The 72,089-nt window shown below is 35.3% G+C and overlaps 3 protein-coding genes and 2 long non-coding RNA genes across 9 annotated transcripts; all 5 read right to left on the bottom strand.

The window, feature by feature from the left end:
- Positions 1-5,204: 5,204 nt before the first annotated feature.
- Positions 5,205-6,503, bottom strand: LOC139848450 (protein ALP1-like). The gene has a single exon (XM_071838183.1). It carries the CDS (start codon positions 6,501-6,503, stop codon positions 5,205-5,207), a length of 1,299 nt encoding a protein of 432 aa, XP_071694284.1.
- An 8,237-nt stretch (positions 6,504-14,740) lies between these two features.
- LOC139847813 (uncharacterized) lies at positions 14,741-17,008 on the bottom strand. The gene is made up of 3 exons (XR_011759696.1): positions 16,377-17,008; positions 15,830-15,885; positions 14,741-14,962 (listed from the first exon to the last, which is right to left on the bottom strand). It is a non-coding gene; the product is annotated as an uncharacterized lncRNA (long non-coding RNA).
- A 261-nt stretch (positions 17,009-17,269) lies between these two features.
- On the bottom strand, positions 17,270-21,615 carry LOC139847812 (uncharacterized). 5 transcript variants are annotated; one of them, XR_011759694.1, is made up of 5 exons: positions 21,568-21,615; positions 21,421-21,479; positions 19,758-20,640; positions 18,818-18,858; positions 17,270-17,690 (listed from the first exon to the last, which is right to left on the bottom strand). It is a non-coding gene; the product is annotated as an uncharacterized lncRNA (long non-coding RNA). The 5 variants fall into 5 exon arrangements; XR_011759695.1 differs by lacking the exon at positions 21,568-21,615 and having other exon boundaries at positions 19,758-19,834; positions 19,921-20,640; positions 21,421-21,551; XR_011759693.1 differs by lacking the exon at positions 21,568-21,615 and adding an exon at positions 20,742-20,831 and having other exon boundaries at positions 21,421-21,543.
- A 12,850-nt stretch (positions 21,616-34,465) lies between these two features.
- LOC139848449 (transcription factor TGA7-like) lies at positions 34,466-53,387 on the bottom strand. The gene is made up of 9 exons (XM_071838182.1): positions 53,262-53,387; positions 35,988-36,083; positions 35,823-35,876; positions 35,649-35,726; positions 35,475-35,502; positions 35,267-35,379; positions 34,912-34,948; positions 34,703-34,809; positions 34,466-34,612 (listed from the first exon to the last, which is right to left on the bottom strand). The coding sequence occupies exons 1-9, from the start codon at positions 53,385-53,387 to the stop codon at positions 34,466-34,468; spliced, it is 786 nt and encodes a 261-aa protein (XP_071694283.1).
- Positions 53,388-53,417: 30 nt separating this feature from the next.
- LOC139848448 (uncharacterized) lies at positions 53,418-54,061 on the bottom strand. The gene is made up of 2 exons (XM_071838181.1): positions 53,925-54,061; positions 53,418-53,832 (listed from the first exon to the last, which is right to left on the bottom strand). The coding sequence occupies exons 1-2, from the start codon at positions 54,059-54,061 to the stop codon at positions 53,418-53,420; spliced, it is 552 nt and encodes a 183-aa protein (XP_071694282.1).
- Between the last annotated feature and the right edge of the window lie 18,028 nt (positions 54,062-72,089).

The raw sequence follows: 72,089 nt of genomic DNA, 5'->3' as shown, positions 1-72,089 counted from the left end.
TGTTGTTGTTGGTGGTGGTAATGATACTGTTGGTGTTGATGATGGTGGTACTGTTGATGCCGGTGATGCTGCTGGTGCTTGTAATCTTTGCACCTTATTCTCCAAAGCCACTACCCGAGCGCGAAGCTCGTTGACTTATTCTACTACACCGGGATGATTGGCGGTTCGGACGAGTGGATGAATAAGATCCAGAATTTGAGATAGTATATAATCATGACGAGATACTCTGGAGATGAGAGAGAAAATGGTATTACGAACAGGTTCGCCGGTAAGTGCTTCAGGTTCTTCGCCAAGAGGGGAATGTGGTGGATGGAAGGGATCACCTTCTTCTTGTCTCCAATGACTAAGTAGGCTACAAACTCATCCCCAATTCATCCAGAATAGGTGATGGCTGATTGGTTGATCCATTCCGGTTACACTGTCTTCGGAGTTCAGGTGAATATCCATATCGGAATAGCTGTCGGAGTTTAAGGAATTTGAACTAGATACGGGATCCATCTTGTATAATTAGGGAGATGATTTTTGATATGAAATAGATTATAGAATTTAGATTGGTACTCTTCAATACATAATTTACATATATATATATATATATATATATATATATATATATATATATATATATATATATATATATATATATATATATATATATATAACACCAAAATTTCATAAATCACGGAGGAATTTTCGGAAGATGTCAAGTAAAGTTTACAGTAACAGCTACGCTAAGATATGAATTTTGTCGATACACTATCAATGCAGTAAATGCAATAAGATATGTCTAGACTTAGGAATGATAAGCAAGAAATTTTCGACAATAAATGGTAAGCAAAACTTGGTAAAAACAGATACGGTCATAGTCCAGACTCACTAATGCACCCTAACAATTACCAGTTAAACACACTAATGCAAATTCTGGATCCCTATGACCTCAAGCTCTGATACCAACTGTGATGACCCATCCAAATCCCTTTGAACGAATACATCATTCATCGATTTCATAGTGAGGTTTTGACCTCTATATGATACGTTTTGTTAACATTGCATTCTTTTGAAAAGGCACACCATAAATGAATATATAAATCCAAGGTTTTCGACGTCTGATGATTTCTACGTATAGACAATCACCGTACATAATAGTTTACAATACTACGTCCGTTGATAATGCAGTCAAAATAAGATACATGGTGATGATTTTGTGAATGCAAAGTTTTCTTGAATAAAGCATGTAGGACTCCATGCACATAGCTTGTATAACGTATAAGCAAACAGCGGAAGACTTCTAGAAACCTGAGAATAAACATGCTTAAAAGTGTCAATACAAAGGTTGGTGAGTTCATAGTTTTAATGTTGCGCATAATCTGTATATAAAGGTGGATCACAAGATTTCAGTTGTTTCATCCAGAAACGTTTATCAAATTATTCTACAAGATTGAGCACCCTAGTAACTAAACTTTAACATTATAATAAGTACCCCTGTTTTAACATACATGCAACCAACATGTACAATACACGCAAACCAACGTGTACTAACCTCAAATAGCATACGTTCGTTTTATAGTTCAGGCTAGGGTTTCTATACCTGGAACAGACGGGGATGTCAAGCCCTATGGATCCATATATAACTACTCGCGCCCATCAGTTCTTATAACCGGCAGTTACTAGTTACCAAAGCTAAGGGATTTTCGGTTCAAACTCGGTGTAGAATTTAGTATGTACTCGTATCCATTGCGTTTGAAATAAAATGTATGTATTCTCAGCCCAAAAATATAGATTGCAAAAGCAATTAAAAAGGGAGCAAATGAAACTCACCTTAACAGCACATAAGGTCATTCACCGAAATGTGACCGAAACTCGGAATGCAAAATAATCGTAGATCTCAACCTAGAGAACATATGTTGGTCAATACATGTCTAACAAGCTAGGTCGGGTCATAGTGTATCACAATCCTAATGCTCGAGACCGACATGCAAAAGTTAACAAAAGTCATCTCAAAAGTCAACCTGACCCAATATGATCTTTAAATCTATACATGTTTATTAACATAATATAAGTCTTGATAATTGAACGAATTTATAGTTTATCAAACTCAAAATATTATTTATTTCAAGAGCTATATTATATTTGAATTATCATGACAATCGAACATATTTTATTATTTCACATAGTTTTTCCAATACTTGTAAAATTAGATTATAGTGTGTATAAAACTTTTAAAACATGATAATATAGTCAACTTTGATAATTGATCAACAAAACAAAACGTGCCTTATATAGAAATTCTTTTACTCGAGTAGTAATATCTAAAAATCCAATTTATCAATCTCATAGAAAAGTTGTTTAAATATTAATTTACAGTTTCAAACACAATTTCAATTAACGTTAACCATATTTCAGTTGACCATATCTTTTAATCCGTTCATCGAAATCACGCGATTTCTAAATGAAAAGTTAATAATTTTTCGCCAGCTTTCCAAAAACATGCATATCATATACTTTATATCAGTAGCATATGTATCAAATTCGTGATTCATCATAAATTATCTAACGACAAAATTAAAGCATACAAGCATGCATAAACATATATACTCGAGCACTAGACATGGATACACTATTAATATATAAAAGATAAGATATGAATGCTCACATATCAATATTGTGATTCAATATTGTAGGAAAGTACGTAGACGCAACGGTGATGATAAACGCTAGGTTGACCTTTGACTCATGATCATAACCCCCAAGTAATACCCATAACCTTCATAGCTATAACCCATAATTTTCTTAGTTTAAAACGGTTTGAAAACCCGTTTTGAAAAATAAAAATAAATTGATGTGGAGTATAGATATGGAGTAATATAAAATTTATGTTGCGGAGTATGTTGTTCGACGATATGCGCGCACACACACACACACACACACACACACACACACACACACACATATATATATATATATATATATATATATATATATATATATATATATATATATATATATATATATAATATAAATATAATAATATAATAATAATAAACATGTTAAACAGTGAAGCCGCCACAAAATATGTCGACGACATTACCCGTTTCGCGTAAAGATTACATCTTCCGTGTAATCTTTTAAAACATTACGCGTTTCGCGTAGATAGGTAAGCGATCCGCGTATGGTGTCTTCAAGAAAGTTGTAAATTTTTGAGTTACGCACGTCTGGACACCGGAATCACCCTTTTTCGAGTCAGTATGATTTAGCTATGATTTTTCTCGTGCAAGTGCGCAGGTTTAGTGATTTCCATCATTTTAACTTGCAATCTTGAGATGAAATGTTGTAGTCTTTTGGTGCTCATTAGAAATCTTTATTTTATCTTTATTTTTATTTTCATATCATTGAAAATCCATAAAAACATTTTATAATCAAATTCTATTATATCGAAAAAAGTGTTCGTACTAAATCGAATAAATATAATTTAGTTTTCCAGAATTAGTTATATTCAAAATCATTCTTTAAAAGGTTTCATCTATATCGTAAAACGTTTTCAATATTAAGAAAACTAAATAATTAACTTATCAAGAGACACGAGACAATTATTGTAAAGCATGCATTGAAAATTAAGCAGAAATCTATACTAACTTTTGTCCAGTTACCGTTAATTGAGACTTTTGTTCTTACTTGTAAATCACTTTACCATTTATTCCGAATGCTGTTAACAAGGAAAAATTTCTCAAATCAACGTGGACCTCACAACAGAGACTTATAATAATATCACAATACTTATGGAATTGATAAATGCTAATAAAATATCCGTTAATTAATTCATTTGATATTATCTTTTAGTTCCGTCGATAGATATATTAAATATATATCGAAACAAATACGTTTAATGTAAAGTATTATATATTTAATACTTTGTTAACGTTTTCAATTAATGTAACCATATATTATATATACATATCTACATACACATAAATGTTCGTGAATCGTCGAGCACAGTAAAAAGGGTAATTGGTTACATGAATATAGTTCCAAAGTTTTTGACACTCAATATTACAGACTTTGCTTATCATGTCGAAATCATACAAAGATTAAGTTTAAATTTGATCGAAAATTTCCGGGTCGTCACAATATTCTCCTTAGTTTGCCCTATGTGTAATTAATAGTTATAGGCTTATGTCCATAATTAGCTATCGGGTTTTGTATCGTGTGTAGGCTCGTGTTTCATTAGGAGCTCCTTGTAGCTTCCGCTTTGTAATTGTTATATTTTTTCTTAATAAAAGTTGATCTTTCAAAAAAAAAAAAAAAAAGAGCTGAATTTTATTGTTGTTGGATGATTAGATAAGAATTTTTTGAAAGAGTTAGAAGTTTATTAAAGCTTCAAAAAATTCTCTACCAAACATACTTCAAAATAGTTGACGAATTAAATATTGCAAAAGACTTCTTAGTGAAGTTGGTCTGAAATTCTATTCAGCCCTCAGCGGGTGGAAGTGGTATGGTATTTCCATTGCATTCAATTCATCGTCATATCATGAGGGAACGACTCGAAACTCTAGACAAGCTCAATGGGAGAGGAATTTGATTTCTGATTGAAGTTTGATGTTCGCATTTTGTAAGGCTTGAGAAGATTCTCATAATCACTTATTTTTTATGTGTCCATTATCGATGTTGGTATGTGCTAAAGTGAGTTCTCTGGTTCATTTGTCGATTTGGGATAAAAGGTGGTAGCGTATTCTTGACAAGAGGGGAAGATTGTTTACCTCGGACGGTTGATCAAGTTTATCAAGTGATATTCTCTACTCTTAGGGTGAAACTTTTATCGTTAAAGTTTAGAGACTCGTCATATTCGGGTCATATGAAGGACACGTGGTAAGTGTCTTAAGGTGTTCTTTTGATTTTTTGTAGGCTGTCTGTAATCTTGTGCCACCTTTCTAGTTAGACTATATATAACCCTGACTGTGACGTCACATGCAGATTGTCCACTTTTTGGCCAAAAAGTGCAATCTGCCTCTGACGTGGCAGTGTCACCCTCTGACACCAAAATAACCCTGACGTCCCTCCAGTGTCAAATAGATCCCACCAGTTTTATTTTTTCTTTTTCTTTTTTATTTTATTATGCATACAAATTATATTACATATAATTAAAAAACATATAAAAATTAACCATTACATAAAAAATTAACCATTACATAAAATTTAACCATTACATAAATTTAACCATTCATGGTGCGGAATGCGGACGGAAGGTTCCAAATATGCTCAACTAGATCATCGGTTAGTTGGTCGTGCACCGTCCTATCTCTTATTTCTCGGATGATAACGTCTTGATCCCGTCCTCTATTCGGTATCCGTTCCGGACGATTCTCCATATCTTCGGTAATGAACTCTTCCTCCCAATCACTTAACACAAATCCTTGATCCTCCAAAATCATATTATGTAATATGATACAACAGTCCATAACTCTCCGCATCTTGTTTACCGATATAGTGCGTGCTGCTAACCTTAAAATATGAAATCGACCTTGAAGAACCCCAAATGCCCTCTCTACATCCTTTCGGGCACTAGCTTGAAACCTAGTAAACTTAATCCTTGGATCATCTGTCGGAAACGCAAAACCTTTGACTAGAGTAGCCCAATCAGGATATATACCGTCAGCTAAGTAATAGCCTTTTGTGTACTGATTACCGTTTACCTCAAATGGTGCTAGTGGAGATGTTCCCTTTTTAAGTTTATCAAAAACATAGGATTGATTCAAAACATTTATATCATTGTTGGAACCCGTCATTCCAAAAAATGCATGCCAAATCCACAAGTCATACGAAGCAACTGCTTCAAGCATAATGGTAGGTTTCTTGTGGTCCCCCCTAGTGTATTGTCCCTTCAAAGCAACGGGACAATTCTTCCACTCCCAATGCATACAATCAATACTCCCGAGCATACCCTTAAAACCATGTTTCTCTTCATGCTTACTATATAAACGTTGAACATCGTATGCATTGGGAGATCTCATGTAACGTTCTTTGTATAATGTAATAATACATTTATAAAAGTTATCTAAACAAAGTATTGAGGTTTGCTCACTCATTTTTAAATATTCATCAAACATATCGGTGGCAGTTCCATACGCCAATTGGCGTAGAGCCGAAGTCATTTTTTGCAATATTGTAAAAGTCGGCCGACCGATAGCATCAAAACGTTCCCTAAAAAATCTAAAATGCTCGGGAGTATCATGAGAATCGAAATTAGAAATACCTTGCGATATTCGAAGAAATAGTTCAATCCGCATACGAAAACGCCTTTTAAATTTATATGGCGGAAACACGGGTGTGTCACTAAAATAATCCTTCCATAAGTTTTCTCCAGCTTCTTCACGATTTCTTGGAATATAAATTCGTGATCTTGGAACACGGTCGGATTCGACTTCGTCATCATCATCTTCTAAATGTTGAATTAGTGCAATAATAAGCTCGTCTTCCGAATCGGAATCGTAACTAAGTAAATACGATGCCATGAAAAAAAAATAATTGATGATGAGAGAAAATTGTATGATTTAATTGATAGAATTGAAAGAAAAATAAAGAGAAATGGTGTGTTAAAAGTGTAGAATGGATGGGTTTATATAGATAAAAATATATAGAATTTAAAAAAAAAATGAAAAAAACTCAAATATAGCCGTTAGCCAACGGCTTAAATTTTCAACCAATCAGAAGCCGCCACGTACTCCTGAAGCTGCCTCACCCACCCGTGAAAAAGCTGACTTACGCCCCTCTCGCGTCAGCCGTAACGCCCCACTAGGGGCGTCAGGGGGCGTCACCCACTGCCAGCGCGTCTGACGGGACCCCTCTGACGCCGCGTTAAAAATGGTCTTAGGTCGTTGTTGGGTTTTCAAGAAGTCACTTACTCGATTGAACTTCATTGTACTCATTATACTATTATTTTTAATATTAGTTATCAGGTTAATCTTTTACCAAAAAGAATTTACTAATGATTCTAAATTCATTATACCATCATTTTAGTTACCCTATAAAACCAATAAGACAAAAATCCCTAATAACATATTAATGGTGGATTTATTTAAATTTAAATTTTAAATTAACAAATAATTAACCGTGTGAAATAAATAATATGTCTTTGACTATAACGTGAAAAGTGGTGCGATATTCTAGATCTCCTGGAGGTAAAGATCATTGGAGGTGGTCGACCGGATTACACTGGATGGGTGCACGTGGTAGACAGTCACGTGTAAAAATCCTACATCATACAAAATATTACTCCGTATAATTAGTTTATATTATTGTGTGCTAATAATCATTGACACCTAACCATTGTACAAGTAATTTCCATTAACCTTTCCAAAAAGGTTATCATCGATATACTCAGTCAAAGTCACCATTTCTATATAACGTATATTAATTTTTATTTCTTTATTTCCTTGTAATATAAATACGAACTAGTTAAAGACCCCTCGATTTTGCGGGGTTTTTGAAGGGTGAATCATTTATTAATACCATATTATATTGTATTTGTTATTTTGCTTTATATTTAGTTATCCAAACAATCTAATAATAGAAGATCATCAATATGAAGTTGATGTTTCCATAAGAAAACTATTTGTAATATATTTATTTTAGCAATTTTTTTTAATATATATAAGAATAAGAATAAGATTATACAAACATAAGATCATACATTTTAGCTGTTTAGTTGCAATTTATTTTTAATGATAAGGTCTGTAACATATAAAACTTACCATCATTCATCGATTGACATATCATAAAGTTCAATTACTTTCCAAACTATTCAATGGTTACTAAGCTACCAAAAATTATATCTTAAAGTGTTTAATACTCCCTGCATCCTATAATAAGTGTCTTGTTTGACTTTTCAAGGTCTTACTTTCAAAACTTTGACTTTAAATATTTTTATTTGTGTTATTTAGTATTTGATAAAACTTATATTAATGGATTCGATTTTAAATGTGTTTTCATTAATATAAATTTCATCAAACACTATATTAAACAAACAAAAATATTGGAAGTCAAAATTGTGAAAGTAAGACCTTAAAAAGTCAAACATGACAATTATTATGGGAGGGATGGAGTAATTACTACATGCCTAAGCATCAAAATAGAAAGAAACTAAATTCATATTCAATAACACTTCTGCACAAACTAATGGAAAACCTGTAGAATCAAAAGACTTTGATACCGAAACAAACTGTTACACCGAGTGAGTTCCATCTTTGACCATGATGAACCTGCGTTCGTCACGCAGGAACGCAATCAAACACTTGTCGTCCGGAACATACCCATTTACAGTTAAGAACTTTAGCCACCCTTTAGAAACATAGATTTTTCTTTGATCTTTTTTCTTGCTTCAAACCTCATATATGAGTTTTGTTGTTCAAATCGAGACACTCATAGTCACAATTACATTGTAGTTCAGGTAGTTTTTGAAGCTCTTCCGGCAGCCGCTAAATCACATACATATTTAAATCGTTAAACAGTCCATAAACATTTGTCAATAACATGTTCAAAGAAAAAGAAGATCCTCAAATGTACTTATGAATGTGACCTATTAATGGTTATATCATATTTGGTAAAGTATATTCTGTATGAAAATAAAATTAACTCACCCAAAGATTTGCTTTTCGGATCTTGAAGAAAAACGTACGTAGTTTGACCGCTGGTCCAAGAGTTACACACGCAAGACAAGGTGTCATGTCTCACACTTCTTCTGATCTGTCTTCCAAATCTTCGTAATGAACTCGATCATAAAACGTCTTTTTTAGTATGAAACAACCCAACCCGTATTTAAACCGGCCCATAATTTTTTTTCCTTATAATACATTAATATCATTAACATTTAGGTCCCAATTATGTTTCCAAAAACATCTTTAATACAATAGTAAGTTTAATAAACTTTAAAACGTTTAATACATGAGTTAAATAACCAACAAAACTGAGCATGGTGATTGGGGATACGCTACCCAATCCTAATAACTTCAAAAGCACATCATCTAAAGCACCTTACGCGAGTCCACTAGTCCCCATGCTTACCCAAGCCCCTCCCTCCATGTAAATCTATAAAAATGTAAACAACGAGAAGGTAAGCTAACGCTTAGTGAGTGAGAATATACTACATACATATATATGCATAAAATGGACACGCCACACGAATAGTCAATTAAAACATACCGGAGCATCCAAGCATAAAGACAAGCTAAATCTAAGCATACCGTACGATCACTAAGCAACAAGCTAACAACATCAACAAATAAAGTAAGTTCACCAACGACGATGTGAACAACGCCATCAAGCTACACCCGGAGGGTTAGCTACATCACAACGATACATTAATATACATATCAAAGCGTAAACCGCCCAAGGTTAACCAATCGTACAAAGGAATGGTACTCGAATTTCCCATCGGTGTTCGTAACAACCGTTAGTGTACAACAACATATATCACTAACCCTTTGGCGGAACGACAACACATATCCGTTCACAAACCGTTAGTGTACAACGAAACATATCACTAACTTGGACAACACATATCCGTTCATAAATCCGTTAGTGTACAACGACATATATCACTAACTCGGACAACACATATCCGTTCATAAATCCGTTAGTGTACAACGACATATATCACTAACTCGGACAACACATATCCGTTCATACAAATAAATACGTTACTCAACCGCATCTCAAATACCAAATCCCACACCATCGGGATTATCTACATCACAAGACCATGTGATATCGTACACATAAAGTGTGCAACTCGCCAAAGCGGTCAACCAAAACGCACAACCGTGCCAATTGGACCTATACACAAGTTCATCAAATCCACCTATATGTGAAGTGAGCTCTATAGCCGAGAATCACTTCACCCGACCCGCACCTATCCTACACATACATATGCACATAGGATATTAACACTCACCTTGAAATCTTGATGGATGCAACCGAACAAATCTGCAACACGTCAATGGAACGTACCTATTCCATTAACACAATACAAACCACAATTAGGGTGGACTTTCAAACCAACCCAACTAACACTTAGTGCAATTTCGACCCAAATGCACTCCCAAGCACAAACCGCGCCCAAACTAATCAATAATCACTAACACAAGTGATTATGGTCCTAATACACCGATTAAACCCGAATCATAGGTGTTAAACACCGATCTTGCCTAAAATGACACTTAAACCCTAATTTTGACCCATTTCAAAATTAGTCAACCAAATACACCCAAAAAGGTTCCAACACTTCCCTAATCACCAAACCTAGTGATTAAACCCAATTTCAAGTCCTAAATCATGGCCAAATCGATTTCCAACCCAAAACTCGCCTTCATCACTTATAAACTCAAACTCTAGTTATTATCTTCCATTAACAACTAGTGGGGTTCCATTTATGAACATACAATCAAAAGCCCCAAATTTAGATGATGAACACAAAAACGAAATTCAGAGTTAGAACTTACCGCTAGTATCACCTTGTAGCTAAGAACGAGGAGGAAAAACTTGTCTCTTACGCTTTCGATCAAAACCCGCTTCTTCCTTTCCAAAAACCCCTTTGAATGATTTGAAGTATTTATGTTTTGAGAGAAATGGTGGAATAAAAATGGAAAAGAAAATGGAATAAATGAGTGAGTGGACCAGAATTGGGGCTTAAATCTGCCCCATACGTGAAATGACCAAAACGCCCTCGAAAAACCCTTTATTTTATAAAATCCGGAATCAGAATGCCAGAGGTGCCGCGCCGCGGCCCTCCACCTCCGCGCCGCGATAATATGCTTGGTCTGGGATCATTTTTACTCTCCAACTGATTCTGATCTGCTTGAAATGCCGCGCCGCGGCTCCCCAGGTCGCGCCACGACCTAATACGGTTTCTGTCCATTTTCTCGCGTACATGAACTTAACACACGAATACGCCTCGAATCCTTCATACACTAGTCGTACATACACGATACACCTATATATCATATACGGGAAAAAAACGGGGTGTTACAACGCTCCCCCACTTATTTCGATCACGTCCTCGTGATCCTAATCACTTAATCAATCCGAACCTACACGCTATGGTTCTCGAACAATCGTTCCAATCCGACTTCCAACACATTTCTCATTGATCCGAAGATTAATCCATACTAAATACGCACTTGCACGCATTTCGAGACGTACAACACTCACAACATCCGCAATCTATAATGCTCACTTAGAATACGCGAGATCGCCACGTATTCCTCCAACTCCTCTAGGCAATTTTCTCAAAGAGTCACCCTTAACAACTAAATCGTCATCCGTGTTTTATTAAGATCCACAAATCCGAGCACAAGAACTTGCTCAATCCCTCACGTCGGAAAACTCAACCAATCTCGTACCGACATATCAACTCCTTAGCGTACCATTACCAAGTAAAAATGCTAAAAGCAACCGAGTCTCAACCTAAGGTCAACAACCAAACGATGAAGACCAAACAAAACGAATCCTTACGGATAACACTTACCACTTACAACCCTTGTAGTGCGCAATACGACCAATACGCAACTATCGTAACATCATAAGAAAATGGTTAAAACCGATAACGCCCAAACGACTATGGTAACGCTAATCCCAAGGTGTACAAAATCGACTATTGTCACACACGTAACAACATGTGAGCGAAACACGGCTATCGCATCACTAATCACACAACATGGTCCTCACGACCCCACCATTGGTGTATAAAACAACCAATAGTTCTCAACACAAACCACATGAAGGCTGGCCGAAACTACACGCGCCTTAGTGAATCCGCACCACACGCGACTCACTACCTCCACCGCATCAACAATCGGGATTGGCCGAACTACACGCGCCTTAGTGAATCCGAACTACACGAGAGTCACTATCCCAATAGAATGACCGCATCCACACGTGTCATTGTGAATCCAAACTACACGAGACTCACTTCCTCAATATAATGACCGCATCCACACGTGTCATTGTGAATCTGAACTACACGCGACTCACTTCCACAATAAGATGACCGAACTACACGCGTCATCGTGAATCTGCATCCACACGTGATCCACCTCCCAAATCTCAACACAGGAATGGTACTCCCATTCCCCATCGGTACTCGAATTTTCCGATAACGTTATACCATACCGATATAACACTACACCAATGATGAAGTTAGCGGACAGAATCAACGGCCATAACCCACCAATCACATACGCTCTTTTGGCCTCAAACAACGAGTAGTGCAACATCGCGCACTGCTACACTATAGTGAATCCTAACGAATTACACTAACCATTCACCACAAACGAAGTATATACGCATACTTAAAATCATTCCACACCGCCTGGAATTTCCGCACACGAATCATACGCACACGCGAACATCGCTATCACAATCGAGCAAGAACTACCTATATCGCACATAGGCACAAAACAATAATTCTCTAGAAGAGAATCCGACACACACATCCCTTAACCGAGGGATTTCACCTTGCTCGTCAAATACGCCTATTATCTCTCAACGAGATTCACCGCATTACCACCTCGGTGATAATTCAAATCCAACCATAAGTACAATTTATTCCAAATCGTACTTTTACCACAGTCGACCAACGTAGGTCTCAATAGTAGCTCCGAATCCATACGAGCATCGTCCAATATCAATACGCTAGAGCATCTTCGTGCGAGAGTTTAAACTCCCCCACTTAGAACTCCGTTCCATAACCACATCACGATACCTTGCTCCAACCTTGAGCACACGAGGGATTTAAACCTATCCTTAAACACTTCGAACGAAGAGTTCACCACAAATTACACAAACTTTATTATTGCAATCCTCCGATTGCCATAGCTTGTCACATTTCCACCTAGTCACTCATGTACCTAAGGGTTTCTCTCCGGTACCCTAAGTACAATGTAACCGCAACACCATCGGATTCGAATACCACGCTAGTAGGTATGAAAGAGGCACCTAACATCGTGTCATGTAGACTCCATTACCAACATACATCGAGATTCAAAACACTCGACCTCAAGGGTTTCACCCACCCGATGAACCTCATGGTTCATCAAATTCAACACGGAAGCAACCACGCGCTTAGCGACCGAACACCAAAGCCCATACTCATGGATTGGTAGAAACATTTCCCAACACTAAGGAATGCTTGGTTGCACCAAGTCTTACGCCCTTCATCCGTCAATCAAAACGTCACCGTAGGGTAATTTCATTAGGAACGTCACTCATAACAATACTATGCAAAACACAAGGCATTTAACAAACCCGAACTCAATCGGCACATAATAAATAATCAAATGACATATTTATTAAAATGAAAAGTACCTTAACGTCTTCTCGTCACATCCGTCCCTGCTAACTCGGGACACTCCGACCTACGATGTCCTTCCTCTTGGCAATTGAAGCACACCGTGCCATCACCCTTTGGCACCGAACATTCCCAAGACTTGTGACCCCTCACGCCACAATTGTAACATCTAGACGCACTAGAATCCGATATACTCGCCCGTGTACCACCCGTGCTCACACTTGCACCCTTACTTAGAGCACCATACGAAACAACCCTTCTCTTACTTGAAGGTTCACCCATCTTTGATCGCGAATGCGACTCGAAACCCGTAGCCACCGCAAATAACTCCGCAAACGACTTCGCGTAACCCCGGCTAATTTTATTCTTCAAGTCATCATTCAAAGTTCGATAGAAATCCTCTATCAACAAACGATCATTCACCAAATACTCCGGGCAAAAACGAGCCTTCGCCATAAAGGTCGTCTTGAGAGTAGTCAAATCCATAGAACCATGTTGCAAATTTTGTAACTCATTACGCAATTCTGACAAGTCAGTTGATGTACGGAACTCCTCAAAGAATTCCTCCTTAAACTCGTCCCACGATAACGCCATAAACGGCTCACCACCGATAAGATCAATCTTACCATCCAACCAATCCTTCGCCCTACCCCGCAACAAGCTAGTAGCGAGTCTTGTCCTCTTCTCGGGAGGGCATTCAATAGTGCAAAAATACCCTTCGACATCCGAGATCCATGTTGTGCTTACCAAAGGATCCGGTTTCTCGTCATACATCGGGGGTTTAGTCCTCATGAAGCTCTTAAGACAACGCTCCATTTCACTACTACTTCGAAATTCAGAATACTTCCTATCCATTTCTTCTTGAAACGCACCCATTTGCTCCGCAACGGCGGCCACAACTCTAGCGATAAACTCATCGTCATTCATCTCGTTCTCGTTTCGCGTCGTCATTCTAAAGAATTCAAAATGATTAGTCCACGAACGTATAGAACCACACGCACAACACCATCCCATCTTGCTAAACACTCGTCGTACATCACTTGTTAGACACGATTTGCACCCGTAATAAGGTTTGCAAGTCCTTATTACGCACACACGCCGTATCAACTTGTTAGTACAACGACTATCTTGCTCGATGATATTCGCAACGCAACATAAATACAAACATAACGTAATCGTATATTAATAATATCCGCATATTAATATAAACGTTAGTCCACCTACCAATTAAGGCACTAACCAAATTCCCATTCCGCAACAAATAAGCACACACAAAAGTCTAAGTATAGGCACCTATCTCAAGTCACCTAAATCCCTTAGACCATGCTCTGATACCACTTGAAACAACCTAACCCGTATTTAAACCGACCCATAATTTTTTTTTCTTATAATACATTAATATCATTAACATTTAGGTCCCAATTATGTTTCCAAAAATATCTTTAATACAATAGTAAGTTTAATAAACTTTAAAACGTTTAATACATGAGTTAAATAACCAACAAAACCGATCATGGTGATTGGGGATACGCTACTCAATCCTAATAACTCCAAAAGCACATCATCTAAAGCACCCTACGCGAGTCCACTAGTCCCCATGCTTACCCAAGCCACCGCCTCCATGTAAATCTATAAAAATGTAAACAACGAGAGGGTAAGCTAACGTTTAGTGAGTGAGAATATACTACATACATATATATGCATAAAATGGACACGCCACACGAATAGTCAATTAAAACATACCGGAGCATCCAAGCATAAAGACAAACTAAATCTAAGCATACCGTACGATCACTAAGCAACAAGCTAACAACATCAACAAATAAAGTAAGTTCACCAACGACTATGTGAACAACGCCATCAAGCTACACCAGGAGGGTTAGCTACATCACAACGATAAATTAATATATATATATCAAAGCGTAAACCGCTCAAGGTTAACCAATCGTACAAAGGAATGGTACTCGAATTTCCCATCGGTGTTCGTAACAACCGTTGGTGTACAACAACATATATCACTAACCCTTTGGCGGAACGACAACACATATCCGTTCACAAACCGTTAGTGTACAACGACACATATCACTAACTTGGACAACACATATCCGTACATAAATCCATTAGTGTACAATGACATATATCACTAACTCGGACAACACATATCCGTTCATAAATCCGTTAGTGTACAACGACATATATCACTAACTCGGACAACACATATCCGTTCATACAAATAAATACGTTACTCAACCGCATCTCAAATACCAAATCCCACGCCATCGGGATTATCCACATCACAAGACCATGTGATATCGTACACACAAAGTGTGCACCTCGCCAAAACGGTCAACCAAAACGCACAACCGTGCCAATTGGACCTATACACAAGTCCATCAAATCCACCTATATGTGAAGTGAGCTCTATAGCCGAGAATCACTTCACCCGACCCGCACCCATCCTACACATACATATGCACATAGGATATTAACACTCACCTTGAAATCTTGATGGATGCAACCGAACAAATCCGCAACACGTTAATGGAACGTACCTATTCCATTAACACAATACAAACCACAATTAGGGTGGACTTTCAAACAAACCCAACTAACACTTAGTGCAATTTCGACCCAAATGCACTCCCAAGCACAAACCGCGCCCAAACTAACCAATAATCACTAACACAAGTGATTATGGTCCTAATACACCGATTAAACCCGAATCATAGGTGTTAAACACCGATCTTGCCCAAAATGACACTTAAACCCTAATTTTGACCCATTTCAAAATTAGTCAACCAAATACACCCAAAAAGGTTCCAACACTTCCATAATCACCAAACCTAGTGATTAAACCCAATTCCAAGTCCTAAATCATGGCCAAATCGAATTCCAACCCAAAACCCGCCTTAATCACTTATAAACTCAAACTCTAGTTATTATCTTCCATTAAGAACTAGTGAGGTTCCACTTATGAACATACAATCAAAAGCCCCAAATTTAGATGATGAACACAAAAACGAAATTCGGAGTTAGAACTTACCGCTAGTATCACCTTGTAGCTAAGAACGAGGAGGACAAACTTGTCTCTTACGCTTTCGATCAAAACCCGCTTCTTCCTTTCCAAAAACCCCTTTGAATGATTTGAAGTATTTATGTTTTGAGAGAAATGGTGGAATAAAAATGAAAAAGAAAATGGAATAAATGAGTGAGTGGACCAGAATTGAGGCTTAAATCTGCCCCATACGTGAAATGACCAAAACACCCTCGAAAAACCCTTTATTTTACAAAATCCGGAATCAGAATGCCAGAGGTGCCGCGCCGCGGCCCTCCACCTCCGCGCCGCGATAATATGCTTGGTCTGGGATCATTTTTACACTCCAACTGATTCTGATTCGCTTGAAACGCCGCGCCGCGGCTCCCCAGGTCGCGCCGCGACCTAATACGGTTTATGTCCATTTTCTCGCGTACATGAACTTAACACACGAATACGCCTCGAATCCTTCATACACTAGTCGTACATACACGATACACCTATATATCATATATGGGAAAAAACGGGGTGTTACATAGTAGCTCTTCTGATAGGAACAGTCCCTTCCAGACAGCATCCGAATTTTGCCCAAAGTTAAATCGTCACTTGAGTTATGCCCCTTTGGCCTTTTAGATAGTTCACCCGTTAGTATAATAATGTTACTTAAATCCATTAGATTCTTAAATCTCAAACTTTTCAATGGATTACCATTGAATCTCAACATTTATTATATATATACATACATATATTTTAATCTCTACATATAAGCTCTTTACATGACTGTAACTGTAATATTATATGTATTTAGTTATTAGTAGTAAAATACAATTGTTTTTTCCTATAAGTTTAGGATGATCAAATACTGGTCGAAGATGAGAAACAACACAAACTATTAAATCACCATAAGGAATCTGTTACCACATTCAACGAAAAACAAATCCATATCGTCAAACCTCATAAATAAACAGATGAAGATTCAAAATAAGTCAAGATAGCAAAAGTCAACATGTATGGTCTTGAGTTCAGGTTTATTGACTAAAAACTGAAATCAAAGCTTTAATGTTTTCTTTGGAGAGAAATCATTCTTGAACTTCCTTGAAAGTAACGAAGTTGTAGATATCTTTGAGAATAGTAAACTCGTGACACTTTTTGACTGTAGTTTTTTTTCAACAGACTGATTTTAAATTCGTGGTCCACAAGTTTGAATTCATCTGTGTCCGGTATCACATCAAAGTTGGTAATTTCAACAAAACTACATTTTTTAAAGGTATGAGTAAAAAAACCCTTTACATTTTTGTACACTGGAGCCCTTATTTTATTTCCCTGTAAGACCAAAAGTAAAAATACATTAGGAGATTTATATGTAAACTTAAATACAATTTGTTTAAATACACAGATTTAAAAGAACACCATAAATAAATAGTAAAATACATCATAATATACTGATTACAGATTTACTTAGTAAAATTAATGTACAGATTACATATCACATATGATAATATTAGGTAACCCTAACCTAAGCCTTAAACAATACAATCTAAATCATAAAATCTGAACCTTACACCCTAAAATCTAAACCCTACACCTTAAACCATTAACTTTTCTAAATCCTCCGATTTGCAAATCAAATCTAAACCCTAACCCTAAAATCTAAACCCGAAACCCTAACCTTAACGCTAAACCCAAAACCTAACATTTAAACCCTAAATCTAAACCCAAAACCTAATATATAAACCCTGAAATCTAAAATCAAAACCCTAAATCTAAACCCTAACCTAAAACTAAAACCCTTAATCTAAACCCCAAACCTTAACCTAAACCCTAAATCTAAACCCAAAGCCCTAAACTCTAAATCGAAACCATAAACCTTAAACCCTATGCCCTAAACACTAAACCCTAGAATCTAAACACTAAACCCTAACCTAAATCCTAAACCCAAAACCTAGCATCTAAACCCTAAAATCTAAAACCCAAAACCCTAAATCTAAACCCTAAACCTTAAGCCCTAGAATGTAAACCCTAAACTCTAACCTAAACCCTAAATCTAAACCCAAATCCCTAAAATCTAAACACTAAAATCTAAACCACTAACACTAAATCTAAACCCTAAACCTAAACTCTAAACTCTAAACCCTAAACTATAAATCTAAACACTAACCCTTAATAAAACCATAATCAATTATATCATAAATAAATATATAAATAAATAAATATATCATAATGTCCTAAACAATCCACATAAGCAATAATATCGTAATTACATAATACATCATAATATACATATTACATATTTGATTAGTAACATAAATAAATCATAGCAAATGTAAGAAGATTTATATGTTAATTTAAGTGTGTATTATAATCAATATAGTGTACAATGCAAATATGAATGGATTTTGATAAACACATAATTAGCTTAGTAAGGTCAAAATGAGCACATGAAAATTTACCTCAAAGTTTCCTCGAATAATTACTTGATCAAAGGCTCTGCCTACAAATCAAACGAACAAATGTGAAATGAAATGATAATACGTTTCATATTTTTGACTACTATTTTAGGTTCTGGATTCAAGAGAATCAATTTGTTTTGCCTTTAAAACTTATGATGCGTTTATTTGCCTCTTAATTAAATGTTTCAACTCTTAATGTTAGACTATTCTAGTATTCAATGCGTTTGTTTGTGATTTTTTTTTTTTTTGGCAAAAAACTAAAAACTTATATAGAACTTAAAACTTTCACCAGAGGTGAAAGAGTCTTGAATACAATACATGAAAGAAATCAGCCCAAGAACACTTCTAAGAACAAACTATCTAACAACAAAAACAAGCAACTAAGCTAGACAAGGAAAAAACGATACCCAGATAAACCGAACCAAGACAAGAAGAAACTCCTAAATAACGATGTTGATCATTTAGATTCGTGTACTCTTTGTAAACAACTATATTATTTTATTCATTCATTTTCATAGTGACTTGACTAACTCTTAGAGGCTAAATTAAATTTCAATCAGGATTTAATAATCATGGAAATTTGATTTTACAGTACCATTTTCATGGTGTCTCAATAATTTTTTAATTTATTTTCCTACTTATTGGCCGGAGGTCCACTCGAAAGCAATCTCTCTATCCGTCGAATAGAGAGAGGGATGACTTTCTCTACTTTTGAGAGTGTTTTTCACTCTGGGTGGAGAAATGACTTGTCTTTATTCTCAATATTTAGAATGTTGTATGCATTTAAAAGAGTTCGACTGACATGCATCCCATTTGACCTGTTTACCAAAATAATTTGATTTGGCAACAAGCCTTTCATACGTAAATGGGTCGAAATTGTTATCTCGTACACTAGATCAACGGATATTGATGGTTTAAGATTTAGTCATTCAGTAATTACCTAATGATTGTGGCAAAGGTAAATCACTAGCAGCTGTAACTTCATTCTTTTCTTCGTATTTCCGTATCGTGTAACACCTGTGAATAAGACAAATAAAAGCAATTTAATCACATGTCATTAAATAATGTGTGTGATGTCATCAAAGTTCACTTGATGTGCTAACTTTATTGTTGAAACTGATAGTATCCATTCGTCTTTGTTTCCTTAAGGATTGTGATTTCGGAACAGCAAAACAGTTACAACATTCTATTTCTACAAAAGCTGCGTCTTCATACGACAATACTCCACGACCCCATCTAAAATTTACATACTTTCGTAGCTAATTGAAATAATAAAACAGATCATTAAAAATCGGAGCATACTTGTAATAAGATCGTTTAAACAAACAAGTTGCGGGGTGTTTGGATTACAATAGATTCATAATCTAACAATTAGCTCTAACAAAAGTGATGTGAAGTTGTAATAATTAGCTTAATCACATGTTTGAGTGTTAGGAAAATATCGACGATTTCTAATATTTCTCATTACACTATCTTCATGACGAAACCTCTTGAATCTATATTCAAACTACAATGATAAAACAAATTCTAACTTAAGCAAACAAATGTCGGGATCTTATATCTAAACCGGTTTAACTTTATATTACAGTATGAAGTTACAAAAAGTTATTAAGCTCCTTTCTTTATTAAACAATACACAATTATGTGTTTGGTCACTGTCTAATTTGGGCCAAACCAAAACCAAACTGGTACCAAATGGGTTTAGATCCATTTCATATTCGGTTAATAACAAAAAAGGGAATAAGAAGCATACTTGCACCAAACGTAGAAAAATATGCCAATACTAATGCAATACAAGCCACCCAAATCGGCAAGAAAGCCCACTGCATTGTTCGAAAAGTAAGATTTGTTAGATCATTAAGATAGATGAACTTAATATATCTCTATAAATGTGTTTGACTATTTAGTGAAATGTTGTAAATACCCTTCATGATCTTGTCAACCAAAATTTCATCCAATTCAAATTGGCAGGTATGATAAACGGGAAGTACATATATATCAGCAAAAACTACCTCTGTAACATATTTGCAAAATTCACTACATCTAATTAAAAAAGCCAATAAAAAACCTTACTTCACTAATAATACGCAGCGACGGAGGATTTAAAAGGCAGGAGGGTGCCACGGTCCCCCCAACAAGTTTTGTTCTTACTAGCATTTTTTATGGTTTTAGAGACTAAATATGTTAAAATTCAAATCTTGGCCCTACCAAATTAAAATTTGAACTTCTAGCATACATTTTATCACTCTTTGGTTATTAAATTGTAAAACTAAATAGGTTATTAGATTACAAACCGTATAACAGTTTCGAGATTTCTGCTCCTTGTATTATTGTTATCCTCGTAAGTTTCATCTTGCCGCATCAATGACACGTATTCTATTCATTTTCTATTTTGTTGTTACTACATTTTATATTTTCTTAACTACTACATTATAATGTACGGAGTATAATTCTTTTTAATAAAGGTTGTGTTTCCCCTTCAATTGTACGTATTATTCATGAAATTTATGAATTTTATTTATATATATAAGACTACATGTTTTGGTTGAGTTTTTTGGCCCCCTCATTGTCAGCTTTCAGGCTCCGTCACTGATAATACGTACCTTAATTTACTGAATTCGAGATCGTGTTGTATGTCGATACAATCTTCACTGAAAACCATCTTCACCAACAACAACAAAACAAACTCAATAAAAGCATAAATCAATTGAATATTAGTTGAGCAACAGAATGAGATAACGATTGTTAACCTAGATTTAATACTGAAATAGGTTTATTTGGATCTGCAGATATCAAACTTGATTAAGATAACAAACCAATTAATTTAAGCATCAATTCGATAAACATGAAAATCAAAAACCTAAAAAAATAATGAGATGAGGATTAAATACAAACCGAGTTGTATGATCGATTTATTTGTAACGTAATAATCTCGCATTAGTTCTTGATTGACGCTTGAATTTTGCTTCGACAATATTTATGAGCGATGATTAAGAGAGTAAAATTAGGCCTCCTATAGTAACAAAACTATTCATCCTCTTAATCTTCCACATCAGCGCCACATCAACACCAATATCCTATAACTAACTCATAATTAAACACTTCCTATAATGGCTAAAACAATACTCCTCTTAATATACAACGTACAAGCAATAAAGCATCAAGTCCAACAATAAAAAGCCACTGGACTCACAATTCCCATAACTAAACTTATAACTTCCGTTAAATTGATGGTGGATGCGGGTAACTAAAGCGGGTAATGAGCCCGTGCCTATGGTTAGTTACGGGTAATGACGTGTAATGAACGGGTAATGAACCATAGGGGGTGGTCTTCGAAGACTGATATCTGATTAAAATTGATTTATTTGTAACATAATAATCTCGCATCACATCATGTTTTTTTTAATTATTAGAAAAGGGTATTATAGGGATGGAGTGTATGTGAAATTGATTTATTAGCTAATATCTTTAGTGGATGATTAAGGATCGTTGGATCAAGGGGTATTGTAATGTAATTTTCTAATCTAACGGTAATTAAGGGGATTAAAAACATTTATTAGCTAATCGAGACTCTCTTTTAATGTATATAGTGATATGAATTAAAATACAAAGTTAATATAGTGATATGAATTAAAATACAAAGTTAATGGGTTTCAAATTTAAGAAAGTTTAGCATCTTTCATGACTGCGATACCTATGAATCACATATTGCCATTTATAGAGTTTATTTTGAAAGGTTAAAACATGTGCGTCTAGCGCTACGCATCACGTATTATGTCGGACGTATGACTTACAGTTCACAATTTTAATCACGTGTGCTACACTTTATTTACATGGACTTCCATTCAGCATAAAAATCCCGACAAGTAATTTTGGTATGTTACGCCATGGCGTAGCGTATCACTAAACTGCGTAGCTACATAATGACTATGTCTTAATCCACGTCAGCAAACGTGGATTGGATCGTGGGGTCCAACTGTCAAGTCGTAACCGCCAAATTCTGGAAGGTTCACTTAGTGGCCAGTTATCTATTCTATGGGTTGTTACTCTATAACCGTCAATCGAGTAGCTATAAATACAAGGCTTAATGCTCATTTCACAACACTTTTGGAACCGTCAAAATTCACTGTGGTTCTCACCCGTGGAGGTTCAGCAAATGACAAACAACAATACCCCCTTCACCCCTCAACTATATACCCCCCCTTCACCCCTCAACTCTAACCGAGGTCCGTAGATCAAAGGTTAGAGCTATATACCTTTGCATTTAGGTCATCTTTAGCCTAATCAATATGATTAATATTATTGTTAGCTATAGACTCATGCTCCTTATTGAAATGACATTTGGGTGGGGGTCTCAAAATTGAAAGACCAATTCCCGGCTCTTTAGCGTTTATCTTCAACAGGAATGGGCGGTTTGCGGATATGGGGCTCATTAACGAAAGTGGGATGTTAGTATGGGACTTTGGGTTTTCGCATACTGTGACGATCGCTCCAAATTCATATGGACGAACACGTCATTCATTGATTTCATTGCGAGGTATTTGACCTCTATATGATACATTTTGTAAACATTGCATTCTTTTGAAAAGGCACACCATAAATGAATATTTAAATCAAAGGTTTTCGACATCTGATGATTTCTACATATAGACAATCACCATAAATAATAGTTTACAACAGTAATTTCGTTGACAATGCAGTCAAAATAAGATACATGGTGATGATTTGGTGAATGCAACGTCTCCTTGAAAAATATGTCATGTAAGACTCCATGCACATAGCTTGTTTAACATCTAAGCAAACAGCGGAAGACTCCTAGGAAACCTGAGAATAAACATACTAACAAGTGTCAACACAAAGGTTGGTGAGTTCATAGTTTTAATGTTGCGCATAATCTGTATATAAATGTGGATCACAAGATTTCAGTTGTTTCATCCAGAAACGTTTATCAAAATATTCTACGAAATTGAGCACCCTGGTAACTAAACTTAACGTATATATAATTTGTACCATTTGTATAATCATCTTAATAATACACGCAAACCAACGTGTACGCTTCTCAAATAGCATACGTCCGTTAAAAGGCTAGTGCTCTAGCTCGGACGGGGATATCAAACCCTATGGATCCATATACTACTACTCGCGCCCACCAGTTCTTATAACTGGCAGTTACTAGTTACCAAAGCTAAGGGATTTTCGGTTCAAACTCAGTGTAGAATTTAGTATGTACTTGTATCCATTGCGTTTAAAATAAAGTGCATGTATTCTCAGCCCAAAAATATATTGCAAAAGCAATTAAAAAGGGATCAATGAAACTCACCTTGGCAGCATATAAAGTCGTTCACCAAAATGTGATCGAAACATGGATTACCTAATAACCGTAGATCTCAACATATCAATATTGAGATTCAATATTGTAGAAAAGTACGTAGACGTAACAGAGATGATAACACTAGGTTTGACTTGCAAATAATACCCATGAATATTACCCATAACCTCCTTGGCAATAACCCATAATTTCTTTAGCTTTATCCCGCTCATAAAACTATTTTGAAAGTGACACGCTCATTACCTCGTCGTAGTATTTTATGTATAATACTAATAATAATACAAATACTACTAATAATAATCAGATTAATAATAATATTAATAATAATAATAATAATAATAATAATAATAATAATAATAATAATAATAATAATAATAATAATAATAATAATAATAATATAATTAATAAATATAATACGGAGAAATTTTTAAATTAAAACAGAGGCAGATATCTCAAGCTTTATAGGTGTGGCCTGTCCAGGACTGCCATGCGATCGCATGGCCTCCAAGACCATTTCTCATGCGATCGCATGGGATGGATTTTCAGCTCATGATCTTTTAACTTCTAGTTTGTCGCCATATTTTTTAATTATTAATATAATATATTTAATTTATATAATTAATTATATATTATATTAAATTCACATGCATAGTTGACTTGTAATTTTCGTTCCGATAAGTCGTACGTCGTCACTCGACTTATGTCCCGGTTCCGGTTTTTCGAACGTCCTATCGTATACTGAGAAAACTTGTACTTTACGTTTCGTGAATCGTACCTTTGTCAAAATATAGTCTTAAATCATCCATAAACTATACCACTGTAGCAAGGCACTGTAGCAAAGTCAATTTCACTGTAGCAAATAGTGATTTTCAAAAACACTGTAGCATTTTGGGTACTGTAGCAATTTGAAAATGTTACCACCGTTTACTAAATAACTTGAAATTATGTATATGTATATATCTTTTTAATATACATAAATCAGTTTTTAAATACACATTGGAAGTTATTTATAAATTTTAATAATAAATATTTCAACTTATCATATATATTCAAATAGATATTTAAACCAATAAGTTTAATGTACGGTATCAAATAATTAATACATTGTTACCTTTTCAAGTTATAATATATATGTATCTATTTACATATAATTGTTCGCGAATTGTCGAAAACAATCGAAGGGTATTTAAATATATAAAAGTAGTTCAAAAATTTTGAGATTCAGTTTTACAGACTTTGCTTATCGTGTCGGAAATGTTAATCATACAAAGATTAAGTTTAAATTTGGTCAGAAATTTTCGGGTCATCACACATACTCTTAATGAGTATGAACACAATAAAATCCAAACGTTAAAGATCTTGCTAGGTCATACGGTGTTTGATCGTTCCAAAGAAGACGAGATCCAATGGTGCACTCGGTTGATAAGATTTATACGGTGGCGAAAGGGATTCAAGTTATGATCTCTTCTAATTTTGATATAGAGTCGATTGGTTAAATGTGGTATGGTACAATTAAACTTGTCCCGTCCAAGATTGTCATTTTTCATTTGTTAGTGATTCAAGGTGGGGCACTGGTCAAATAAGTGTTAAGTTATAGGTCTTGCTTAAGAGATGGGACGGATGACAAGTATGGATGGTGTTTGTTATATGTCGAGTCAATTGATCACTTACTATGTAACGACCTGTCAAAATCGCTATTGACGCGGTACGTTATTCATTGATTTCATAGTGAGGTATTGACCTCTATATGATACGTTTTGTAAACATTGCATTCTTTTGAAAAGGCACACCATAAATGAATATATAAATCCCAAGGTTTTCGACATCTGATGATTTCTACGTATAGATAATCACCGTAAATAATAGTTTACAATACTACATTCGTTGACAATACAGTCAAAATAAGTTACATGGTGATGATTTTGTGAATGCAAAGTTTTCTCGAATAAAGCATGTATGACTCCATGCACATATCTTGTATAACGTATAAGCAAACAGCGGAAGACTTCTAGGAACCTGAGAATAAACATGCTTAAAAGTGTCAACACAAAGGTTGGTGAGTTCATAGTTTTAATGTTACGCATAATCTGTATATAAAGGTAGACCACAAGATTTCAGTTGTTTCATCTGAAACGTTTATCAAAATATTCTACGAAATTGAGCACCCTGGTAACTAAACTTAACGTATATATAATAAGTACCCCTGTTTTAACATACATGCAACCAACATGTACAATACACGCAAACCAACGTGTACTAAACTCAAATAGTATACGTCTGCTTTATAGTTCAGGCTAGGGTCTCTATACCTGGAACGGACGGGGATGTCAAGCCCTATGGATCCATATACAATTATTCGCGCCCACCAGTCTACATTCTATGTACTGGCAGCTACTAGCTACCAAAGCTAAGGGATTTTCGGTTTAACTCAGTGTAGAATTAAGTATGTACTTGTGTCTATTGCGTTTAAAATAAATTGCATGTATTCTCAACCCAAAATATTTAAAGCATTTAAAAAGGCATCTACAAACTCACAATACTGTATTTCGTAGCAATTATGCATATGCCGGCACTGAACAAGTGCAGGGTTGGCCTCGAATTCACGAACCTATATTAGTATATGTTGATCAATAACTGTCTAACAAGCTAGGTCGGGTCATAGTGTATCACAATCCTAATGCTCGAGACCGACATGCAAAAGTTAACAAAAGTCATCTTAAAAAGTCAACCTGACTCAATAATGACTTTTAAAATATATACACGTTCATTATATAATTATATCATCATAGTATAAATCTTGATAGTTGAACGAATCGATAGTTTAAAAAACTCAGAACATTACATAAATGACTACACTGCCAAATTTGGTAATTTTTATAGAAATCAGTGTAACCTTGTTTGACAATCGGTCAGAGCTAAAAGTTTCTCATTATATCCAGAATACTACACAAAAGTTTTCAAAAGTTAACTCGACTAATAATATCTAAAAATCTAAATTATTAATCTCATAAACAAGTTATTTTAAATATTAATTTCAGATTCAAGAGTAATTTCGATTAACGTTAATCATAATTCAGTTGACCATAATTTTTAATTCGTTCATCGAAATCACGCAATTTCTAAATGAAAAGTTAATAATTGTTCGCTAGCTTTCCAACAACATGCATATCATATACTTTATATCAGTAGTATATGTATTAAATTCGTGATTCATCATAAAAACTATCTAACGACGAAATTTAGCATACAAGCATGCATAAACATATATACTCGAGCACTAGACATGGATACACTATTAATATATAAAAGATAAGATATGAATGCTCACGTATCAATATTGTGATTCAATATTGCAGGAAAGTACGTAGACACAACGGAAATGATAAATGCTAGGTTGACCTTTGACTCACGAACATAACCCCTAAGCAATACCCATAATTTCCTTAGCTCTATCCCGCTCGAAAAATCCGTTTTGAAATAACATGCTCATAACCTCGTCGTAATATTTTATGTATAATAATACTAATACTACTAATAATAATAAGATTAATAATAATAATAATAATAATAATAATAATAATAATAATAATAATAATAATAATAATAATAATAATATAAATATAATACAGAGGGAGATAGATGGATATATTTGTGTGTGTAACTCGTCGAACAAACTGGCCTTTTTATAGTACATTTTTTATTTTGACTGCTCCGATATCGCGGAGTTTTTGTGCCTTAAAGCTCCGCGATCGCGAAGGTGCGCATTTCCAGCTCAGAAATTTTTGTTCACTAGCTTGTCGACATAATTAATAATTATATATATATATATATATATATATATATATATATATATATATATATATATATAATTATTTATATATTATATTATATTCTCGTGCATAGGTGACTTGTAATTTTAGTTCCGATAACTTGTACGTTGACGCTCGACTTATGTTCCGGTTCCGGTTTCTCGAACGTCCTTTCGTACGCTTTAATAATTTGGCATTCTACGTTTCGTGATTCGTACTCATGTCAAAATATCGACTTAAATTATCAATAAACTATATCACTCGAAATGTAACTTTAACGTTCGAGTGTTTAGGTCATTTGCTTCTTTAAACCACGTCATCGCAAAACATAAACGTAAAACGTAAACGTCATCGCAAAACGTAAAAGTAAACGTAAAACGTCATCGCAAAACGTAAGCCACGTAAACATAAACATAAAGCGTTAAATGTTAAACGTAAACGTAAAAGGTAAACGTAAAACGTCAAAGTAAAACGTAAACGTAAAACGTAAATATAAAACACAAACATAAACGCAAAAAAGAAACACAAAACATAAACGTAAAGCAGAAACACAAAACGGAAATGCAAAACGTAAACGCAAAATGTAAGTGCAAACTCTAACCGTAAAACATAAACGTAAATCTTAAACATAAAGTGTAAATCGTAAACTTAAATCGTAAAAACATAAACGTAAAACGTAAAATTAAACCGGACAAGTAAAACGTAAACTGTAAATCGTAAAACGTAAAACGTAAACGGAAACGGAAAGAATGAAAGCATAAGATTTCGAAATCCCTCACATATGCAAATAATTTTGAAATCTCATGGTCATGTAATTTTTTAAAATTCCTAGCCATTTGAAATCCCTCAACAAAATATAAGATTTCATCGAATTTGATTAATGTACGTAGTTCAAGCTACTATTTTTAATTAACCATTTAGATTATACTTAATACATACTAACTAAAAGGGAAAATTAACTTAGTCTAATCCAATCATATGGAATAAAAAAATGAACATGTTATTTAACATTGATATTGAGTATGTGGTGAAAAAAAAAAAAAAAAAAAATGTTCTTGAAAGACATTAAAGTCACGAGAAATAATTTTGTTAAGTCACGTTCATTAAAAAATTATTATAAAAGATTTTCGACAAAATATGTTAACAAGTTTTTAAGTAAAACTCGAGTTCTATATAGTACTCCGTATCGTATGTGAGTAAATAGTAATAATGGAATAAAATATAAATAATGGTGTTAAATTTAACATTTAGGGCAGATACAGAAATTAATGGCGTTATGCCAGACTGGAAATTGACAAGAACAAGAATCCTTCCCACTTGTTTATTTGTCACCATCCTTCTATTAAAATAATAAAAACAAAAACTATGAATTTAAAAAATTTATCATATTCATTTTTAGAATTTTTTATAAAATAAAACATCTTAAACACTCCATGGGCAATGGTACCATGTGGTTTTACTTTCTTCTCCATCACTTCACATGCTCGTGCCTGAAGTCCTTTTGTTATCTTTCACATAATTTCTCCTTCTCACTTCAGTTTACTGTATCATATTTTCTACAAATCTTATTTCTGATAATAAATACACGAATATATAAATGTTAAGTTATATGGAATGGAAGGGATCCGGAAATCTTACCTAAAAATATTTTGTTTTTGAAAAGCAAACAAATTTTATTAATCATGAACAAATGTACTATAAAGGGAATATACATATCGGAATCTCGACTCTAAACTACAGCTAAGAACCGTACACAATTATCTATGTTATGTAGCAGGAGTTATACTATAACAAAATTATTGTAATCGAATGGAACAAGACAATTTTCAGCCGACACCCGTTTTGACTGTAGAGATTGAATCATATGCAATTGAGTTTGATAACCAAGTACGCCGTTCAATTTTTCTTTTCTTCCATCGTGAAGAGATCCAATCATAGGTTTTAATTTGAATTTCATTAATCATATAGGCAAGCTTGAGTTTTTCGTTACCAAAAACGAAAGCATTTCGATTTTTTCATATGGTATAAGTGGTTGTCCATGTCGAAGCTTGCCATAGAAGTTCCTGTGGCCTGTTTTGATGTTAACATGTTTGCCCTTGAGCATTTCCTATATATTTGCCACTATCTAACGAATCCAACGACGACCATTTCATGATTTTATCCCATACACTTCAATAGCCAAATCACAGTCGATTAACACATGCTTCACAGTTTCCATATCATTATCGCATATGGAACAATTAACCGAATGTAGATCAATGCCACGCTTATCTAGTTCCACTCGCACAGGTAGTTTATTTAAAGTTGCACGTCAAATAAAGATACCAACTTTTTAAGGGACTAACTTATTTAATTTTGTTTCGGGATATTTGCAGTTTAGAATTAGATTACAATAAGTTTTTTCCCTCTAAGAATCAAATTCCTGTTCAAGTTGAAAACACAATTATTTCTGCCCAAATTACTCTATCGCATATTAAAACGTCCTTCTTTGATTCGAGCCAAAATAACCTTGGGAATTTGTCCTTGACTATCGTATCTTCAAACCATACATTAAGCCAGAATTTTGTGCTCTTGTCATCACCTATCAACTTGACAAACGAATAATAAAAATCACACCCTAATTCATTCAGGGTGAGTCATGTTTTAATGATATTTACCCATGGTCTATCAAAATATTTTTTTACGAATGCTATTAAAACTGGAGGCAATTGAAGACCCATTATCACCGTAAATACTTTTTATTACACGAACCCATATGGCGTTATGTTCGTTCTGAAAACGCCACCACTATTTTCCTTAAAGAGCAAGTTTTGTTTAAAGCGCCAATATTTAGACCACCTGAATTATAAGATGGTAAATTAAATCCCATTTTATCCAAAACATTTTTCCCCGCTCATGAGTACCCCCTAAAGAAAATCACGATGTAAGACTTCGAGTTTTTTGCTAATAGATACCGGGACAAGAAATAAATAAAAATATTATAAACGAAGACTACTTAATACCATGTTAATGAGGGTGAGTTTTCTGCCAAAAGATACGGTTATAGGTTTCCAATTAGAGAGCCTTTTGTTGAATTTCTTGATCATCGATTGCCAATTTTGTTGTCGTTTCATTTTTTCACCAATAGGTATCCCTAGATAAGTGAAGGGAAAGGTGCCTTGTATACAACTGAACCATGTGGCTAGAACATTTAAATCTTCTTTGTAGTATCAATTTCATAAACATAACTTTGTTGAAGTTGACTTTAAGGCCAGATAAATCTTCAAAGCAAATTAAGATTTTTAAGGTAATTCTAACTTCACGTTTAATAAATTTCCCAAAAATTATAGTATCATCCGCATTGTATGTGAAGGGTTATTTTATCTTTAGCAACAAATACCCCGTTTGTTAGGTTTAATAGCCGAATTCAGCTAGAAGTTTAATCCTCACTAGCAAATAGCAATTATGAATAAAAAAGGGGATTGGGTCACCTTGTCTTACCCCTCTTTGCGGAGTGAATTTCTCGGTAGAAGGATCGAAATAGAGGTAGATGTGAGACTTGCGTTAATCCATTTGATCCATTTATTTTTTTAGCCCATTAAATGCACGATCTGAGTAAGGTAGCTCCATTTGATGCAATTGAAGGCCTTTTCGAAATCGACTTAAAAATAAAGCTCTTTGATTTTTTTTTTTATTTTTTATTTCTTTAAGTTCGTCCCACGCTCTCTAGAGTGATTAAGACACCATCTAAAATATATATATCTTGTATGAAAGCCCTTTGTTCATCACCGATTAACCAACGATCTTCCCCCGTTTTAAATATGTATGTCCATTTTGACTAAAAGTATACTTCCCCCGTTCAATGTGTATGTCCCATTTTAACAGGGTTTATTCAACTTTGATTTTAAAATTTTTATTTTTTTGTGTCATATAATATTTGATGAAATATGAATGAAATTTGTTTTAAATGTGTATTTATTGATATAACTTTCATCAAATATTATACTCCGTATAATATAAATAAAATTATCATCAAAATTGAAAATTGAAAATTTATATTTTTAAAAATAAAAAATGAGTCACTTAATTTGGGACTGATAAAGTAATATTATATGGTTGTGAAAATTGGTTTAAAACAAGTATGATCTTGAAATATCATTGTGTTCATAATGAGTAGTCTTTTTTTTTTTTTTTTTTTTTTTTTTTTTTTTTTTTAACGACGAATTTGTATCAGCGGATCATTTATTTCAACGACCCTCATCATTTCACGCTAGAAGAAAACTCCTACCCGGATTGCTTGGCAACTAATCGCGGAAGCTGGGTTGCAACTAATCGCAGGAAATTGGAGAGAAAGCCTTCCGCCCCCAGGAATTGAACCCGGGTTGCTTGGCAACTAATCGCGGGCCCTTTTACACTGAGGCATGATACGATTGAAGTAAACGTTCGTTGGTTGTGTTCATAATGTGTTGAGATAGGTACATGCCGTTAATCTACAACTGACATTGGTGATATTGGATTATAATTGGTTATTCAACAATAACCGAGGTTACTTGCATAAGATTAATAATTTGTTAGTTTATTGAGATTTAAAGTGTTAATAATCAACTTATTAATACTTCTGAGATATGTTTCAACTAACACATTTGAGTACATGTCTTACCATACATTTAATAGTATGTTCTACCGACAACTTTTATTGATTACTTGGGTCTTCTAACTACAAAAGAGTAATTAATAATAAAGACAACCACAATTATAAACGTAGTCTTATCGACATTCAGGTGATAGGCTGCGCGTTATGTGACCACAGCATTGAGACGGTGCACCATGTCATGTTCGAATGCACTGTAGCGTCAGAGTTATAGAGACGGGTTCGTATATGGGTTGATGTGTCAATACCTTCCTTTTCCGAATGGTCTGAATGGGTCGTATGGTTCGAAGACTGGAGAGCTTGCTTGTTAAAGAAATCGAAATTGTACTTTATCATCGCTTCCTTAGTATATTTGGAGTTTCCGAAATAGCAACATTTTTAATCCTCGGTCGGAAAAAAAAAAAGAGTTACTTTTCAATTCTACTTGTTATTATGTTTTTATCTGGTTGATTGGTAGTGGTAAAATTAATGTAAAGTCATGAAGTCATTGTAATTTGTTTCAGCCTCCTAGCTTCTCGTTAGGGGGTCGGTTTCTTTAATAAAGTTGTTCAAAAAAATTATAAATGCATTCCCGAACGCTTCATTTAATTATAAGAAACATTATCTCGTAATGTAACCTTAATTAGTTTTTAAAATCAAGACAATTAAAATAATAAATCAAAGTTGTTGGTAGAACTAAATGCTCTCAAACGTGGTAGTTAAAACGTATCCTCTTAAGTGATACGGAGTAATTAATAAGCTATAAACATGATAACGGTTTTGTAGGCAGTTAAAAAATTATTACAATTAAGTCGTATAAACTTCATTTTAAGATAAAAAAATTTTAACGGCGATATCGACATCGAATGTTCTCATTTGTCACCAACACACGCATTAGGAGGAAATCCAATTCACGACGATGTTGCCAGTACCATCGAAGGTTGAGAAAACCCCCAGAGACCTTTCGAAATCGCGTTGATGTTGGCAGTACCATCAAATGTTGGATACTCCCTGATTGAAGTGAGAATCGAACATAGGTTGACAGTACCTCAAGTTGTATCTCATCTCCATACCACTCAAGCCAAGCTTCGGTACGTAGTGTTTTTAAGATAATTAATTCTTTTTCTATTGACAACCTAAACAAGACACTTTAACTTTATTATACCAATATCAAGCGAGGACAATTAACACTGATCCGATAAAAATTTGATCAGATTGACATTCATCTGATCTGATCTGATCCGTTAAAAGCATATATGGAAGTTCTAAATGGATGAATATTATATTGGATATGAATATGAATATGAATATGAATATGAATATGGATGTTTATTATATCGTATATGGATGACAATTTATAATCCATAGATGAACTCGATTTTAACCTGAAATGTTTTAAAATACAAACATTTCATAAATAAATATATAAATAAATATAAATATAACACTATAATCACTCTCAGTTATATATATATTTAATTAAATTTATATATTTTTCTTCACTTTTTATTGCATTGAATTTTTAATATTTCTTATTACACAATCGCATTTCTTTCCGTTAGTCAACAACCAACAAAAGTTTTCATTTAGCTTTTCACTACGCGTACATGAAAAAATATTAATGGTGGGATATTTCCCCTGATGCTCCAGTGATATTCCGATCAACGCATCCTTGAAGATGACCATATTCTTATATGTATGGTATTTGTTGTAATGACATTGTACTAGCTGGAGACCCGCGAATTCGCGGGGTTATTCGAGTCAATAATTAAGAGAGATGCTTCAAATGTTTGTATGATATTAATGTAATAGCATTCAGTTTCACAAAATTATTATAAATGTCTATATAGTGTTAATAAAAATAAAAATTAAACACGGTGAACATAAAAATAACACTTTAGTCACACTTCCGGTCTAGTTTTCCACAAATTATTCCAAGATTCTAGACGCTTTACATGTTTATGAACCACGTAAAAAGCGAGAACTGTTTGTCGTAGTGTGAGTATAGTCTGTAGTTGCTTATATGTAATTGCCCGTAGGTTATCCGCCTGCATGAAAATAACATTTATAAAATGTTATATAATAAAAATTATTATTCATATGATTATAACAAAACATGCAGTATGTATTAAAGTAACCTGAGATAAGTAGTCTTCCATAGCTGATAATCTACGAATTTGTTCAAACAGATTGTTTTTGTAATTTGACATAGTTGCATTATCTCCTTTATCAACAAAACTTTTACCTATAAATATTTCAGATATTTCTTCTTTCAATGTATTCACCTTATCTGAAATATTTTTCTCTTATTGTAGAGTTTGTAGTTTCAAATTTTCAATTTTGTCACTCTGTTGAAATGACAACTCAATGTGGTTGAGTATTAGCTGCAACATAATATAATAATAGTTATAATTATTTTTTTTTGCAAAAACTCATCTAATAAATAAATTTTATTATTGTTTTGTCAATTATAATGTAAGTTAGTTATATTTATATATTATTGTACAAAGTAATTACAAATAAATATAAATATCGAGTGGTACTTTTATTATATCCGATGGTCGAATACCACCGATCCACATAATAGTTGAAATTGTAGGTGCCATCCATTTGACATTGATGATTGACATCACACACTTTTTGGCTGCATTTTTTTTGGTATTTAATAATTCCAAATAATGATCATTTAGTAGCTTTATTACCGGAGTAATGTGAGTTGCATCATTATTTACATACATTTGTCGTTGTAGAGTGGCAATAAGGTTGTCTAACTTTTTAGACGAATCTCGATAAAATACACCAAAGTTTGTAATATCTACAATATAAATATAAAAATTAATATTGAGTATCTACATTATGAATACACTATTTAACTTATTTGCAAGAAGAATCAGAGTTTTTCAAACATACCTGATTGCGAATCCACACAAGTGTATGCCTGATAAATATATTGTGTTAATTATTATCTATACGTGTATATATATGTGTGTGTGTGTGTGTGTGTATGTATATATATATATATTGCCAGTTGAATATTTACAACAGAACTACGTAAATATAAAATATTCATTAAGTTAGGTTTACCTGAATTTGTGCTTGAATTAATGATTCAATTTCATTTTTTTGATCTTGTATCGTTCTTTCCAATTGATCAACATATGCCTGTTTTTACTTAATATAAATTAATGTTTATGTATTGTATTTAATAAAACTTAATACAATACGTATAGTTAGATGTAATTAAGTATGAGCATGTACCTTTTGCCGATCTCTACACCGCCTTGATGCTTCAGCCGACCTGGCTCTTTTCATCTTAGCTATAACGTAAAAATAAATGGCTACGTATTTAAAAAGGATTATCATTCTGTATTTTTAATTAGTAAATCTAAAAACAACCATTGTTTTGTGTACGCTTTTTACTACCTTTGCTGATGCATCTGATTCATCTTCAACAGATTCGTTAGAAGTCTGTTGATGATTATTTACAGGTAAAGCTACAGGTATTTTCTCTGTATTCATCTGTTTTGTTGTAAATGTACAAATATATTTTACATATAAGAAGTTAAGATATGAAGTTATATGTAATAATCGAATGGTAAAAAACACTATATAGATAGTAACATGAGCTTTACTGATAATGCTAAAAACGAACATATATTTCATAGCATTATTCCTCAAGAAAGACAAGCTTTTAGTTGCAATTGTTCTATTTACAAGTGATATTCGTTTAAATAATAAAAGGTGAAGACAAAAGACAGATTCGACGAATTGAAGACGCAAACGACCAAAAAGCTCAAAAGTACAAAAGACAATCAAAGAGGTTCCAATTATTGATAAGAAACGTCTCGAAATTACAAGAGTACAAGATTCAAAACGCAAAGTACAAGATATTAAATTGTACGCAAGGACGTTCGAAAATCCAGAACCGGGACATGAGTCAACTCTCAACGCTCGACGCAACGGACTAAAAAGTACAAGTTAACTATGTATATAAATATAATATAATATATAATTAATTATATTAATTATATATATATTATATTTATAAATAAATCGTCGGCAAGAAAGACTCCAAAGAATGTGAGCTGTATTTTCAATCTCCGCGACTCGCGCAGTTTGAAGGCCAAAAATGCCGCGAGTCGCGGAGCCCCAAGTTTTGAAACTCCTTATAAAGCCAACCGAATTCTGAGCATTTTTAATCATCTTTTTCTTCTTCTCTCATAATACTACATAAATATTTATATTTATATTTTAATTTTAATTTTAATTTTAATTATAATTCTAATAATAAGGGTATGTTAGCGAATATTGTAAGGGTGTAAGTCAAAATTCTGTCCGTGTAACGCTACGCTATTTTTAATCATTGTAAGTTATGTTCAACCTTTTTATATTAATGTCTCGTAGCTAAGTTATTATTATGCTTATTTAAAACGAAGTAATCATGATGTTGGGCTAATTACTAAAATTGGGTAATTGGGCTTTGTACCATAATTGGGATTTGGACAAAAGAACGACACTTGTGGAAATTAGACTATGGGCTATTAATGGGCTTTATATTTGTTTAACTAAATGATAGTTTGTTAATGTTAATATAAAAATTTACAATTGGGCGTCCCTATAAATTACCATATACACTCAATTGGACACGATAGGCGGGGTATTTTTATGTACGAATAATCGTTCATTTAACCGGACACGGGAATGGATTAATAGTCACTAGAATAATTAAAACAGGGGTGAAATTATGTACAAGGACACTTGGTATAATTGATAACAAAATATTAAAACCTTGGGTTACACTCAGTCGACATCCTGGTGTAATTATTAAACAAAGTATTAAAATCTTGTTACAGTTTAAGTCCCCAATTAGTGGAATATTTAACTTCGGGTATAAGGATAATTTGACGAGGATACTCGCACTTTATATTTATGACTGATGGACTGTTATGGATAAAAACCAGACGGACATATTAAATAATCCAGGACAAAGGACAATTAACCCATGGGCATAAAACTAAAATCAACACGTCAAACATCATGATTACGGAAGTTTAAATAAGCATAATTCTTTTATTTCATATTTAATTTCCTTTATTTTATATTTAATTGCACTTCTAATTATCGCATTTTTATTGTTATTACATTTAATTGCACTTCTAATTATCGCATTTTTATTGTTATTGTATTTAATTGCACTTTTAATTATCGTACTTTTTAATTATCGCAAGTTTATTTTATCGCACTTTTATTATTCGCAATTTCATTATCGTTATTTACTTTACGCTTTAAATTAAGTCTTGTATTTATTTATTATTTTACATTTGGTTTTAACTGCGACTAAAGTTTTAAAATCGACAAACCGGTCATTAAACGGTAAAAACCCCCCTTTATAATAATAATATTACTTATATATATATTTGTATTTTTATAAAAGTAAACTAATATAGCGTTAAGCTTTGTTTAAAGATTTTCCCTGTGGAACGAACCGGACTTACTAAAAACTACACTACTGTACGATTAGGTACACTGCCTATAAGTGTTGTAGCAAGGTTTAAGTATATCCATTCTATAAATAAATAAATATCTTGTGTAAAATTGTATCGTATTTAATAAGTATTTCCTTGTAAAATTTAATAGTATTTTATATACACCTCGCGAAACATCAAGTATTTTTGGCGCCGCTGCCGGGGAACTACTCTTAAAAGCCGGAAGCGCAACGCTAATAAAAAAAAAAGATTTTTATTTTACTTTTATTAAAATTCGTTTTTATAAAAATACGTTTTAAATATTCGAAAATATAAAAAGAAAAACAAAAATTTATATATTTTTAAGAGTTTGTTAAAAGTTTTATAAGTTTCTTTACTTTTATTTTAGTTTATAAAGATATAAAGTTTTATTTAAATATCTTTTATTTATTTAAAAACAGAAAATTAGAAAACAAAAAAAAAATAAAAAAAAAAAATAAAAACGCGTCGAATTTTAAAGCTGTCAGTTGAATTTTTGAACCCCGCGACTCGCGGAGGTTTACAGCTTCAAATACCGCAACTCGCGGAGTAAACCTGACACGCTGACAGAAACCCCAATTAAGTATTAATTACGAGTAATTATTAATAATTATTATTTTAAACCCTAATTAATTATTATTATTATAATTAGTTTTATTATAATTAGTTTTACTTTTTATTTAATTTGTTTTTTTTAGTTAAATTAGTTTAATTAAATTGTAAAATTAGTAGTTTTATTAAATAAATAATATAAAAAATAATATTTTTATAAAAATTGTACTTTTTACAACTTTTTGTATATTTTTATATTTTGTCCCTTTTTAATCGTTGTAGCGTAATATTTGTATTTTTAGCTAGTTTTTAGTTTTGAACTCAGTTTTTGCCATAGTTATTTTTACTTCTAGATTTTTAGGCTTTGCCGTAGAATTCCTTAAGTGCTTTTTATTTAGACTAAGATTTAGGTGCTTTAGAATTTTGCGACGCCTTTTTAAGTTTTAGTTTCTTTTTAAGTTATTTTCATTTGGGATATAGTTTTTCCTGTAAGCTTTAATATTTTTAGACACCTTTTACTATGTACCAATTATCATTCCAATTAGTTATCTCAATTTGCGATTATAATTTTAAGTTAGTTGTAGTAATAAAGTTAGGTTAGCCAAGTACTTTTAAGTTTTATAAGTTTCTTTTATTTTTCCGTCACCTTTTATTTTTCAACCATTTTTCTTTTTCGACCTTTTTCGACGAACTCTTTTTTCTTTCTTATTTCTCGCTATTCTAGTTTTAGGACATAGATTTTTATTCTACTTCTTATCTAAATTTTCTTAAAATTACGAAAATTTATTTTAAGTGGTTAAATTGATAGATATCAAAATTTTCTGGTTCGTAGTAATAGTTGGATTTGTACGTGGACCGGGTTATTGAAGCCAAACAGTCCTCAATTATATTGAGACCAAACGAATCCTGCCCCTCTGCTGCATCTTTTGGCTATTCGAAACGTGGGCAAAATCAGAAAAGTCTATTGATTGGATAACTTATTATAATTTTTCTTTCCTTTTAAAAACTAATAGGATATTCAGTGAATGCACCGAGCAAGACGTTCACCACCTTTTGTACATTCACCACCTGTAACTAGATCAAGACATTTAGTAAATATTACTGCCGTTGATTTCTCTTTAGAATCGTCATCCAGTCGACCAAGTACTTCAGTTCAAATTTTCGATAATCCATTTTTTGAACCCGACCTCACAATTGAGAATCCGGAGAATATTCAGGAACGATTCGTAGATCCTGAACCACTAAACTTTCCTCCGGAACCACCAATCATTCAAACAGAGATTGTTGAGGAACGAACCATTAAATCAGAATCATCTAGTGATACCGATTCAACAAATTCAATTATGGAGAATCTGGAACCTTTAAGTATGGAAGACCGAATGAGAGCTAAACGCACTGGCCAAGGTCACGCAATTACTCATCCAGACATTAATGCGCCAGATTATGAAATCAAAGGACAAATTCTACACATGGTGACTAATCAATGCCAATTTAGTGGTGCGCCGAAGGAAGATCCAAATGAACATTTACGTACCTTTAATAGGATCTGCACACTATTTAAAATCCGAGAAGTGGAGGATGAATAGATATATCTCATGTTATTTCCCTGGACTTTAAAGGGAGAAGCCAAAGATTGGTTGGAATCGTTACCTGAAGGGGCGATTGATACATGGGACGTTTTAGTTGAAAAATTTCTTAAACAATTCTTTCCGGCATCTAAAGCCGTAAGACTTCAAGCAGAAATTGTTACGTTCACACAGAAACTGAATGAAACTCTATATGAGGCGTGGACAAGATATGGAAAGTTGTTAAGAGGATGTCCGCAACATGGTTTAGATACCTGTCAAATAGTACAAATATTCTACCAAGGATGCGACATCACTACAAGAAAAGACATAGATATAGCAGCTGGTGGTTCTATTATGAAGAAAACCGAAACTGATGCTTACAAAATTATTGATAACACTGCTTCCCACTCACATGAGTGGCACCAAGAAAAAGATATCGTTAGATCATCTAAAGCAGCTAGAGCCGATTCTAGCCATGACTTAGATTCCATTTCCGCAAAGATAGATGCTGTGGAGAGACGAATGGAAAAGATGACTAAAGATATTCACTCAATACGAATTAGTTGTGAGCAGTGTGGAGGACCACATTTGACAAAAGATTGTCTCAGTATTGAATTAACAATGGAACAAAGAGAGAATATTTCATACATAAACCAAAGGCCTGGAAATAATTATCAGAATAATTATCAACCGCCAAGACCGATTTACAATCAAAACCAGAATTATAACCGAAATATTCCATACAACAACCAACAAGGTCCTAGCAATCAACAAGTATTCAATAATACTTACAATCAGCAAAGACCTAATTTTCAAAACAAACCACCACAACAAACCGATGATAAAAAGCCGAATTTAGAAGATATGATGACGAAGCTAGTTGAAACTCAAACGCAGTTTTTCACATCTCAAAAACAAACTAATGAACAAAATGCTCAAGCATTTAGAAATCAACAAGCTTCTATTCAAAATCTGGAACAAGAAGTAAGTAACCTAGCAAGGTTAATAGGTGAAAGAAAACTGGGAAGTCTACCTAGTGATACAAATGCTAACCCCCGAAATGAAACAGCTAAAGCCATTACCACAAGAAGTGGTACAACACTTAAACCACCTGAAATACCTGTAACTTCTGATGAAGCTATTCCTACTCCACAAGAACCACAACCTGATCAAGATAAGGAAAAAGAACCGGTAGTTGAAAAGGTTAATGAAGATAACACAGTTAAGGCTAAACCTTATGTTAAACCATACCAACCACCACTTCCTTACCCGAGTAAAATGAAGAAAGAGAAACTTGAAGCCGAGCAATCCAAATTTTTGGATATGTTTAAACAGATAAATGTAAATCTTCCTTTCATTGATGTGATTTCAGGAATGCCTAGATATGCTAAATTCTTGAAAGATCTAATTTCAAATAGAAAGAAAATGGAAGAACTCTCGGCTGTTACTATGAATGCTAATTGTTCAGCAGTGCTGTTGAATAAGATACCAGAAAAACTATCTGATCCAGGAAGTTTCACAATTCCATGTTTCCTGGGAAGTCTTAGTTCAATAGAAGCATTGGCAGACTTAGGTGCTAGTATAAATCTAATGCCGTATTCACTATACACTAAACTAGACCTTGGAGAATTGAAACCAATAAGAATAAGCATACAACTAGCCGATAGATCAATAAAATATCCTAGAGGGATAATGGAGAACATGCTAGTTAAAGTTGGTACTTTAGTATTTCCAGTAGATTTTGTTGTTCTGGACATGGAAGAAGATTCTCAAGTTCCTCTCATATTAGGAAGACCATTCTTAAACACGGCTAAAGCAATGATAGACGTGTTCGGTAAGAAACTGACCCTAAGTATAGAGGATGAGAGTGTTACCTTTTCAGTTGATAGAGCAATGCAACAACCACAATCTGCAGATGATACATGTTATTATATTCAAACTATAGATGCACATGCAGAATTATTAAAAGAATTTTCAGAATTACAAGGAACAGGAGAATGTTCTTTAGGAGAAGGTAATGAACCAATTGATGAAGCTGAAATGTTAGCTACACTTATAGCTAATGGATATGAACCAACAACAGAAGAAATTCAAATGCTAAAAGAAGAAGACAGATATCGATACAAATCATCGATAGAAGAACCTCCGAAATTAGAGTTAAAGCCACTTCCAAACCATTTGGAATACGCTTATTTACATGGTGAATCTGAATTACCTGTAATAATATTGTCTTCTCTTACTAAAAATGAGAAATCACAACTCATTTCTGTGTTGAAATCTCATAAACCAGCCATTGCATGGAAGATTCATGATATTAAAGGAATAAGTCATTCGTATTGCACACATAAAATCCTTATGGAAGAAGGTCATAAAATGTATGTGCAACGCCAATGAAGACCAGATCCTAATATGCAAGATGTAGTTAAGAAAGAGATTATTAAACTGCTAGATGCAGGTTTAATTTATCCAATTTCTGATAGTCCATGGGTAAGCCCAGTTCAATGCGTGCCTAAGAAGGGTGGCATGACTGTCATTACAAATGAGAAAAATGAGCTTATTCCTACTAGGACTGTAACAGGATGGCGTGTATGTATTGATTATAGAAAATTAAATGACGCCACCAGAAAAGATCACTTTCCCTTACCTTTCATAGATCAAATGTTGGAAAGATTAGCCGGAAATAGTTATTATTGTTTTCTAGATGGATTTTCCGGATATTTTCAAATTCCAATAGCACCCGAAGATCAAGAGAAAACCACGTTCAAGTGCCCTTATGGTACTTTTGTTTACAAACGCATGCCATTTGGACTTTGTAACGCCCCTGCAACCTTTCAAAGGTGTATGATGGCGATTTTTCACGACATGATAGAAGAATGCATGGAAGTATTCATGGATGACTTTTCAGTCTTCGGTGATACATTTAAATCATGTCTAGTTAATCTGGAACGAATGCTTATTAGATGCGAACAATCAAATCTAGTACTTAATTGGGAGAAATGCCATTTCATGGTTAAAGAAGGCATCGTTCTTGGTCATAAAATTTCAAAAGAAGGAATTGAAGTGGATAGAGCTAAAGTAGATGTAATTGCTAAACTTCCACATCCCACCAATGTTAGAGGAGTTAGGAGTTTTCTAGGGCATGCCCGTTTTTACCGACGTTTCATAAAAGATTTTTCTAAAATTGCCACTCCTATGAATAAACTCCTAGAAAAAGATGTTCCATTCATCTTTTCAGATGAGTGTATCAAATCTTTTAATATTCTTAAAGAAAAACTCACTAATGCACCGATCATGATAACACCAAATTGGAATCTACCATTTGAACTAATGTGCGATGCAAGTGATTTTGCAATGGGAGCCGTTTTAGGACAAAGGATTGAAAAACGATTTCAACCTATATATTATGCTAGTAAGACGTTACAAGGAGCACAAACGAACTATACAACTAGTGAAAAAGAACTCCTTGCTATTGTCTTTGCTTTTGACAAATTTCGATCATATCTCGTTCTAGCAAAAACGGTGGTCTATACCGACCATTCTGCTCTTAGATACCTATTTTCAAAACAAGATGCTAAACCAAGATTAATCCGTTGGATCTTACTCTTACAAGAGTTTGATATTGAAATCCGAGATAAAAGAGGAGCAGAAAATCTCGCCGCTGATCATCTTTCTCGTCTTGAAAATCCCGAATTAGAAGTTCTAAATGAATCGGCCATACAAGACAACTTTTCTGATGAATATCTATTGAAGATAGATTATAAAGAAATTCCATGGTTTGCAGACTATGCAAACTACTTAGTTTGTGGATTCCTTGAAAAAGTATTATCGTACCAAAGACGAAAGAAATTCTTCAGTGATATAAAACACTATTTCTGGGAAGATCCACATCTGTTTAAAAGTTGTCCCGATGGAATAATACGCCGATGTGTATTTGGAGATGAAGCTAGTAAAATATTAAACCATTGTCACACAGGACCAACAGGAGAGCATTATGGGCCTCAACTAACAGCAAGAAAAGTTTATGAAGCTGGATTCTATTGGCCTACAATTTACAAAGATGCACACCTTCTTTGCAAATCCTGTGATGCATGTCAAAGGGCCGGAAAAATAAGTCAACGTGATGAAATGCCACAAAATGTCATCCAAGTATGTGAAGTATTTGACATTTGGGGTATTGACTTTATGGGTCCATTTCCAAAATCTCATAATAATCTATATATACTCGTAGCCATTGATTATGTATCTAAATGGGCGGAAGCACAAGCTCTCCCAACTAACGATGCACGAGTTGTAGTCAACTTTTTAAAACGTCTTTTTGCAAGGTTTGGAACACCGAAAGCTTTAATAAGTGATCGGGGTACTCATTTCTGTAATAATCAACTTGAGAAAGTTCTTAAAAGATATGGAGTAACTCATAAAATCTCCACCGCATATCATCCACAAACAAGTGGACAAGTTGAAAATACCAACCGAGCTTTAAAACGTATTCTAGAGAAAATCGTAGGATCAAATCCGAAGGAATGGTCCATTAAATTGGAGGATGCACTCTGGGCTTTTAGAACAGCCTACAAAACTCCAATTGGAACCACACCTTTTAGACTTGTTTATGGAAAAGCATGTCATCTTCCAGTAGAAATTGAACACAAAGCATTTTGGGCTTTGAAGACATGTAATCTTGATTTACATGAAGCCGGACGTTTACGATTAAGTCAACTAAATGAATTAGAAGAATTAAGACATGAAGCATACGATAATTCGTTAATCTATAAAGAAAGAACGAAGAAATGGCATGATAAAAGAATCAGAAGTTCAAAAGAATTTAAAGAAGGAGACAGAGTTCTTCTTTTCAATTCACGATTCAAGCTATTTCCTGGAAAATTGAAATCAAGATGGTCTGGACCATTCATAGTCAAAAGAGTTTTTCCATACGGAACGATAGAATTAATAAATTCAAAAGGGATTGAATTTAAAGTTAATGGTCACAGAGTTAAACATTACATACATGGTCCGATGGAAGTTGACAACGAAGTTAATCACAATTTCGACACCACAGCTAACTAAGTGTGGGGATAATCAAGTCTTTAAAGGATAATATGTATTTCTATTAGAGTTAGATTATCTGTTTTCGTGTAGTTCTCGAAAATGGAACCCGAATGGTCTTTCCCTAGCAGACCCTAAAGAACTAGTCTTCTTCCCCCATTCTGAATTTTTATTTTTTTAGGTTTTTACAAAATGAAGACTGCCTGTGAACTAAACCATGGTCTAATGCTACACGCTTTGATCACTAAACGTAATAATGACATACTACCGAGTGAACTAGTATCAGTAATCAGAGAAAGAATGGACGGAGTTAGAAAAGAATCCAGATGCGAAGATAATAAGTTACAATTTGGTAAAGGAAAATCAAAATCCACAGCGAAAAGAAGAGCACGACACCTAGAAAGATGTCACAAATGCGGAAAATGGTCACATGGAGGTAAATGTTCAAATAATCAAACCTATTCAAACACCGAATTTGTTACTTTATGCAGAGACGGACCATTCATATGTTTAGAAGAAAAGACACTGAATGCTCGAGGTTACGCCTATGTAGCTATGGAAAACCAATTAAACCGACTATCTTATGAATGGGATAGATCATATAACTAAGAAATCTATTTTACAGGTATGTCTGTACAGTTTTTATTTTTTTTTATTTTTTTTAACCTTTTGATAATAAACGCTAATTTGTTTGCTAAAAAGTATTAAATTGGTATTGAATAAAATTAGGTTTGGCGACCGAAATTATTGATATCATTCAAAAATTTATTACATCACTGCGAAATTTAACGTTTATTCTTAAGGTATAAATATCTTTAATCAATCAACCCAAAATATTTCAAAAATTCGTCATGAGTTAAATTAGGTTTTGGAACCGACGCATATTTTTGATAATATTTGATTGATTAAAGTGGGATAAAAAGCCAAAAAGATTTTTAATTTTGTTTTTACCATGTTTTTAAAATTAATATTTGAACCCTTTATAAATATTGTAAACTTTGTAAAATCAATATTTTTAAAATTGTAAATATTTGAAAAATTAAAATAAGTTTGGTGTGAATTTTTAATATGAATTTTTAATTTTATGCATTTTAAATTGTAAGTTTGGTGTGAATTTTTAATATGAATTTTTAATTTTTAAAATATGAATTTTTAATTTTATGCATTTTAAATTGTAAGTTTGGTGTGAATTTTTAATATGAATTTTTAATTTTTAAAAATATGAATTTTTAATTTTATGCATTTTAAATTGTAAGTTTGGTGTGAATTTTTAATATTAATTTTGAATTTTATAATTAAGTTGTGTGAATTTAAAAACAAAAAAATTTACTTTATCTCATTAAGTTAAAAATATGATTTTTAAAATTCGTCGTAAGTTGAAGACTAGGTCTTTGAACCGAAATTGCTTTACCCAAGGGAGGGACGAGAACTTTTATTATCATTATTTTTAATCTTATTGAATTAAAGTATGCCAAAAACATTAAAAAAAAACCCCAAAAATCTTAGCTTTTAAAACAATCGCTACAAAAAGACAAATTTTAAAATTTTGTCGAAGGACGGACTAGGACATCGATCCGAAACGACCTCGTCCTAAATAACAAGGGAAACAAAATTTTAAAATTAATTACTTAATTGTTTTATAAGTTAAAGATTATAAAAAAAAAATATATATATATATACCAAACTCCGCGACTCGCGGAGTTTGAAGGGTCCAAACACCGCGAGTCGCGGGAGGACCAAAATATAGAAAAAAATATAAACGCACAAACTGATCAGTCCACACCCCCAAAACAAAAAACACTGCGAAATACTCCCAAAAAACACCCAAAAACACCCCCAAAATCACAATTTTTGACCGTTAATCACCAAATTTTTTACTAAAATCATGTTGAGAAGGATGCTATCTAGGAATTACTTAAGAAAAACGGTAAATTTCTACACCTAAACACCATTTAATCCGAAATTTGGTGTTCTTGAGCCATTTTTTCCCCAATTTGATTTTGATGCTTTTTAGTGTAATTATGCTTAAATTGTTTATGTATTATGCTTGTATAACCTAGATTGATGCTATTTAACATGATTAGAAGCCTTAAACTTCAAATTTAGAGTAATCTAGGGTTTGTGTTCTTGAGCAAATTTGGGGCTTTTTGATATAAACAGGTTATGGCAAATTTTTGTCATGAATTGTTGCTAAATTAAGTAGTGTAACATGTCTAGGTAGTTAAATGATACAAACTTTGAGCCTAAACATGATTTTGAGAATTAAAGTGGACTTTTTCAAGTCTAAAATTCATGAACTTGATTTTTGAGAGATAATGCCATTTGAAACTTGTTTAATTGCTAGTAATGATTATTTTGACGTGTTATTTGAGTTGAATGCTTATGAACTTGGCAAACATTTTAGTATATGCTATTTTGAAAAAGTGTAAATTTGATGAAAATATGAAAATGAGCTTAAGTTTGATATAAATTGATCATGTCATTGTAATTATTTTGATTGATGATTTTGCTGACACTAATGCATATTTGGATGCACAAAAATTGTGTTTGATGTGTTTTGCAGACTGAAAGGGGTGAATCTTCATCCCAAGCCCGCAATGCTCCTGCTGAGAACGCGAAACAACAGGAGGTGGATAACTACTACAAGCAGGATATACCTCATCCAGTCATGACCTTTTCTGATATGCACTTGGAAGAGTTGCACCCGAACCTGAGATTTGACAGACTTTGGATAGATTATCCAAAATACCAAAGGGGTTTGCATACTCTTCATTCTAAGGTTGTTGAGGTACCGAGGGTCATAGAATGGGGACCCTTAGAAGCTGTAGAATTGGCCGGGCCAATTAGAGAATTACTTGTACAGAGGTATGGTAATTCTACTTTTAATGACTGGGTACGTTTATTCACCATGCGTAGACCTGTATATAAAGTATGGTGTGAAGAATTGTTGTGTAGTATAGAGCTGAATGATCGGGTAGCTAGTTTAACCGATCGTTCTTTTATTAGATTTTTGTTAGGCGGTTCGATGCGCCACATGTCTTTACTAGACATGGCTCAGGCTTTACGTATATATACGCCTGAGGAGTTAGCATCTGCCGATTGTAGAGGGTTGATACTAAACGGTAGAAAGATAGATGAAAATTTTGATACACACGGTGTGTGGAGTCAAATGACAAGCCATCACCGTTTCAAAGGGGGAAATTACTCTTATTTGGATATAGATAGAGCCGAATTAAGAGTGATTCATAGGTTTTTAGCTAATTCAATTACACAAAGGGGTAAGAACAAGGAAAAGGTAAATGAACAGGATTTGTTTTACCATATGTGTATTCGAGACCCACAAAGTGCCGTAAGTATACCTTATTGTGTGGGTTATTATTTATCAGCCATGGTTAGGGGGATGAGACCGCATAGCATAATAGGAGGTGGTATTTTTATTACTTTGATTGCTGAATATCTCGGTGTGGATATAAGTCGGGGGGGATTATTAGTAGAAGAACCAGAACCCCTCGATACTATAGGTTTAAATGTATACCATGGTGCGAAAGTTTTGAAGAGGCGAAATAACGCCGCAGTACAATACCATGGTAGACATCCACAGGTTGAGAGAAACCAACAGCAAGGTAATGTAGGAGGGGGGAATGAGATGCAAGAAATGCAAAGGTTTATAGCTTCTCAGGAGTACGAAAATGCTAGACAGAGAGCATTTGAAGATTGGCAAGTTCATCAGAACCAAATCATAGCTCATTGCCAACATATAGGTAGAAACTATATTCCTACACCGAAACCCATCTTCCCTCCCTGGTCTATAGAGATGCAGCCACCATATCTTACGTATAACCCTGCTGAAGCATTTTATAGCACCTATGGTTATGCCTGGAACCCCTATTGGTATCAATATCATCTCTAGTCTACTTATTTTTTTTTTTTGTAATTTGTAATGATTGATACGTTTAATACTTTTGTTAATATTGTAATAGTTTTTATAATTGTCTAACTTTTATTCTTAGATTTTAATAATTTTTGAATGTCGGGTAATATACCAAACTTCAAAAATATGTATATATGTTTGCAGTTTATCTTATGTACACAACAGGGTAAAACAACGCATTTTCAAAGACTGGCATTAAGTTCAGCAAAAGCAACTAATTTTGACGACAAGATGCAAAATATATGTGAAATAACAACAAGACGGAATGAACAAATGATGCGCACCATTTATCATTCAGCAAACAAACGCCAATATATTTGGAAACTTTGGTAAAAATTTAATCATTTTCACAAAAATCACCCTCAATAATTTAAATTGTTACTGATTTCTTGCAAATGAGGGCATTGCAAGATCTTAAGTGTGGGAAGGGGTTAAATTCTTTCGGATTTTAAAATTTTTATCTTAAACACTTGGTTACCATTAAAAATACTAGTAAAGCAGTAGTTGTATTAGAATCTAGTGCTCTCTAATAATAAAAAACAGCCCTAGTCTTATATACTGACTACCCAATTCTAGTAAAATTTTTAAAATTTTTTTTTGAACTCAAAATCATGTTTATACATATTTATGAACGATAAAACTAGGTTTTAACACCGAAATTATTGTTACCTCGGAAAGGACATAAATTGAGAAACAAACTAAAATGTTAAAATTCATTTAAAATGGAATAGAGGACGATAAAAAGGAAAATAAAAGCCAAGTGTGGGAAAATTTACCAAGTTATCTTAAACATATGTCACATATATCTGTAACAAATAACTGAAAATACTTTTGCTTTGGACTAAACTAAACTATTTTACCCGATGAAAGAAAAGAAAGATGGATCTACACGATGAATCAATTCCATCATTAAAAGGAAGTAAAGTCTTCCGAAAAAAGAAACGCGCTTCTTGATTTAGGTCATGAAGTTGTCGTCCAGACCAGCTGTAGGTTGACAAAAAATCTAGAAAAGTCATCACTAAAATCAGCAGGAAATCCACGGACCTTAGCATTAAACAGGGTCGCCAAGTGGTCAGATTTATCCTAACCATGAGAAGGATTTATCTCGTAAAATGGGGGGGGCACCATGCAAATTAGCTGGATAAGACTAATGAATCAGATCCCCAGAAAGGATAATCTCCTTAAAGATTAAAAATCAGCTTTTAAGCCTGATATTACTCAATCCTAGAGATTGACCTTAAAGATTGAGAATTCAAACTCATGGAATTCAATGATATCTAAACTCGAGCTTGAACGAGAAAATATTTTGATCAAAAATTACAAACCGATTTGTTTTCTGAAAACCCTATTTTCAATGCGTTCATTTCCTTTGAACGTAAAATCCTAGGAATTCACCTGGAATTCATTAGGTCACCTGAACTAAATCGGGTGTTAACCGTAAGAACGGTGGTTGCATAGCGGTCAAAGACAGGACCTTGTGCCAGATCGAAAAATTATAAGGGTGAGCTTTACTATTGCTCCTACCAAGGATAGTAATTGCGTCCGACACGTTATAGACCATAATCAAATACATGTCATTAGACATTGCCTTAACAGTTGCTTGTTCAACGCTTTCCTTTACAACCGGACGGTAGTTTACCGAAAGGTAATATACGGGACAAGTAAACTGGACGTGTTGCTTTCCAAATACAAGGTTAGCAAGTGGGTGACACAAAACCGCAAGTTTTGAGCTAAAATTTTCAAATCTGAAACCCACCAAAACCCACAAAAATATTTTGCAAACACCGGTAAAGGGTTATTCCGAAAAACTTATCTAGGGTAAAAATTAGATTTAATTTTCAAAAGATCAAATGTTTTCATAAAGATCCAATTTCCTTAATGGATCTAAATTTTTATAGTCATGTGGGACTGTAAACCATATCGTTACTACCATTGTTTATACCGCCGTATAAAAATCACTGATGTACAAAGTGTGAAGAATAAAGAAGTGATTCTAGTATTTCAAGACGATATTGCTTGAGGACAAGCAACGCTTAAGTTATGTTCAACCTTTTTATATTAATCATTGTAAGTTATGTTCAACCTTTTTATATTAATGTCTCGTAGCTAAGTTATTATTATGCTTATTTAAAACGAAGTAATCATGATGTTGGGCTAATTACTAAAATTGAGTAATTGGGCTTTGTACCATAATTGGGGTTTGGAAAAAAGAACGACACTTGTGGAAATTAGACTATGAGCTATTAATGGGCTTTATAATTGTTTAACTAAATGATAGTTTGTTAATGTTAATATAAAGATTTACAATTGGGCATCCCTATAAATTACCATATACACTCAATCGGACATGATGGGCGGGGTATTTTTATGTACGAATAATTGTTCATTTAACCGGACACGGGAATGGATTAATAGTCACTAGAATAATTAAAACAGGGGTGAAATTATGTACAAGGACACTTGGTATAATTGATAACAAAATATTAAAACCTTGGGTTACACTCAGTCGACATCCTGGTGTAATTATTAAACAAAGTATTAAAATCTTGTTATAGTTTAAGTCCCCAATTAGTGGAATATTTAACTTCGGGTATAAGGATAATTTGACGAGGATACTCGCACTTTATATTTATGACTGATGGACTGTTATGGACAAAAACCAGACGGACATATTAAATAATCCAGGACAAAGGACAATTAACCCATGGGCATAAAACTAAAATCAACACGTCAAACATCATGATTACGGAAGTTTAAATAAGTATAATTCTTTTATTTCATATTTAATTTCCTTTATTTTATATTTAATTGCACTTCTAATTATCGCATTTTTATTGTTATTACATTTAATTGCACTTCTAATTATCGCATTTTTATTGTTATTGTATTTAATTGCACTTTTAATTATCGTACTTTTTAATTATCGCAAGTTTATTTTATCGCACTTTTATTATTCGCAATTTCATTATCGTTATTTACTTTACGCTTTAAATTAAGTCTTGTATTTATTTATTATTTTACATTTGGTTTTAACTGCGACTAAAGTTTTAAAATCGACAAACCGGTCATTAAACGGTAAAAACCCCCCTTTATAATAATAATATTACTTATATATATATTTGTATTTTTATAAAAGTAAACTAATATAGCGTTAAGCTTTGTTTAAAGATTTTTCCTGTGGAACGAACCGGACTTACTAAAAACTACACTACTGTACGATTAGGTACACTGCCTATAAGTGTTGTAGCAAGGTTTAAGTATATCCATTCTATAAATAAATAAATATCTTGTGTAAAATTGTATCGTATTTAATAAGTATTTCCTTGTAAAATTTAATAGTATTTTATATACACCTCGCGAAACATCATTTACCCGTTGAAGCAAAAACACACCAGAGGCTGAAGAATTAGGTATACAATCATCTAAAATATAATTGTGAAATACAAATGTCTGGTCGACTATATATAGAATATATATGCAGGTAGTATGAATTTTAAAGATAGAAACGATTTCATTTTAATAACTAAATTAATAACAAAATGAACTATAATTTAGGATATGATTTTGTGAGATATTTTTAAATTTTTATAGTATTCTACAACCATATTTGTAGGGATTTGGTTTTGACTTAATGATGTATATCTTATAACTAATGGAATGGATCTAGCTGTATGTATATCACAAATAATATTATTTGTACCGTGACAAAAAATATTATTTGTAAATATGATCATGAAATACGAAATATGTGTAAACAGTTAATTGTTTGAATTAAACACTGAAAAAATTAATGACTGTATTAGTACTAATGAAAATGTTGAGAAAGAAACACAGGTACAAAATATTTAAAAAAAAAAGTTACATGACTGTTGCATAATTGAAATATTTAAATTTATTTTAGTTAGTATTTAGGTGAATAAATGAAATTAACATATGTAACGCTATATTTAATTTTACTAATGTAACAAGAAAATACCATTAAAATCTGATTATAAGATTAGGTTAAAATAATACCTATGAGTTATATGGAGCACATAACTTCTTTGTAGACCACATTTTTTGTTATATTGGTATCATTTCCCTTATCATCTAATATGATTACCTTCAAACCTTTTTTGCTGGTAACTCGAGATACGGTGACATACAACTGTCCGTAAGAGAACACTGGTTTTCGGAGGTACAATTCAACATTCGACAATGATTGACCTTGACTTTTGTTTATTGTCATTGTGAAGCAAACAGTAATTGGAAATTGGCATCATTGAAACTTGACTGCAATCTTTCGATCAGTTGGTGCAATTACCATTCTAGAAATGTAAGCCAGATTGCCAAAGAAATGACCGGTAATGACTCGAGCTTCGATTGTATGATCCCCAATCCGCTCCACCAACAGTCTTGTACCATTACATAACCCTTTTGATTGATCCATGTTACGAAGTAACATTATAGGTACACCACGTTTCAGAGTTAATTTATGGTTAGGTACACCAGGTACTTTAAGTCCATTCAATACTTCATGTGAGTAAACTTGTTGAGCCCAAGTGTCATTCTCTTCATCTGGTGTTAGGCTATCAGAGCTATAGAAGACTCGTTCCTCATCATCGATGGAAGATAAGATGTGTTCATTCATTGAATCAACTTCTTCGTTGGTGGGAGCAAGAATAGCTTTTGAGCTGAAAAAATTACCGTTACCTAAATGATCTAGAATTTTAGGTATGTTGAATTGACAATAGTGCTGATTGCACTACCAACTATTTTTAACAACATTTCTATAGGAAATTCGACATCTGCTTCACCGTCATTGGGCTCGTTGATTTTGCCCACACCAATCTTTAAAATCCAGTCAGCGAAATCCGTAATTTGTTGTTGATCACTATCATTCATATCCGTCCTTAGTCGCATGTTTTTAGTTAACTTCAAGACCTTACAATGTCTTCATAAATCAGAAGAATGAAGTGATGCATGAACAATTTCAGATCGTGTACCTCTTTGTATAACAGGTAGGATCTGTCTAAAATCACCACCAAAGACAACAAGTTTACCACCAAATGGAGATGATCTATTAGGAGATACTATAATGTCACGCATTGTTCTGTCAAAAGCCTCAAAACGTGCTTATGCATCAAAGGTGCTTCATCCCATATGATTAATTTTGCTTTGTTCAGTAGAGCTGCTAAGTCACTATTTTCTGTATTGAGCAGAAAGAAATCTTCCAATACATTGATAGGAATAGCAAACCGTGAATGTGTTGTTCTACCCCAAGTAAGAAGTAATGCTGCAATACCACTTGAGGCAACATTTATGACAATGTATCCACGAGAACAAATGGCAGCAGCTAGTGTTTTCCAAACAAACGTTTTTCCAGTTCCACCGTAGCCGTAAAGGAAAAATAGACCACCTTGTTCGTTATAAACCGCATCTACAATTGTATCGTACACAACATTCTGTTCGTCAGTCATAGTAGATTTCAAATTTTGATGCTCTTCATGTAGACTCTGTATGTCGTAAGAAATCTCATCTTGTATAAGCATGTTTAGTGATGACTGTACAAACTTGAGATCTGGAAAAGACATATAAGGTATGTTATGTAAACTATAACATGCACTATTAAGGTCTTTTTCAATTCTGGAAAGTGCAATGTTGTGTAGAACACGTCTAAATGTCTCTGGATCTACAATAAAAAAATATAGAATTTAGTTTAGTTGAATTTCTAATGAAATTAATAAGTATTATAACTTTGTGGAGTATTAATGTAATAATTATGTACCATTAGATTTTAGACGTTCCGGTACTTCTCTAGTAAGATCGTCAGACAGGAGGTCACAAGTCTCTTTCCAAACACGATCAGGGAAAGTTATACTATCAGTGGTAATTAATGATACAAAATGAAACCGACATGCGTTCCCTATAGACCATTGGTGCACCTCTCTTATGGAAGCAATGTATTTCTTGTTCATCCTCACGAAAGTCAGGCGACATCGTTGGAATTGCATCAAACTCTGCTTTATTAGGAGCATTGGCGAACCTTTCGAATACGCTAGTAAGATAACATTTTTCAACGTCCACCTTAGTATATTTCTAGTATTGTAAGATAACAATTATAAAGTTATAACAAATATTATATTTCATACTCGTTGTTGATCGTAGAAATAGGATGAACAAATTCATTCAGGTACAACCTAGTGCCAAAAAAAATATTGTTGACTTCAGGACCTCCTGCATAAAATATAGTTAAACATTTATATAGGGCGTGAACATGGTGAATATATGCTTGAACAGTAATTAGATATACATATACCTGCCTACAGTTTCAGTTGACAATTGTGTATGAGAGCAACAATTGGAGGTGTACTGCCATCAGATTTCCTAGCCATAGTCAACAATCTATTACCATGTTCTCCCCATAAAGCACATCGAATACGCTCACTGCTGATTAACATTCATAATAAGTCATTGTTGATTTAGATAATTTAATAAAAATGATATTAAATCATAACAGAAATAATTGATGTGAGATATTTTAGATTAGTGATCAAAAAGATCACCTTGGTGAAAGCAACTGAAATTCCAATTTTTTTATCATCAGATCTCTCCTTAATAGGTCTGTTCCTACTAATGTTAATAACCCTTCCACAAACATCTGTTAATCAAATAAATAATTTATGTAAGTAATAAGATTTTAGTTAGGAAATTGTGAAGGTAATTATATATCTAGTATAACCACAGATGTTTAGAATGAAGGTCAAAATAAAGTTACTAACCAAAAATATCGCTTCCTAGTTTCAGTTCTCTCTGATTGACTTGCTCATAAGTGACTATGCGATACAAATCTGAGTCAATAGTAAAGTCAGGTCATTTTTGCAAGTTAGAACTCCTTCGAATCAACAACTTGAGCTTGTTTGGCAAGAATTTGATATGGTCATCAACATCCAACACATCAAATTTAGATATCATAAGATATCTACCTTCAGTGAAGGTTGGTCCATAGTACTTGATCGTATCTTTCTCCATGCAGGCCCTCATTTTGTTTCCCTGTACATAGGTTATGATAATAGTTATTATGTAGTGCATGTAGTATGGTATATTGTAACAACCCAAACCAAACCACGAACAACCCGCGTAAAATGTGAAATAAAAAAAAATTTAAGCTGTTCAGTTGGTGTCGCGGTGCCAGGTATTCGCGCAGCGCGCAGAATCTCCTGGACAGCCCGCTGTCCCCGGAAGTCAATTACACGAAAATGTTTGACCTTTTCCCGGCATAATTAGACAAAACGCTTTCAACCACATACTCATACATGTAAAACTAACACGTTCCATTAATAAAATTAGTTTTACGAAGCAGGGCCCACACGACCCAAATTACAAGTTTAATACATAACACGAGTTTCGACCACAAAAAGTTTAAATGCCAAACGACACATCGATCATGGTGTTTGGGGTTAAACTACCCAAGTCTCGGTCAAACTTCCAAAAGCTATAATCCCCGAGCCACTAATCCAAGCGAATACCTTTGCCCTTATCCAAGCCGGATCCTAAAAAGGTAAACAACGAGAGGGTAAGCTAACGCCTAGTGAATGCAATAATTATACACACACATACATAACCTACTTACTTGCAATCACATACACAATTACCTCATTCATGCTAGCAAATTAAATGACATACCAACACAAGGTATAACGCTAATCTCCAAGACCACAAGTTAGCACGAACGATAGCATATAACTCGAATAACATAAAAAGCCACACAACAAGAACATAACCATGGTTAACCATTAATACAAAGGGATGGTACTTTGAATTTCCCATCGGTGTTCCCAACAACCGCTAGTGCACAACGAATTATAACACTAACCCCGGAGTGGTATCGATCGCCCAAACTTTAAACCCACCCGTCACGCGTAGTGTGGTATCGACGCCCGAACCTTAAACCCACACTACACGCCCACACACATATATGATATGGCATCGAACGCCCGAACTTAAACCCATATCATATATCGACCCGATGTGGTATCGACCGCCCGAACTTAAACCCACATCGAACCTCATACAAGTAAATACATTATATACACACATGTATAATCATTCCACTCACGTTACGCCTTCGATGAATCGATAAACCAAGCTTGAAACTTCAAGGTAACACACCTATTACAATGTAAACATAATCAACATCCATTCAAGTTGGTCAAACTCGCAACACTCATCATCACTAGGTCATTTTGACCCATTTGGACACTTAACCCTAAATTTGGGTCAACTCGCACCCAAAACCCTAACATTAGCCAAGATAGGTTTAAAACACATTTCAACACTAGGTTTATGCATTAATCACAAACATTAACTAACTTAGGTCCATTTTGACCCATTTGACCATTTAAAGTCAACACACCCATTTCGAGTCATCTACTAACCCACACAACGCCCATTTACATATATATAGGTGTGCTAGCAATTTACTAACTAATTTAAGTTCATAAACATTAATTCAACACTTTGTAACCCTAGTTAGTCATCTTTGAGTCTACTCGACCCAATTTCACCCAAAACCCCCCAATTCACCCACAAATGGGTTTTAAGTTCATCATCTACCACAAACCCTAACCCTTAATCAAAATAAAATCAAGAAATCAAGATTAGAGCATACCACTACCACCAAAACGTAGCTAGAGGGAAGATGAACAAATTTAAAGCTTGCACTTAGACCCGATTCAAGCTTCTTCTTCCTTATTTTGAGCTTTCTCACACTAGGATCTTACTCTCTCTCTAGAATAAATTGGGAGTGATAAGGGTTGTTGAAAATGGAGTAAATGAGGCTCCAACAACTGACCTCAAGGCTTAAAGTCGGATCCCAAGTGTAATTACCAAAAAGCCCTTAAAATATCTAACCTAAAAGCAAGTGATGAGCTGTCAGCCCGTAATAGCGCGGCGCGCCATAATTCGGCGCGGCGCGCAGATAGCCTGGGCAGAATTCTTTTCTCTTTTTAAAATATACAAAGAAAACCCCACAACTTGAATAACTTAATTTCACATATGTACAATGAAATATTTGGGTGTTACAACTCTCCCCCACTTATTCGGATTGTGTCCTCGCAATCCAAGCCGCATGACAAGAAGGAAGATAAACCAACACGAACTCTTCGGGTTCCCATGTAAACTCGGAACCTTTACTACGACGCCATTGAACCTTAAAGGTCCTCACCTCCTTGTTACGCAACATTTTCACTTTCTCATCAAGTAAATAAATCGGCTCTTCAACATATTCTAACTTGTTGTTTAGTTCAATTTCGTCTAATGCTATCCATGAGGAATCATCCGCAAGACACTTACGAAGATGGGAAACATCAAATGTGTTATGGATCCCCGCAAGTTCTTCGGGCAATTCCAATCGATATGCAACTTCACCAACACGAGCTAAAACCTTAAATGGCCCAATAAACCGAGGAGCTAACTTTCCCCGTTTTCGAAATCGAAAAATACCCTTCCATGGCGAAACCTTAAGCATCACCGTATCACCTTCTTGAAACTCGATCGGTCACCTACGTTTATCGACATAAGATTTTTGTCTATCTTGCGCCGCCTTTAAACGAGCCCGAATCATATCGATTTTACTATTTGTCTCCAATACCAAGTCGGTGCTCCCGACTTCCCTTTGACCCACTTCGCCCCAATAAATCGGGGTCCGACACCTTCTACCATATAACATCTCATATGGCGGCATTCCAATACTAGTGTGAAAACTATTATTGTACGAGAATTCCACCAAAGGTAAATGTTCATCCCAACTACCACCGAAATCAATAATACACGCATGTAACATATCTTCCAACGTTTGATTCGTACTTTCGGTTTGACCATCCGTTTGAGGATGGTACGCCGTGCTCATATTCACCCTCGTACCCATATCTTCATGAAACTTTTTCCAAAATCGAGAAGTAAAACGTGTGTCCAGATCCAAAACAATAAACACGGGAACGCCGTGTCTCGATATCACCTCCTTAATGAACATCTTCGCGAGTGCCTCCGATGTAATTGCTTCTTTAATAGGAAGAAACAATGCACTCTTCGTCAATCTATCGACAATCACCCAAATAGTGTCAAATTGGGTTCTTGCCGTTTTCGGCAACTTGGTAATAAAATCCATGGTAATATGCTCCCACTTCCACATCGGAATTTCTAGCGGTTGCAACTTACCATACGGCTTTTGGTGTTCGGCTTTAACTTGCAAACACGTGACGCATTGCTCAACATACTTAACAACATCGCGTTTCATGCCCGGCCACCAATAATCTTTCCTCAAATCATGGTACATCTTCGTCGCACCCGGATGTATGGAATACTTAGACTTGTGCGCCTCATCAAGAAGCACCTTTCGGAAATCACCCATCTTAGGCACCCACACTCTTTCTTGAAAAGACAACAAACCACGTGAACCCATCGTAATGAATTCTGATTGCCCCACAATTCGTTCCGCATGCTTGTTGTGAACGTAAGCCTCTATTTGAATCACACCAAGTTTTTCAAGGAAATCGTTAGTAATAATCATACGTAACAATCCTAATCGTAATGCCGGATGTTGACTCTTTCGACTTAATGCATCCGTGACTACATTCGCCTTGCCCGGATGGTAAAGTATTTCACAATCTTAATCTTTCACTACATCCATCCATCTACGTTGACGATAATTCAAATCCCGTTGATCAAAAATATGTTTCAAACTCTTGTGATCCGAATAAATCGTACACTTAACACCATACAAGTAATGGCGCCAAATTTTCAAAGCATGGACCACCGCCGCTAATTCGAGATCGTGAGTCGGGTATCTCTTTTCATGTTCCTTTAATTGACGAGAGGCGTAAGCGATGATTTTACCTCGTTGCATTAGAACACACCCAAGCCCATTCAAAGAAGCATCACAATAAACCGTCATATCATCTACACTTTCCGGCAACACTAAGACCGGAGCTTGACACAATTTCTCTTTCAACAATTGAAAAGCAATTTCTTGTTCGTTCTCCTAATTGAATCTCGTATTCTTCCTTGTCAACTTAGTTAATGGAGAAGCAATCTTTGAAAATCTTGGATAAACCGACGATAATAACCGGCCAATCCGAGAAAACTTCAGATTTCTGTAGGCGTAGTCGGTTGTCCCCAACTTTTCACCGTTTCTATCTTCCCCGGATCCACTTGAATACCATCACTGTTCACAATATGGCCAAGGAATTGAACTTCCCTTAGCCAAAATTCACATTTTGAGAACTTAGCGTATAACTTCTCTTTTCTCAAAGTCTTCAACACCTCGCGTAAATGATGTTCGTGTTCCTTCATACCCTTAGAGTAGACAAGAATATCGTCAATGAACACAATTACCGACTTGTCCAACATAGGTTGGCACACTCGGTTCATAAGATCCATGAATGCCACTGGTGCATTCGTAAGACCAAAAGGCATAACTACAAACTCAAAATGCCCGTAACGCGTACGAAAAGCCGTTTTCTCAATATCTTCCTCACGGACCCGCATTTGGTGATAGCCGGACCGTAGGTCAATTTTAGAGAAATATGTCGCACCTTGGAGTTGATCAAATAAATCGTCAATCCTAGGCAATGGATAACGGTTCTTGATTGTCACTTTGTTCAACTCCCGATAATCAATGCACATACGCATACTCCCGTCTTTCTTTTTCACGAATAAAACCGGAGCGCCCCAAGGCGAAGCACTCGGTCGAATAAAACTCTTCTCAAGTAACTCTTGGGTTTGATTTAACAATTCTTGCATTTCCGTCGGCGCTAAACGGTAAGGAGTTTTAGCAATGGGAGTAGCTCCCGGAACCAACTCAATGCGAAATTCAACTTGTCTTTTCGCCGGAACACCCGGTAACTCATCCGGAAAAACGTCTTCAAATTCACTTACCACCAGAATTTCACGAATAGGTGGTGGCTCATCACGAGTATCAACAACATGGGCAAGAAAATCCATGCCACCACTAAAAAGGAAACGACGTGCCCGTACAAAAGTGCATATCGGCACAAGTCTTCTACGCTTATCGCCATGAATAATTAACTCTCCCCCACTTGGGGTCTTCACACGAATAGACTTCTCATGGCATGCAATATCGGCTCTATTATAATCGAGCCAATCCATACCAACCACGATATCAAAATCACCCAACGTCATCGGGATGAGATCAATTTTAAAGTTCTCGGAACCAAACACAACATTACAATCCTTACACACATCAACCACTAGCACCATCTTGCCATCTGCTATTTCTACTTCTACCGGACGACTTAACTTAGCTAACGGTTTATTAAGTTTAGGCATAAATTTTGGAGACACAAACGATAAATTGGCACCGCTATCAAATAGAATCCTTGCCGGACTAGAGTTAACCATGAAAGTACCTGAGACGACTTCATTGGATTGCTTGGCTTCGTCATTGGTCATCAAATAATTACGTCCCCTACCCGACCCCGCCGCCTTCTCTATTCTCGTAACTTGATAATTTCGGAGTTCGGGGCACTCTGACTTTCGGTGCCCTTCTTGTTGACAATTGAAGCATGTGATCACATTAGTACGCGGTTTTGGGCAATCACGAGAGTAGTGACCTTTTTGCCCACAATTGAAACATGTGACCATGTGACCACTAGGAGCACCCCTCTTCACGCTACCGACACTTTCGGTTGCTCCCTTACTCTTTTTGTTCGAAAAACTAGAAGCTTCAAACTTTCTTTTACTTGGCGCATAACTAACCGGACTCGGAGCTTGCGCTTCAAACCCCTTCGCCACCGCCAAAAGCTTAGCAAAAGTCTCAACATGACCAATACTAATTTTACCCTTCAAATCGTCTCTAAGGGTCACATGAAAGTCTTCCATTAACAATTGATCATTCCCCACATACTCGGGGCAAAAACGCACTTTGGCGAGAAAATTGGTTTTGAGAGTGTTTAGGTCCAAAGACCCTTGACGCATGTTCCTTAACTCGTTGTGCAATTTGGAAAGATCCGCTTGTGTACGATATTCAAGGAAAAACTCCTTCTTGAAATCTGCCCAAGATAAACCTACAAAAGCTGCATCACCCACCATATCAATCTTGCCGTCGAGCCAATCTTTAGCATGGCCCCTTAACAAACTAGTAGCAAGCCTTGTTTTCATTTCGGGAGGGCACTCGGTCGTGCGAAAACAACCTTCAACATTGGAAATCCAAGCCGCACTTTTCATGGGGTCGGGATCCCCGTGAAAGTGAGGAGGCTTAGTCGCCAAGAAGTTCTTATAGCTAAACTCCAACTCGCCCCCATTTTGAGGTCTAGGAAACCTCCTTTCAACTTATTCTTTGACGACATTGGTCATTCGTTCTTGAATCATATCGACAATTTGTTCCGAAATCGACTCTTCGAATATTTGTTTAAACCTTCGTGAGAAAACCGAAACATAGTTTTCTAAAGTGGTCTCAATCTTGGTAGTCATCTCATCATCCTCCACATGAGAGGGACCACCATTGCCATTCGTATCCGTTCCATTTCTCGTCTTCATTCTAAAAATTAAAAATGGATTAGACATCACCAACAATTTAATACGCATATATACCTATGCATATGACCGCACACACCACATCTAGCTCGATACTTGTCGCACATCCTTGCTTGACTTGACTTGCAACCGTAATAATGGTCACGACTCACTATTACACATGCCGTGCCATGCTCAAACATATCACAACCATCTTGCTCGATGTTCAAAACAATAACGCATGATTAGTATGTCATAACTAATCAAAACCCGCACCGACCCGTAGTCCTACAAGTCCCATATATAATTCAACAACACAAAAGTCTAAGTCTAGGCGCCTATCTCAAGTCACCTAAATCCCTTAGACCATGCTCTGATACCACTTGTAACAACCCAAACCAAACCACGAACAACCCGCGTAAAATGTGAAATACAAAAAATTTTAAGCTGTTCAGGTGGTGGCGCGGCGCGCCAGGTATTCGCGCGGCGCGCAGAATCACCTGGACAGCCCGCTGTCCCCGGAAGTCAATTACACGAAAATCTTTGACCTTTTCCCGGCATAATCAGACAAAACGCTTTCAACCACATACTCATACACGTAAAACTAACACGTTCCATTAATAAAATTAGTTTTATGAAGCGGGGCCCACACGGCCCAAATTACAAGTTTAATACCTAACGCGAGTTTCGACCACAAAAAGTTTAAATGCCAAACGACACATCGAGCATGGTGTTTGGGGTTAAACTACCCAAGTCTCGGTCGAACTTCCAAAAGCTATAATCCCCGAGCCACTAATCCAAGCGAATACCTTTGCCCTTATTCAAGCCGGATCCTAAAAAGGTAAACAACGAGAGGGTAAGCTAACGCTTAGTGAATGCAATAATTATACACATACATACATAACCTACTTACTTGCAATCACATACACAATTACCTCATTCATGCTAGCAAATTAAATGACATACCAACGCAAGGTATAACGCTAATCTCCAAAACCACAAGTTAGTACGAACGATAGCATATAACTCGAATAACATAAAAAGCCACACAACAAGAACATAACCATGGTTAACCATTAATACAAAGGCATGGTACTTCGAATTTCCCATCGGTGTTCCCAACAACCGCTAGTGCACAACGAATTATAACACTAACCCCGGAGTGGTATCGATCGCCCGAACTTTAAACCCACCCTTCACGCGCAATGTGGTATCGACGCTCGAACCTTAAACCCACACTACACGCCCACACATATATATGACATGGTATCGAACGCCCGAACTTAAACCCATATCATATATCGACCTGATGTGGTATCGACCGCCCGAACTTAAACCCACATCGAACCTCATACAAGTAAATACATTATATACACACATGTATAATCATTCCACTCACCTTACGCCTTCGATGAATCGATAAACCAAGCTTGAAACTTCAAGGTAACACACCTATTACAATGTAAACATAATCAACATCCATTCAAGTTGGTCAAACTCGCAACACTCATCATCACTAGGTCATTTTGACCCATTTGGACACTTAACCCTAAAATTGGGTCAACTCACACCTAAAACCCTAACATTAGCCAAGATAGGTTTAAAACACATTTCAACACTAGGTTTATGCATTAATCACAAACATTAACTAACTTAGGTCCATTTTGACCCATTTGACCATTTAAAGTCAACACACCCATTTCGGGTCATCCACTAACCCACACAATGCCCATTCACATATATATAGGTGTGCTAGCAATTTACTAACTAATTTAAGTTCATAAACATTAATTCAACACTTTGTAATCCCTAGTTAGTCATCTTTGAGTCTACTCGACCCAATTTCACCCAAAACCCGCAATTCACCCACAAATGGGTTTTAAGTTCATCAACTACCCCAAACCCTAACCCTTAATCAAAATAAAATCAAGATTAGAGCATACCACTACCACCAAAACGTAACTAGAGGGAAGATGAACAAATTTAAAGCTTGCACTTAGACCCGATTCAAGCTTCTTCTTCCTTATTTTGAGCTTTCTCACACTAGGATCTTACTCTCTCTCTAGAATAAATTGGGAGTGATAAGGGTTGTTGAAAATGGAGTAAATGAGGCTCCAACAACTGACCTCAAGGCTTAAAGTCGGATCCCAAGTGTAATTACCAAAAAGCCCTTAAAATAGCTAACCTAAAAGCAAGTGATGAGCTGTCAGCCCGTAATGGCGTGGCGCGCCATAATTCGGCACGGCGCGCAGATAGCCTAGGCAGAATTCTTTTCTCTTTTTAAAACATACAAAGAAAACCCCACAACTTGAATAACTTAATTTCACATATGTACAATGAAATATTTGGGTCTTACATATATTGACGAATGTTAACATACCTGTTGGTCCACGAGCACCAGCTCTATGGAAGAAACATCAGAAGGGTTGTTAACCCAATACTTATTCCACAGAAAATGCACTTTGACTTTGATTCTGATTTTTTCCTATCCTTTGACGATTGCATCTAATGGAGTGAACTCTTCGACTGCAGACATTTTTTTGTGGAGTCTTCTGGAGATCTGAAATGAATTGTGAGATCAAAGTTGGTTTTGCGTCGCTTTATATAATGATCAGACTGACAACTAAAGTAGTGTAACAACCCAACCCGAATTCGACACGAAAATAAATTTTTTTTTAAAACAAGCCACAAGGCCTGACAGACTTAACCCGCGGCGCGGGCGGCCTGGCCGCGGCGCGGCTTAATTCATTTCCACAAGGTCAGAATCTGCAATACCCTCAACCTTCAATTCATTTATTAACCCGTGGCACGCCCATAGGGGCCGCGACGCGGCTCGCCCCTGTTGCTGATTCTTACTTAATAAAATTACACAAGTGCAAATTTTCACAGACACAAGATCCAACGATTCAAAAGGCTTCGCGTCTCATCAATAAACAAAGTTTACATGTTTTAAGACTCCCAATTAAATATTTGACCATCGAGCATCATTCCTCGTTATAATTCAAAATATAAGTTTCAACCACAAAGAGTTTAACTTCCAAACGACACTTAGAGCATGGTGTTTGGGGTTTAAACTACTCATATCTTGGACGAACTTCCAAAAGCTATAAATCCCGAGAGTCACTAATCCATCTGAATACCATTTCCCTTATCTACGCCGGAGCCTAAAAAGGTAAACAACGAGAGGGTAAGCAAAACGCTTAGTGAATGCAATAATTATACATACACATATATAAACCATCTATTTGCAATCACGCCCAACAAATACCTCATACGAACTTGTAACTCAATAGCATGTCATCAGTACTCGTAATACTAACAAGTCGTACATTAACACAAAACCGCATTAGCATATACTCAACCCAATATATATAAATAATATGCTACACAATCACAACACGATATGGTTAACCATAAACGCTATGGTGCTACCGGCTCGTGGTTCACACCATACGCATTTGAGTCATACTCTTTTATAGTGCTACCGGCTCATGGTTCACACTTCGGCGATACTGGCTCGTGGTTCACGCCTTGTTTATAGTGCTACCGGCTCGTGGTTCACACTTCATTTTATAGCGCTACCGGCTCGTGGTTCACACTTCATTTTATAGCGCTACCGGCTCGTGGTTCACACTTGATGCTACCGGCTCGTGGTTCACATCGCAACACTCGTCACTTACATGTTATGGCACTACCAGCTCGATGGTTCATACCATAACATTCACAAATAAATACGCTATATACATATACGTATAATTACTCCATTCACCTCAAAGTATTTTGTGAAAGATAGCCGAGCTTGCAACTTTCAATGTAACGTACCTATTACATTATGCATATAATCAATCACAAACTCAAGTTGGCCAGCCAACTCACTTATCATTCTAGGGTCATTTTGACCCATGGTGCAATTTCGACCCGTTTGCACCCTTAACCCTAAAATTGGGTCAACTTTGCCAAAACTCTAACATATGCCAAATATGGTCTTAAAACACTTCCTAACACAAGATTATTGCATTTTCACACACCTTAACCAACTTAGTTCATCAAAGATTCGTTTGGCCCATTTTTAAAGCAACACACCCATTTGGGTCACCCACAACCCGAGTAACACCCAAAGACTCAACCACGAAGTGTGCTAGTGCTTTTACTACTCATTTAAGACCCATAAACACATTTAACATTTTAAAACCCTAAGTTAGTCATCTTTAAGTCCTCATGACTTAAACTTACCCAAAACCCCCAATTCACTAACAAATGGGTTTTATGTTCATCACTAACCCAAAACCCTAACCCTTAAGCAAATTAAAATAAGGAAATCAAGATTAGAGCTTACCACCACAATCACAACGTAGCTAGTGATTAGATGAACAACTTTAAAACAGGCACTTTGACCCGAAAGCAACTTCTTCCTCTTAGATTTGAGCTTTCTCTCTCTTTAAATGTTTCTCACTCTAAAACTTTAATGGGAGCGATGATAAGGTTGGTGGATATGAACTAAAAGCTCCAACCAACCTTTTAGTGGCCTTAAATCCGGCCTCTGTAAAAAGACCAAAATACCCCACGCTTGAATTAAATAAAAAGGAGAAATTTTCGTCAGATGCCAGCCGCGCCGCGGGCCAACTGGCCGCTCCCCGGCCCAAAACTGTTTCTGATGGCCGCCAGCTTGATATATATACAATATGTACGAAACGGTTTTCGGGTCTTACAACTCTCCCCCACTTGATTCGGATTGCGTCCTCGCAATCCAAGCTGCATGACAAGCAGGAAGATATACCAAAACGAACTCTTCGGGTTCCCACATAAATTCGGAACCCTTACTACGACGCCATTGGACCTTAAAAGTCCTCACCTCTTTATTCCTCAACCTTTTGACCTTCTCATCGAGTATAGCAATCGGCTCCTCAATATACTCTAACTTATTGTTTAGCTCAATCTCGTCTAATGGGACCCATGATGAATCATCCGCAAGACACTTACGAAGATGGGAAACATGGAATGTATTATGGATTCCCGCAAGCTCTTCGGGTAATTCCAAACGATACGCGACTTCACCAACACGAGCTAAAACTTTAAATGGGCCAATAAACCGAGGAGCTAACTTTCCCCATTTTCGAAACCGAATAATACCTTTCCATGGCGAAACCTTAAGCATCACCATGTCACCTTCTTGGAATTCGATCATTCGCCTACGTTTATCGGCATACGACTTTTGTCTATCTTGAGCCTTTTTCAAATGAGCCCGAATCATATCAATCTTGCTATTCGTCTCTAACACCAAATCGGTACTCCCGATTTCCTTTTGTCCCACTTCACCCCAACAAATTGGAGTTCGACACCTCCGCCCATAAAGCATCTCATAAGGTGGCATTCCGATACTAGTATGATAACTATTATTGTACGAGAATTCCACCAAAGGCAAGTGCTCGTCCCAGCTACCACCGAAATCAATAATACACGCCCGTAACATATTCTCCAATGTTTGATTCTTACGTTCGGTTTGACCGTCCATTTGAGGATGATACGTCGTGCTCAATTTCAATTGTGTACCCATATTTTCATGAAACTTCTCCCAAAGCCGAGATGTAAAACGGGTATCTCGATCCAAAATAATAGATATAGGAACTCTGTGCCTCGATATCACTTCCTTGATGAACAATTTAGCCAAGGTCTCCGACGATATCGCTTCCCGAATGGGAAGAAACAAAGCACTTTTCGTCAATCGATCAACTATCACCCAAATTGAATCAAATTGGGTTCTCGCTGTCTTTGGTAACTTTGTGATGAAATCCATGGTAATGTGCTCCCATTTCCACTTCGGGATTTCTAACGGTTGTAAATTACCGTACGGATTTTGGTGTTCGACTTTAACTTGCAAACACGTGACGCATTGTTCAACATACTTAACAACATCATGTTTCATGCCCGGTCACCAATACTCTTTCCTTAAATCAAGATACATTTTCGTCGCGCCCGGATGAATGGAATACTTTGACTTATGTGCTTCATCAAGTAGCACTCGTCAATAATCCCCCATCTTAGGCACCCACACTCTCCCTTGAAAGGACAACAAACCCAGCGGCCTGAAGTAATAAACTCCTTTTGCCCCACAATCCATTCATTATGTTTGTTGTGAACGTAAGCTTCTGTTTGAATCTCACCAAGTTTTTATAGAAAATCGTTAGTAATAATCATACGTAACAATCCCAATCGTAACGCCGGGTGATGACTCTTTAGACTCAACGCATCCGCAACCACATTCGCCTTACCCGGATAATAGAGTATTTCACAATCGTAATCCTTTACCACGTCCATCCACCTACGTTGACGATAATTCAAATATCGTTGGTTAAAGAGATGTTTCAAACTCTTGTGATCCGAATAAATCGTACACTTGACACCGTACAAGTAATGACGCCAAATTTTCAACGCATGCACAACCGCCACCAACTCAAGGTCATGAGTCGGATATCTCGTTTCATGTTCCTTTAATTATCGAGAGGCATAAGCGACGACTTTACCTCTTTGCATTAGAACACACCCAAGCCCATTTAGAGAAGCATCACAATAAATCGTCATGTCTTCCACACCTTCCGGCAACACTAACACCGGAGCTTGACACAATTTTTCTTTTAACAGTTGAAAAGCAATCTCTTGCTCGTTTTCCCAATTGAATCTCGCGTTCTTCCTCGTCAATTTCGTCAATGAAGAAGCGATCTTGGAAAAGTCTTGGATAAACCGACGATAATAACCGGCCAATCCGAGAAAACTTCGGATTTCCGTAGGCCTAGCCGGTCGCCCCCAACTCTTCACCGTCTCTATCTTCCCCGGATCTACTTGAATACCATCTTTGTTCACAATGTGGCCAAGGAATTGAACTTACCTTAGCCAAAATTCACATTTGGAGAATTTAGCATACAACTTCTCCTTCCGCAACATCTTCAACACACCACACAAATGATGTTCATGTTCCTTCATACTCTTCGAAAAGACGAGTATGTCGTCAATGAACACTATTACCGACTTGTCCAACATAGGTTGGCACACTCGGTTCATAAGATCCATGAATGCCGCCGGTGCATTTGTAAGACCAAAAGGCATTACCACAAACTCAAAATGCCCATAACGCGTTCGAAAAGCTGTTTTCTCAATATCTTCCTCACGGACCCGCATTTGGTGATAGCCGGACTGTAGGTCGATCTTAGAGAAATACGTAGCACCCTGGAGTTGGTCAAACAAATCGTCAATACTAGGCAATGGATAACGATTCTTGATCGTCACTTTTTTCAACTCCTGGTAATCGATGCACATCCGCATACTACCATCCTTCTTTTTCACAAATAAAACCGTAGCGCCCATGGCGAAGCACTCGGTCGAATAAAACCCTTCTCAAGTAACTCTTGGGTTTGATTTAACGACTCTTGCATTTCCGTCAGCGCTAAACGATAAGGAGTTTTAGCAATGGGGGTAGCCCCCGGAACCAACTCAATGCGAAATTCTACTTGTCTTTCTGCCGGAACACCCGGTAACCCATCCAGAAAAATGTCTTCAAACTCGCTTACCACAGGAATTTCACGAATGGGTGGTGGCTCATCACAAGTATCAACAACATGGGCAAGAAAAGCCATGCCACCGCTAACAAGGAAACGACGTATTCGTACAAAAGTGCATATCGGCACAAGTCTTCTTCGCTAATCACCATGAATAAATAACTCTCCCCCACTTGGGGTCTTCACACGAATAGATTTTTCATGGCATGCAATATCGGCTCTATTACGATCGAGCCAATCCATACCAACAACGATATCAAAATCACCTAAAGTCATCGGGATGAGATCAATTTTAAAGCTTTCGGCACCAAACACAACTTCACAATTTTTACACACATCAACCACTAGCACCGTCTTGTCATCCGCTATTTCAACTTCTATCGGACGACTTAACTTAGCTAATGGTTTATTAAGTTTAGGCACAAATTTTGGTGACACAAACGATAAGTTAGCACCACTATCAAAAAGTATCCTCGCAGGACTAGAATTAACCGTGAAAGTACCTGAGACAACTTCATTGGATTGTTTGGCTTCATCATTCGTCATAAAATAATTACAACCCCTCGCCGTAGCCGCCGCCTTCTCCAACTTCTTCACATGATCATTATTCAAATCGGGACATTCCGGCCTCTTATGCCCTTCTTTACCACAATTATAACAAGTAAGCTTGGTCGACGCCTTGGTGCAATCACGGGCCATGTGTCCTCTTTAGTTACAATTAAAACACATGGGTCCGAAACCCCCGAAAGCACCCTTCTTCACACTATTAACACTTTTAGAACCTTTCTTGTTTTTCTTGTTAGAAAAGTTCAGATGACTTGAGCCTTCAAACTTCCTTTTAGAAAAAGAGAAATCACTTTTCCTTAGAACTTCCGGCTCAATGCCCCGAGCCAATTCGAATAACTCTTCAAAAGACTTAGCCATTCCCCGACTAATCTTACTCTTCAACTCATCATTCATGGTACGGTAGAAATCTTCATCTACTTGTGATCGTCACCAACATATTCCGGACAAAAATGAGTCTTTGCCAAAAAGGTAGACTTGAGAGTAACCAAGTCCATTGATCATTGTCGCAAATTGTGCAACTCATCCCGGATTCTATCAAGGTCGGAAGAAGTTCGATATTCTTTGAAAAATTCCTTCTTAAACTCCTCCCACGTCAAGCTCATGCATTGCTCTTCACTATATAATTGGATTTTATCATCCCACCACAACTTCGCCTCTTCTCGCAACATGCTAGAACTATACCTCGCCTTCTTCTCTGGAGGACATTCCATGGTACGAAAAGCTCCCTCGATATCGGAAATCCAATATGTGCTTATCAACCAATCTCGTACCCCATTAAACATCGGGGGTTGAGAATCCTTAAAATTTTTTTAATGGAAATCCCGCCTTCCATTCCCACCGTTACCATCACCCCCTTCGCCTTGAGGATAAACATTTCTAGCATCAAGTGCCCCTTCGACCGTGGCCTTCATTCGTTCATTAATTAGATCGATTATTTGCTCATCAACCAAATCTTGAAAGACCTTTCGAACGTCAGCAAGAAATTCCGCCTTTTGCTTTTTAATGACAGCCTCAACTTTGGCCGTGAACTCGGCGTCCTCACTCGTACTTCCATTATCATTTTTGGGACCGTTTCTCATCTTCATTCTATAAAATGGAATAGATTAAACCACAAAATGTAAGGACATAACACGTATATATATATATATACCACACTACCCCATCTTGCTCAACAATCGTCGTACATCGCTTGTGTGACACGATTTGAACCCGTAACAATGGTAGCTACTCATTGTTATGCGAGCACGTCGCATTAACTTGCTAGTACAATGTCTATCTCGCTTGATGATTGCTAAACACAA

This window comes from Rutidosis leptorrhynchoides, chromosome 5, assembly GCF_046630445.1.
Source record: "Rutidosis leptorrhynchoides isolate AG116_Rl617_1_P2 chromosome 5, CSIRO_AGI_Rlap_v1, whole genome shotgun sequence".
Lineage (NCBI taxonomy): Eukaryota > Viridiplantae > Streptophyta > Magnoliopsida > Asterales > Asteraceae > Rutidosis > Rutidosis leptorrhynchoides.
The sequence above is the reverse complement of the archived record's forward strand: the minus strand, read 5'-3'. Positions and strand labels throughout refer to the sequence as shown.

Bases quoted from the DNA above. Each gene is read 5' to 3' on its own strand.
- LOC139848449 (XM_071838182.1), bottom strand. From the start codon at position 53,387: ATGACAATAAACAAAAGTCAAGGTCAATCATTGTCGAATGTTGAATTG. The intron at 36,084-53,261 runs GTAATCATATTA...ACAACAAAACAG, and splicing joins CCAGCAAAAAAGGTTTGAAG to ATGAATACAGAGAAAATACC. The intron at 35,380-35,474 runs GTATGTTTGAAA...TTTATATTGTAG, and splicing joins TTGTGTGGATTCGCAATCAG to ATATTACAAACTTTGGTGTA.
- LOC139848448 (XM_071838181.1), bottom strand. From the start codon at position 54,061: ATGCGACTAAGGACGGATATGAATGATAGTGATCAACAACAAATTACG. The intron at 53,833-53,924 runs GTTGTTAAAAAT...TAATTTTTTCAG, and splicing joins GTCGAATTTCCTATAGAAAT to CTCAAAAGCTATTCTTGCTC.
- LOC139848450 (XM_071838183.1), bottom strand. From the start codon at position 6,503: ATGGCATCGTATTTACTTAGTTACGATTCCGATTCGGAAGACGAGCTT.